General features: G+C 48.0%; 3 protein-coding genes and 1 long non-coding RNA gene across 12 annotated transcripts in view; 3 read left to right on the top strand and 1 right to left on the bottom strand.

Annotated features, from left to right (window-relative positions):
* SBSN (suprabasin) overlaps positions 1-3,939 on the top strand; it is a 4,752-nt gene extending 813 nt beyond the window's left edge. For 2 of the 5 annotated variants that reach the window (XM_018063338.1, XM_018063337.1), the window contains 4 exons: positions 1-845; positions 2,642-2,707; positions 2,825-2,869; positions 3,731-3,939. The exon at positions 1-845 is cut by the window's left edge. In XM_018063338.1, coding sequence (XP_017918827.1) covers positions 1-845; positions 2,642-2,707; positions 2,825-2,869; positions 3,731-3,754 — 980 coding nt within the window. In that variant the 3' untranslated portion in view covers positions 3,755-3,939. The remainder of the gene's footprint in view (positions 846-2,641; positions 2,708-2,824; positions 2,870-3,730) is intronic. The other 3 variants (XM_018063339.1, XM_018063341.1, XM_018063340.1) reach the window with 3 other exon arrangements.
* On the top strand, positions 13,671-26,891 carry DMKN (dermokine). Of its 4 annotated transcripts, XR_310720.3 has the most exons (20): positions 13,671-14,283; positions 14,552-14,743; positions 14,855-14,908; positions 15,173-15,217; positions 15,591-15,704; positions 16,376-16,411; positions 16,549-16,611; positions 16,804-16,842; positions 18,824-18,874; positions 19,004-19,051; positions 19,322-19,369; positions 21,511-21,567; positions 21,913-21,960; positions 23,708-23,755; positions 24,084-24,125; positions 24,451-24,522; positions 25,400-25,492; positions 25,789-25,812; positions 25,921-25,968; positions 26,584-26,891. XR_310720.3 is itself a non-coding variant. In XM_005692309.3 (19 exons), exons 1-18 carry the CDS (start codon positions 13,882-13,884, stop codon positions 25,966-25,968), a joined length of 1,431 nt encoding a protein of 476 aa, XP_005692366.2. In that variant the 5' UTR covers positions 13,673-13,881; the 3' UTR covers positions 26,584-26,891. The 4 variants fall into 4 exon arrangements, 2 of the variants coding, with proteins under 2 accessions (XP_005692366.2, XP_005692367.2); XR_001296769.2 differs by lacking the exon at positions 24,084-24,125 and having other exon boundaries at positions 13,672-14,283; XM_005692309.3 differs by lacking the exon at positions 25,400-25,492 and having other exon boundaries at positions 13,673-14,283.
* On the top strand, positions 37,357-40,814 carry KRTDAP (keratinocyte differentiation associated protein). Of its 2 annotated transcripts, XM_013971229.2 has the most exons (6): positions 37,357-37,489; positions 38,729-38,767; positions 38,863-38,904; positions 39,082-39,126; positions 39,939-39,986; positions 40,662-40,814. In XM_013971229.2, exons 1-6 carry the CDS (start codon positions 37,403-37,405, stop codon positions 40,698-40,700), a joined length of 300 nt encoding a protein of 99 aa, XP_013826683.1. In that variant the 5' UTR covers positions 37,357-37,402; the 3' UTR covers positions 40,701-40,814. The 2 variants fall into 2 exon arrangements, with proteins under 2 accessions (XP_013826683.1, XP_017918881.1); XM_018063392.1 differs by lacking the exon at positions 38,863-38,904.
* On the bottom strand, positions 49,674-54,591 carry LOC102184275. Its single transcript, XR_310723.1, has 3 exons — positions 54,416-54,591; positions 51,234-51,305; positions 49,674-49,978 (listed from the first exon to the last, which is right to left on the bottom strand). It is a non-coding gene; the product is annotated as an uncharacterized LOC102184275 (long non-coding RNA).

Raw genomic sequence — 69,358 nt, 5'->3', positions numbered from 1 at the left:
ATCAGGCTGGGAAGGAGGCAGAGAAGTTTGGGCAGGGGGCCCACCATGCCGCTGGGCAGGCTGGGAAAGAAGGAGAAAAAATAGTCCAAGGGGTTCATCATGGATTGAATCAGGCTGGGAAGGAGGCAGAGAAGTTTGGTCAGGGGGTCCACCATGCCGTGGGGCAGGCTGGGAAAGAAGGAGAAAAAATAGTCCAGGGGGTCCAACATGGAGTGAATCAGGCTGGGAAGGAGGCAGAGAAGTTTGGGCAGGGGGTCCACCATGCCACTGGGCAGTTTGGGAACGAGGCAGAGAAGTTTGGGCAGGGGGCCCACCATGCCACTGGGCAGTTTGGGAACGAGGCAGAGAAGTTTGGGCAGGGGGCCCACCATGCCACTGGGCAGGCTGGGAAAGAAGGAGAAAAAATAGTCCAAGGGGTTCATCATGGATTGAATCAGGCTGGGAAGGAGGCAGAGAAGTTTGGTCAGGGGGTCCACCATGCCGTGGGGCAGGCTGGGAAAGAAGGAGAAAAAATAGTCCAGGGGGTCCAACATGGAGTGAATCAGGCTGGGAAGGAGGCAGAGAAGTTTGGGCAGGGAGTCCACCATGCCATTGAACAGGCCGGAAAGGAGGCGGGTAAAGTGGGTCAAGGGGTCCATGATGGGGTCAACCAGGCCGGCAAGGAGGCAGAGAAATTGGGCCACGGGGTCAACCACGCGGCTGGCCAGGCTGGAAAGGAAGCGGAGAAACTTGGCCAAGGTGTCCACCACGCTGCAGGCCAGGCCGGGAAGGAGGAGGACAGGTTGCAGCAGAATGTTCATAATGGGGTCAACCAAGCCGGCAAGGAGGCCAACCAGCTGCTGAATGTAGGTGAACAGGGCTGGGGAAGTGGGGAGAAGGGTGTTGGGGGAGGGAGAGGTTCAACCCTTGGGACATTTTGGGGAGCCCACGTCACCATCATTTGGTGAAAGACGCTTGGGCAGCTAAGCTTGGGGGAAGCTTAGGCTTCCCACTCTCCATCTCCCTTACAAAGGAGCTGGTGGCCAACCGGTCAGACTGATTAAGCCATCTTATCTGCAAAGCCCTATATCAGAGAGTGTGAAAGGGACCCCAGCCCCACCTCCAGGGAGCTGTCCTCCCAGTTAAGGCGATTGGTAGGGAGGAGCACAGCCTCCCCTGGGGAACAGGAAGCAGTTACTGAGGCCAAGATCTATTATGGAGCAAAGAGAATGAGTGTTGAGAAAACCCAGAACGTCAGCATGAACTTGAGGATTAGCTTTGGGAGATAAGCCCATTCTGTTTAATTTTCATAGCAAGCCTCTGAGGTAGTCAGAGTAAGGATGCTGACTCCCTGATTCTCAGATAAGGAACCGGAAGCTCAGCGAGGTTTGAGGGACTTGCCAAGGTCACGTGGCTAGCACACAGCTTTAGTGAATTGCAAATTAGGCTTCTTTCTCTTCCTCCACACTGTCCTGTCTGAGGAGGCCTTCCAGAGGATCTTTCTTCCTTCCTTTGTTTGTTTCTTTCTTACTCCATGCCATGCAGCATGGTCTTCCCTGGTGGCTCAGATGGTAAAGAATTTGCCTGCAAGACCAAAGACCTGAGTTCGATCCCTGGGTTGGGAAGATCCCCTGGAGGAGGGCATGGCAACTCACTCCAGTATTCTTGCCTGGAGAATCCCCATGGACAGAGGAGCCCGGTGGGCTACAGTCCATGGGGTTGCAAAGAGTCAGACATGATGGAGCAACTAAGCATAGAGAGCATAGCCATGCGGCATATGGGATCTTAGTTCCCAATCAGGGATCCAAGTCCCACCTCCTGCATTGGAAGTTCGGAGTCTTAACTACTGGATCACCAGGGAGACTTCCTGGGGGATTTCTGATCCCCACTTAGGTAGAGGGGACAGATACTGGGAGGCAAGCTGCACCACGCACGGCATTACAGGCACCAAGGAGGAGCAAGAGAAGGCTGACTCCTGCCTGCCCCAGTTCCCCACTCCCCACTCTCCATGTGGAGTCTTGGGACACCAGCTTTCAGACTGGCCCAGGCCTCGAAAGCTGCCAGCCACGGAGCCAGGGATGGGTGGGTATGGAGAGAGGAACTATGTTGAAAGTGTGCAGGGTAAGGGAGAGGGCTGAGTCAGGTGCCAGGATTCACTGAATAGAGCCCAAGAGTGGGTGGTTTGTTTGGGGATTCAAGGCTAGCAGCAGCAGTGCAGAGGCGGAGGCACTGCTGAGAGTCTGGGGAGGGTTCAGGATGGGGATCAGCCCGAATTAGTGATCAGGCTGGAGTGTGTGTAGCAGAGTGTGTTAGAGGTCAGGACGGAGGTTAAACTATGGTCTTGGCTCCTCTGGGCTCCCTTTCCGGTGGGGCCCCTTCTCAGTAACTAAGAACATCTCATTAACCAGAACAAAAGGGAATTGAGGGAAGACTGACCAGTAAGGGCAGACATGGTTCCTGGCTTCTCCTCCCATCTCTCATGGAATTCCCACAGCCACGTGGGCTTTGGGTTTTCTTCCTGGACAGTGCGGGTTGGCGGGTGAGCTTATGCCTCCCACCCTAGCCCCAGTCCCCCTAGGGGAAACGGGCCACTGGGAAAAAAGAAGTTGGGAGACCCTCAAGGTCTCGGGGGTTGTAACAACAGTCTGGGCTTCGTCCACAGGACGGTCATCCAGGCGGATCCACCGCCCAGCACGGAGGGGCCGCAACCACAACCTTAACATCTGGAGTAAGTCTCAAGCACACAGCGTGGACTTGGAGGGTGGTGGTGCGGGGAACGGAGGCTCTCCTCAGATGGTAGGTGGGACAGATGCTGGGGACTGACCCTCTTGTCCTTGAATTTCAGGCTTCGGTCAACAAGCCCTTCATGGCCTTGTCAGCCCTGTGGAAGGTGAGTGCCCAGGTGGTTTCTGGGAGATGTTCTCACACCCGCTCCCATCACCTGTCCATTGAGAGCTGCGCTGCAGACACTCAGGCTCTGCAGATGCCAGCCAACCCGTTTCCCAGCTCTGGTCTGCCTCGTCTCCCTCTCTCTGCCCTTCACATCCTGCGCTCACCTTTTGGGCTCTTTCTATTCCCATCCAAGCAGAAGAGACCTCCAGGGGTCCTTATGCATCTGGGCGCCAGGGAGGGAGGGGCTGCCGAAACCTTCCCATGTGTGCCCGTCACCAACCGCCTTGGCATCTCCTGCCACACCCCCTCCCTTCACTGTGACTCCCTCGGCGGTTTTGTTCCTGCTGTCTTGTGGCAACATCCTGGGTGGCGGGAACCCCAGCTCTGTCCCTGGTGGACAGCAAGTCCCTCCCCACCCCCACCCCCACTCCCCACCAGGCTAAAGGCTCCTCTGGGATCCTGGGCCTCCCTCTAGACCCAAAGAGAAGTCTTAGGTCTCGTCTGTGCTCAGTACATTCAGCAGCCTGAAACTGGGTCCAATGGGTGAGGGTGTAGAACAGCCCTAAGACTATGCCAGAAACTCAGAGACACACCCTTGTTTATCCCTGGGCTCTGGCGGTGGTGGAGGATCCTCTCAGGCAAAGCAGACAAGGCTTCTCAGTCTCTACCGAGGCTCCTGGCACCTGTGTCTGGGTGGACCGGCTCCCTGTTCTTCCTGAGTCTAGGTGCCGCCTTCCTTAAAACAGTCCCTGGAACAGAAGCAATTCCTGACCAGAGTAGCTAGTCTCCCTCTCCTCTCTCTAGGGGGTGTGAGGGCACAGGACTCTGCATCCATTCCCTCTCTCCTTCTCTCCTCCAGAGCGTCACCAGCATCATTCCCTAAGCTGATGAACTGGCCTGGTTGAAGAGACTGACATTCCTATTGTCATATCCGCTGAAGTGACCTGAAGGAGCTGGGGCACGCAGGGCGGGGTTGGGGGGGTCGGGGAAGGGAAGGGGGAGGATGGATTTCTAGAGTCCCTTGGGGACAATACTGAGACTTATGAATAAATACAACAGTCTGTACAACATCATGGTCCATTGTGCTCCCTAAGCGGGGGATCCACGGGAGGAGGCTTGTCTTTCCTCCTCTTGCTGCTTTGCTGGAGGAGCTGGGAGTCTGATGCACAGGATAGGTGGAGCTGGAGATTTCAGCCTGATCTGATGGAAGAGGGTAGTTACAGGGACAGGTTATACTTCACTAGTGCAAAGTTTGTGCTTGGCACCAAGAGGAAATCCATGCAGGGAAAGCCCCTCTGGGCCAGTAGTGGTGGGAGGAGCCCGGGGAAAAACTGGCAGGAACCTTGATGGAGCCCAAAAAGTTAGCATCCTCATTCAGGGGTGTGGCACCAAAGGAATACCAATAGTAACCCATGTGTATTGTGTAATTAAGGCATTCTAGGCTCCCCGTACATTACATTTATGACCTCACCAAATCCTCCCAATTGACCAGTTAGGTAAGTTCAGTTCAGTTCAGCTGCTCAGTCGTGTCCGACTCTTTGCGACCCCATGAATCGCAGCACACCAGGCCTCCCTGTCCATCACCAACTCCCGGAGTTCACTCAGACTCACGTCCAGCGAGTCAGTGATGCCATCCAGCCATCTCATCCTCTGTCTTCCCTTTCTTCTCCTGCCCCCAATCCCTCCCAGCATCAGAGTCTTTTCCAATGAGTCAACTCTTCGCATGAGGTGGCCAAAGTACTGGAGTTTCAGCTTTAGCATCATTCCTTCCAAAGAAATCCCAGGGTTGATCTCCTTCAGAATGGACTGGTTGGATCTCCTTGCAGTCCAAGGGACTCTCAAGAGTCTTCTCCAACACCACAGTTCAAAAGAATCAATTCTTTGGCGCTCAGCCTTCTTCACAGTCCAACTCTCACATCCATACATGACTACTGGAAAAACCATAGCCTTGACTAGACGGACCTTAGTCGGCAAAGTAATGTCTCTGCTTTTGAATATACTGTCTAGGTTGGTCATGACTTTTCTTCCAAGGAGTAAGCGTCTTTTAATTTCATGGCTGCAATCTCCATCTGCAGTAAGAGGTACTGCTATTGCCTCATTTTATAAAAAATCACACGGAGGTGCAGGCAAGTTAAGAAACATGACCAAATTCACACAACAAGTGGAGGGAGAAACAGCCACAAAGGATATTCTGAAAACCCAGAGGTCTTTTGCTGTTATTTTTTTTTTTAACATTTAAAAAATGTTTCATTTTTGGTTGCACTGGGTCTTTGTCACTGCGAGCAGGCTCTCTCTCGTTGTGGACAGTGGTGGCTACTCTCTCATCACGGTGGGTGGGCTTCTCATCGCAGTGGCTTCTCTTGTTTCAGAGCACAGGCTCTAGGGCATGCCAGCTTCCGGAGGTGCAGTTCATGGGTTCAGTAGTTGTGGCTCTCGGGCTCTAGGGCACCCCCTCAGTAGCTGCGGTGCACGAGCTTGGCTGCTCTGCAGCTTGTGGGACCTTCTCGAAGACCAGGGATCGAACCTGTATCCCCTGCATTGGCAGGCAGATTCTTATCCACTCTACCCCCAGGGAAGTCCTCTTTTGCTGTTTAGCATCAGTAGGGAGGGGACTCAGTGAATAAGGAGAGAGGAAGGAGGCACACGTGCGAGGTCTTCTCTCCGGTGGGGCCACAAAGGACTCAGGGGGAAGGCACAGTGAGGACAGGAGGGAGGCCTCTTTATGAGAGGAATGGTGACACGCGAGGCCCCGCTTTCAGATCTGTGGATGGCTCAAAGCCCGGAGCGAAGATGCTAGCAACGACTATATACTGAGCATGCCGTAGGTTCCAGGTACCGTATGAAAGATACTCTACAACCACTGAAGCTTCCTACAACCCAAAGGATATGATCTACACTGTATGGATGAGGAAGGTGAGACTCCAAGGGGCCAGGCCACTTGCCTGGGGTAACCCGTGAGAAAGTAGCAGGCCTGTCTATTTCCAGAACCTGACCTTGCCCAGTTACCTATAAAGTCTGTAGAATACTCACCTAGCATGGGTGGAGTGCTGGGAGACCAGGTGCCTGTGGGCCACGTCCTTCCCCTCCAGGGGCCACCACTTCCTCCCATATAAAGGGGGGCGGGTGTCTGCAAGAGAGGACTGCAAACATGGCTTCCAGCTCCAAAATTCCATCAACGGTGGGAGCAGAAATAGAGACAGTGTTTTTGCCCTTGGGGAATTTAGAGGCTTCCTGGGAAGGCTTCCCCAATGGCTCAGCAGGTAAAGAATCTGCCGGCAAAGCAGGAGACACAGGAGATGTGGGTTCGATCCCTGGGTTGGGAAGATCCCCTGGAGGAGGAAATGGCAACCCACTCCAATATTCTTGCCTGGAGAATCCCATGGATGGAGGAGCCTGGCGGGCTACAGTCCATGGGGTCACAAACAGCTCGACATGAATGAGTGACTAAGCACAAAGCATAAACAGAATTTGAAAACAAACACAAAGTGATATATCAATAAAGACTAAAGGACGCACCAGGGAGGGGAGGGGCCTGATAGGCACAGTAAAGGTAATGTTCTTGGCACTTCATATTCTCTGTGTTTTTCCTTGTTTGTAGAATACCACTATTTTATTTTCTTATTTATTTATTTTTTGCCTCCTGCCTCCCCAACCACAGATAGAACCCAGGCCCCCAGCAGTGGAAGCTCGGAGTCCCAACCACTGGACCCCCAGGGAAGTCCCTACTTAAACAACATGTGCTCCTTTTTCTCCCTGGCAATATCTTATTGCAAAAATGAAAGAATTTTACAGTGGATACCTGCATACTCACCACTTGGATTCCACCATGAACATAAGACTATGCTTGCTTTATCACATTTCCACTGATACTTTTTCTTTTTTTTGCTATACAGTAGGTCCTTGTTGGTTATACATTTTAAATATAGCAGTGTATACATGTCATCCCAAACTCCCTAACCGTCCCTTCCCATGATCCTTCTGCTCGGGTGCTGATACATTTTCGATGCTTTTCAAAGTAAACCCCAGAGCTTTGTTTCTGGCATTTCAATAAACAGAAGCATTCATTCCTATTGGGTTGGCCAAAAAGTTCGCTTGGTTTTAAGTAACAATAAAAGACATATTTTCCATTTTCACAAGACCTTTATTGAACAACTGTTCAGTAACCAAATGAACTTTTTGGCCAACTCAATACCACATGTTTCCTACACATGTGGGAACAGAGGGTCTACTCTATGTTGAACGGCCTTTCATCTGGTCTGGAAGAACCCCTTCCGGTCATTCTTTCAGAAAGTAAAAGCTTTCATTGATTCTATTTGCCCCCATTTTCATGCTAGGTTGGCTTGAATGGGGCTCCTGAAAGTGCCAAAGAGATATAGGATAATGCTGGGGGTCAGTCCTGGGAGGCTTCTGGAAGAGGAGGGTCTGAAGAGGCAGATCTGAAGGTTACAAGAGGCACGGCTCAGTCCTGCCTCGAGGCCTGGTGAGCTCTGCTTCCTCTGCCAGGGACGTTCGCCCTGCCTATCTGTCCTTTCCTGCCTCCCCGGTTTGAACAAAGGGCTATCTCTGCTCCCATAGTGCACTGATACTGGTCTTCAAGGCGTTGTGACAAACTGTAATTATATACTTGTGTGTGTGTGTGCATGCTCAGTCACTTCAGTCGTGTCCAACGCTTTGTGACCAAATGGACTGTAGCCCACCAGGTTCCTCTGTCCATGGGATTCTCCAGGCAAGAATACTGGAGTGGGTTGCCATGCCCTCCTCCAGCGGATCTTCCCAACCCAGGGATGAACCCACATTTTCTGCATTGCAGGCAGATTCTTTACCCACCGAGCCACCTGGGAAGCCTGCAATTATCTCCTTACCTGTTTCATATCCATTTCTCCTAGACGAACAGGTTCCTGAGGAGGGGTCGAGGCTGGGCGCAGGTGTCTGGCAACTAGTAGAGGGGAGGCTACCGGCTGGAGCAGACTTGGGATGTATAAGCAGGAAGCCCAAAGCTGGGCCAGACAGGCAGAGTCAGGCGAGGGAGTCAGAAAGAGAGGAGGCCAGTTGCCGAGGCTGTGGAAGAACAGGGAGAGGAGGCTGGGTGGGACCGTCACCGCCAGCATTTATTGGGTGTTCGCTCTAGACTAAGCATTTACAGACATGATTCAGTCACCCTCCTAAAATCCCCTGAGGCGGGTTCCACGATCACCCCCTTAGAGATGATGAAGCCAAGGCTCAGAGAAGGGAGAGAGTTGAGGCCACCCAACTAGTAGGCAGTGATGGCTGCCTCCTCGACCCGAGCACTTTCCTGCTGGGCATCTCTGCTCGAGGGATGGCAGGCTTCCTTGTGACTCTGGGTCGGGGGGAGGGCTACTTCCAAATAAGTTCCCCGTACCAAGTTGTTTCTTGTCGGGGGTGGGGGAGTGGGAAGCACATTGCTTGTGGGATCTTAGTTCCTGGACCAGGGATTGAGCCTGTCACCCCCGCAGTGGAAGTGGGGAGTCCTAACCACTGGGCTGCTAGGGAATTCCCCAAATAAGTCCTCTTTAAAAGTAAATTTCTGCCTTTGGCCCATTCAGGGGGTACCTGTGTGCCTGTGCATGAGTCTCAAAATTAAACAACTGCCAGGAAAGTATTACAACAGCAGTGAAGTGTCTGAAACTAGCAAGAACATATTTCAAGTGTTCTTATGCGCCAGGCACCGTGCTAAGCTCTTTGCATGTGGTACCTTGTGTCATCCTTGTATCCACCCTTCTTGCAGTAAGTAATCAAGTCAGCATTTGAGCATGGGCTCCAGGACAGGATGAGTTGAGCCAGCAGCTGCCAGTCCGAGGCCCAGGACCCCAGAGAGGGGAGCAGAGACGCCACCGAGCCCTGAGCCCCTTGCCCGCTCCATTCTTGAGTCCGGCCTCCCCCCGAAGCCTCCTCCCTGGCCTATGTACACCTCAGGCCTACCCCCACCCCAGTCTGTTGCTCATTTAAACATCTGAATCAGGTCACAACCTTCCTTGGTTCCCAGCCCTTGGCTGGTTCTACCTCATTAGCAGTCAAAGTTCTCACCACAGTCCCCAAAGTTCCACAATCTGGCCTAGTTGTGTCTGACTTGAATTGCTCGCATTTCCCCTCTGCACAAGCCACAGTGGTCCTCAAACAGAATAAGCGGGCTCCTGACTCAGGGCCTTTGCCCTGTTTCCCTGCTTGGAATCCCTGGGCTCCAGATATTCTCATGGCTCACTCTCACTTCTTTTCAGTCTTCGGTCATAGATCACATCTCAAAGAGCCCTTTCCTGACCACACTATTTAAAACACTATGAGAGGGTTCCCTGGGGGCCCAGTGGTTAGGACTCTGTGCTTTCACTGCTGTGACCCAGGTTCAATCCCTGGTTGGGGAACTAAGATCCTGCCTGCCAGGAGGCATAGCCAAGAAAACAAAAAACCCCAAACTAAACAAACCCCAAACTCCGTCTTGTCTATTTCCTCCCCCCTTGTATGTTTCTTTTTTTAATACAAATTTATTTTAATTGGAGGCTAATTACTTTACAATATTGTATTGGTTTTGCCATACATCAACATGAATCCGCCACAGGTGTACACGTGTTCCCCATCCTGAACTCCCCTCCCTCCTCCCCCCGTACCATCCCTCTGGGTCGTCCCAGTGCACCAGCCCCAAGCATCCAGTATCATGCATCGAACCTGGACTGGCGATTCATTTCATATATGATATTATACATGTTTCAATGCCATTCTCCCAAATCATCCCACCCTCGCCCTCTCCCACAGAGTCCAAAAGACTGTTCTATACATCTGTGTCTCTTTTGCTGTCTTGCATACAGGGTTATCATTACCATCTTTCTAAATTCCATATATATGCATTAGTATACTGTATTGGTGTTTTTCTTTCTGGCTTACTTCACTCTGTATAATCAGCTCCAGTTTCATCCACCTCATTAGAACTGATTCAAATGTATTCTTTTTAATGGCTGAGTAATACTCCATTATGTGTATGTACCACAGCTTTCTTATCCATTCATCTGCTGATGGACATCTAGGTTGCTTCCATGTCCTGGCTATTATAAACAGTGCTGCGATGAACATTGGGGTACACGTGTCTCTTTCAGTTCTGGTTTCCTCGATGTGTATGCCCAGCAGTGGGATTGCTGGGTCATATGGCAGTTCTATTTCCAGTTTTTAAAGGAATCTCCACACTGTTCTCTGTAGTGGCTGTACTAGTTTGCATTCTCACCAACAGTGTAAGAGGGTTCCCTTTTCTCTACACCCTCTCCAGCATTTATTGCTTATATATTTTTGGATTGCAGCCATTCTGACTGGCGATGGTACCTCATTGTGGTAACTCATTGTGGTTTTGATTTACATTTCTCTGATAATGAGTGATGTTGAGCATCTTTTCATGTGTTTGTTAGCCATCTGTGTCTTCTTTGGAGAAATGTCTATTTAGTTCTTTGGCCCATTTTTTGATTGGGTGGCTTATTTTTCTGGAATTGAGCTGCAGGAGTTGCTTGTATATTTTTGAGATTAGTTGTTTGTCAGTTGCTTCATTTGCTATCATTTTCTCCCATTCTGAAGGCTGTCTTTTCACCTTGCTTATAGTTTCCTTTGTTGTGCAGAAGCTTTTAAGTTTAATTAGGTCCCATTTGTTTATCTTTGCTTTTATTTCCACTATCCTGAATAGCCAAAGCAATCTTGAGAAAGAAGAATGGAACTGGAGGAATCAACCTGCCTGACTTCAGGCTTTACTACAAAGCCACAGTCATCAAGACAGTATGGTACTGGCACAAAGACAGAAATATAGATCAATGGAACAAAATAGAAAACCCAGAGATAAATCCACGCACCTATGGACACCTTATCTTTGACAAAGGAAGCAAGAATATACAATGGATTAAAGACAATCTCTTTGCCAAATGCTGCTGGGAAAACTGGTCAACCACTTGTAAAAGAATGAAACTAGAACACTTTCTAACACCATACACAAAAATAAACTGAAAATGGATTAAAGATCTAAATGTAAGACCAGAAACTATAAAACTCCTAGAAGAGAACATAGGCAAAACACACTCCGCATAAATCACAGCAGGATCCTCTGTATCTTTCTTTATAAGACTCTTCATCACCTGATATGTTCATTGTTCAATCTCCCCTTAGTGAACGTGAGCTCCCCAAGGAGAGAGATTTTCATGATCTTGTTCCATGCTGTACTCCATGCCTAGAACAGGCATGACACAGAGTAAGCACTCCATAAGCACTTGTTGAATGAATGAAATAGTGAATTAGAGAGAAAAGCTGAAATCAGAGGGTCTTGGGCATATCAGATTTATGGATACTGTTATGCATACAAGAAGAGAAGAGGCACCGAGCTGTAGGAGAAAAGGCTGTTTGGAGTCAGACAGATTTAGGTCAGATTCTGACAGCTCCATTTTGCCATAATCTTGTATATGATTTTGTATGTGTGTTAAACAGCTCACGACCTCAGTTACCTCATCTGTAGAATGGGAATAATATCTATCTCTCAAGATTATAGTGAGGACTAAATGAGATCATTCATGTGAAAGCACCTAGTCTTCTGTTTATTAAATACACAACAGGTATTTAATACACAATAAGTATTTAATAAACATGCCTTCAGACTGATTTGAAGTGACCCCTCAGGTCCACAGATGTCTGAGGGCAGTATTTTTCCAGAAGCTATAAATGGGACTACTGGTGGCATGGGAGAATTTAGATGGCTTGTGAACATGGCTTTGAATAAGTCTGAATCAAAAAGTGAGAAACTTAACTGTTTTCTTAAAACGTTTAAGAAACTTTCTGATTAGGTGAAGAAGGAGACTCCATTTAAGTGCTTGTGGGCTCAGAACACCTCTCTCAGATGTGCTAAGCTTTTTTTTTTTTAAACAAAGAGGATACAGGAACTGCCACCAGCTATAGTGTGATACAATTGCTTGCTTCTCACTTTGTTTTTTTTTTGTACTTTCTATTTATGGGCTAGTGATCCTGGCTTTCTACTTAGAGTAGTGATATAAAGTGTTTTCTTAAAATATACTTAAGAAGGTAAGCTGGCTCCAAGAAGGAGAGAGAAAGAAGAAAGAGGAAGGAATAGGGCAGCTCTATGCCATGGTGAGGATGTCCCATGAGGGAAGTGTGGGAAGGAGCCGTGGAGTTGGCGAGCTTGTGTGCCACCTCCTGCCCCGAGGTCCTGTGTGGGTGGGGAGCAGTGAGTCCCGGGGGGTGTTGGGTGTCCATCACTAACGCCAGAGGCCTGAGATTTACGCTCTCTGTCCCTCACATGGCCCCAGAGCAAAACCCAAACCAATCCTACCCAGAGGGGAATGAAGGTTCTGAAAACCAGCGGGGGGTCTCAGGCACCAAGAAGACAGAGTACGCTGGGAACCAGGCTCAGGAGCGAGCCAGCCGGGGCTGGGCTTTGCCACTACTGCACACTTACTATATCCTCTCTGAGCACCAAGGTCTCTGTCCCAAAATGGGGGTAATAACAAGACCGATTCTTCCAGGGCTGTCTGAGCCTTAAAGTGCTTAGTCCAGTGCTGGGCAAATAGAAAGCCATGGATCAAGTGCAGATACAAAGATGATGACGACTACTATTGTATTACCATTGTCACTATTATTATTATTAAAGAGTCAGTGATGGAAAAATAGGGAAGTAGGAAGGAGCAGCGGAAGACAGGCAGTGTTTACATCGTGAGAGATGATGGATGTTACAAGTTGGGGTGCGGGTGCTGGGGTGGAGAGAGACTGACTGAGAGACATTGAGAAAGGCAGATGGAAACTGGCCCCTCCTAACTGGGCGATGAGTCCCAGCAATACAAGGCAGTGTCAAATGGGAGGACCTGGGGTTCATGGGAGTGGGAGAAGCAGCCACACTTGCTGAGCAGCGAGCCATGAGCCCTCTGGAGGATGCTCGAGTTCTGCATCCCGAGCTGGGCCCAGGGGAGAGGACCACTGTGTTGACCCCTCCTCCCTCGCCAGGGCTGCTCTGGCTCGTTGGGGAGCAGCTAGGGGTGGGGAGGGGTGAGCTGGTGTAGTCCCAGCCCTCACAGCAGGCTGTGAGCTCACACATGTGCCCCCTCCAGGCCTGGCAAACAGGATAGGTGCCTGGGTCAGGCCTGGTAAATAGGATAGGTTCCTGGGTCAGCTGCACCCTCCCTAGGTCTTTCCCTCCCACTCGTTCCCTGGGGCTGGCTCGCCCGCCCAGCTCCCCTGCTCCACACCCAGCTTTCTCAGCCCAGATGCTAACTGACATGCCCTGATGACCACTCAGGGTCGCCGCCACTTCCTTCCCTGACTGATGCCTGGGGTCCCAGGCTCTCTGTGGCTGGAAGGCATGGCAGTGTCAGGCTCTCACCTGTAGGTGGCAGTATAGGAGAGAGATGTGAGAGATGAAGGCTGGAGAGGTCACCTGCGCCCATCGTGGTGCCCGGGATCAGGCTGGCTTACACCTAGGATGGGTCCTGTTCCACTGGGCTCCTTACCCTCACTTCCTCTTTTGATGTCCTGTCTGATTCCTCCCTCCTAAGTCCCCTCCACCCCACCACCTAGCTCCCCAGATGCCCCCACCCCCACCCTGCGCCCCAAATTCCTGGGGTTGGGAAATCAGAACACTTTGGCACCGACCTCATCCCATTTCTTCCTCCCTCCCTGATGCACGGACTCCCTCTCTGTTTCGACACAGACACTCAGACTCACAATTACAGCTCATTACCCTATCAGGTGGTTGGATCTGAGTCACTGTGGGGAGGGACCCTGAACCGCCCAGCCCTGCCACCTTCTCCCAAGCTACACTATAAGGAGTAGTGGTGTGGAGGAGGACTTTAGGAAGACAAGGGCATCTCGGGAGGGAGAGAGCAGGCTGCAGTCCCAGAGGGAGGGCAAACAAGAAGCCAGAAGGAAGGAGAGAAGGGAGAGGGGCCGGCAGACATCAGGGAAGCGACAGGGCCCGAAAAGGAACCCGGGTGGAAAGAAGACACTCAGGAGAGAGGAAGAGAGGCAGAGATGAAGCGAAAGGGGTCTCTGGCCTGCCTCCTGCTGTTCCTGCTCCTGGGCAGTGGAGAGGCTAGCCCGATGCAGAGTGGAGAGACCGACGCTGCAGGAAAAGTTGGGGAAGCCATTGTACACGGGGTGGGAGAGGGGGTGGGAGAGGCCTTGGGAGAAGCCGCCATCCAAGGAATCGAGAAGGCCATTGGCCAAGGGACTGGAGAGAAAGCGAGCTTGGGAATCAGGGAGGCCAGGGACCCCCACTTGGGGGATGCTCTTGCCCACAAGCTTAAGGAAGCGAGCCACGCTCTTAAAAACACTGGGAGCGAGGCCGGCAGACAGGCTGAAAATATCATCGGACACGGAGTGGACCCTGCCCACAGCTCCTGGCAGGGAGTGCCCGGCAGCAACGGAGCTTGGGTGAGTGGCTGGAAGGCCGCTGTGGAAATGGGAGGCTATGGGCAGTTGGGCTGAGGATCCCGGGAAGTAGTTGAAAGGAGGGATGCCTCCTCATCGGTGGTGATCCTTCCACATCAGGCCTCCCTCCTCCGCTGCCCTGGGTCTCTCTCCACCTGCCTCCCCCCTTGTCCTGCTCTGGTTCCTTTCTCTCTGAGTTGCTCTGTCCGCTCTCTCCCACCCCAGAATGAGGAGGTCACACACACTCAGTGCAGCCATGTCGTTCTTGCAGGGAACCAATGGGCAGCCTCCATCTGGACACCACGGCATCCCTGGCTCTCAGGGCAGCTCTGGAGGCCCAGGGGACACCCACGAGCACGTGTTCTCTGGAGGCTCAGGTGGCAGCTTTGGAGCTAATGCTCAGGGAGGCTCCTGGGGCCAGGGAGGCCACAGAGGGCCATTCAACCCAGGGGCCAACTCTCAGGTAAAGTAACCATCAACTCTGATGCTTGCCCCCTCCCTCCCCTCAAGCCCACACACTTGGTGCCTCCCCCATGTCCTTCCTGATCCCAAGCTCATCTCACCCTTCCCACAGGGAACTGCGCCCCAACCTGGTTCAGTGAGAAGCAGCAGCAACGGAAATACGGAAGTAAGAGGAAGAGCCTGGAGAGGCAGAGGTGTCTGGATGCATGTGACAGAAACTGGGAGAGGCACAGCGGAGAGAAAGACAGGCAGGGGAGGGGTGGAAGGAAGATGCAGACTGGTTGGGGAGAGATAGGCGTGGGGACGAGGCTCAGAAGAGTGAGCTAGGTTTGGGGGAGAGAGGGTCAGGAAGCCAAGCCAAGGATGCAGGAGAGCCTGGCCTGGGGGAACAGCTTCGCCTGGAACCCCACCCGTTCCCTTCCCTCCACAGTGCACCACCCCCCCTGGCTCAGGTGGAAGCTCTGGCAACTCTGGGGTAAGAGCAGGGGGCAACCTGAAGCATTTTTGCCCCAGGAGGAGACAGAGAAACTCTACTCCTCTCAAACTGGGTGGGAAATACTCCTGAGGGAGGAGGGAGAGGGAGGAAAGCCTTCTCCCCTGGAGTTCTCATCTTTAGACCTCACTCTGGTCTCTTGGCTCAGACGGTAAAGAATCTGCCTGCAATGAGGGACACTGGGGTTGGATCCCTGGGTGGGGAAGATCTCCTGGAGAAGGCAATGGCTATTCACTCCCGTCTTCTTGCCTGGAGAATCCCATGGACAGAGGAGCCTGGCGGGCTACAGTCCTTGGGGTCGCACCGAGTCGGACAGGACGCAAGTGACTGACGCTGGTCTCTTCCCGCTCCTCAGGGAAGCAGCAGCAGTGGCTCCAGCAGTAATGGCGGCGGCAGCAATGGCGGCGCCGGCAGCAATGGCGGCCCCGGCAGTAACAGTGGCGGCAGCAGCAGCTCCGGGTCCAGCTGGGTATGTTCTACTCTTTTGTTGAAGGCAGAGATGGGGCCCCTGGTGGTCTGTGCCGAGGACACTCACTCCAGGGTCTTCCTGAAAGCTGCCAGCCCCAGGGTAGCTGGCGTCAATGGAGTTGTCATCCCAGGCCCCCCAGCTCATGTTGCCCACCTTCCAGCCCCACCAGGCGGTGCCACTGACACGTGCCCTCTAGTTCCAGAAGAGGTGCCCTGCCTACTGTGTTTACCCTAGCCCCTTGCCATCCACTTGGTGACAGGGGATGCTGTCCCCTGTCTAACCTCTGCTCCTGCAGGCATGTCTGCTTGGTGAATCTGACCAGAGCTGGGGTGGTGGATGGAGCCAGAGAGGTGGGCCCCGGGAAACATGACACTTATTTGGGAAGGTCCCAGGAGGACGGGGACAGGACCACATGTGGAGACTTAAGGACACTTACAGAACTTTGGTGTAGATGCTAATAATAGTGTCCCTACACGAGGGATGAGACGGTCAGGAGGGGATCATGACCTGGGAGCCGGATGAGGGTGGAGCTCCGACCAGGGGGCCTGCAGAGAGGAGGCACAGCTGGCTTCCTTGGGGCTTCTGGGAAAGGTCTCAGGCAAGAACAAGCCAGGTGCTGTAAGCTGCCGTAACTTACTGCTCTCTGTACCACCCGCTTTCCCTGCATCTAGGACACTAGAAATTCTGATCATGGTGGCTCCTCCCAGGTAAGGATTCTAGGGGTCCCTTCCCCTCTCTAGGTTCCAGGAGAGGGTGAGGGGATGGGGACAATCCCTACTTCGGGAACTCTGGGCCCTTCCAAGTCCTTTGAAGCCCCCACATGGACTCTTTCACTCCCTTGTAGGGATACAACCCCAACTCCTCCTCGGGGAGCAGAGTTGGAAGTGGTGGCAGAAACAAACCTGAGGTGAGTGTGAAGAGGCATGGAAGGTGGGCAACGGTGGGAGAGGACCGCTTCCTCAGTCCCCGCAGGGAACGGGGGTGGATGCTGATGGGGTGATGGACACAGACCAGCCTTGGGGTGCAAAGGCTGCAGTCTGCGGGGCTGGACTAGGTGTCTGGGTAGGGACTGAGAGTCTTCTCTTTGTCTCTCCCACAGTGTGACAACCCACATGTTTCCGGGGGATCTGGGGGTCAGGTGAGAGCCGAACCTGCAGCGACTGCAGTTCATCCCTGCAGTGGTGCCCCTCCTCAATGCAACTCTGCTCACCGCTCTCCTAATGCAAGCCTTCGTCCCAACCCTTTCTGTGGGGAATTTACAATCCAGGGGGAGGAAACCATGGGCATATTCCTCAAAAGACTAATAAGCTCCCAAGCAATAGTTAAGTGTAGGTCCTTACATGCTCTATCTCATGTTAGACCACAGACTGGGGCTTTGAACAATGGAACGAAAACCAATCCTTTTAGAAACAGGATTGTTTCAAATGTCCTATACCCGACCAGTGAACAGAATTCGGTGATGATTCGGTGATGAGTTTTGAAACTGATTTTGAAAGCGTACTTTTCCCTCCTAGTTATCCTGGAAATCTGGCTCTCTGTCAGCACCTGCTGAGCTGACAGAGGAGGTGTTGCACTGAGGTCCACAGGCAGCGCCCAGAGGTCTTGTGAAAACGCAGATTCTGATTCAGTAGGACTGGGGTGCGGCTGAGACTCTGGTTTCCAACAAGCGTCCTGGCAAGGCTGTTAGCCTATGTGAGAGGACGAGGAGCACGCCCAGTGGGGAGGAGGGCACTACAGCGAGAAGGCTCTGTGAAGAGCTCCTCACACGTCAGGGACACTAACCTTTTCTGGGTAGGCAGGTTTTAAGAAACCTCCCAGTTTGTAATTCTATTTTTCCATTTTCTTTTTGCACACCAAAGTCTTAAATACGTAATGAGGTGGAAAAACAGACAAAAATAACAGAATAGTCAGTCAGTTCAGTTCAGTTGCTCAGTTGTGTCTGACTCTTTTCGACCCCATGGACTGAAGCATGCCAGGCCTCCCTGTCCATCACCAACTCCCGGAGTCCACTCAAACTCCTGTCCATCGAGTCAGTGATGCCATCCAACCATCACATCCTCTGTCATCAAGGGGATATTTATTTTATTTACTTTTTGGACTTGGCCCACAGTGTGTGGGACCTCACTTCCCCGTGTATGCATGCTAAGTTGCTTCAGTCATGTCCAACTCTTTTCAACTCTATGGACCGTAGCCCACCAGGCTCCTCTGCCCGTGGGGATCCTCCAGGCAAGAATACTGGAGTGGGTTGCCATGCCGTCCTCCAGGGGATCTTCCCGACCCAGGGGTTGAACCCATGTCCTTTATGTCTCCTGCATTGGCAAGCGGGTTCTTTACCACTAGCACCCCCTGGGAAACCCCTTAGTTCCCTGACCAGGGATCAAACCTGCACCCCCTGCATCGCAAGGAGGAGTCTTAACCACTGGGCTGCAGAGAAAGTCCCAAGGGGATATTTTTTAAAACCAAATGTAAGAAGGCAGAATTGACAAGTGGAAAGGCAGTGAATTTTGAGTTAAAAGATGGAGGTTTGAATACCAGCAGTATCACTTGTCATCTGTGTGTCTCCAGGCAAGTCAGTTGACCTCGCTGAGCCTGGGCTTCCTCTTGTGTCAAACAGGGGCAGTGAAGCTAACTTGTTGACCCCTGTCAGTTACTGCAGAGCTTTCTGCATCGTAATCACACCAAGGTGGTTCAGAGTCCTGGCACTGGAGTCTAACACGGAGACAGGAGCTGAGAAAAGCTGCTGGACTGCTCTCTGCTTCAGTTTCCTTCTGTAAAGCAGAGCCATCTCCACATGGGAAAGTGGTGGAAAGAGGCACAGTGCTCCATGCACAGTGGGACTACATGTTGGCTACTAGTGGTGTTTGGGGAGCAAGGAATTGGGGGAAGAAAGAATTTGGATTTGATTCAAGGGACTGGGTAGGGTTAGTCTGGAGAGCAAGCAGCAAGTCAGTCCAGGAAGGCTTTCTGGAGGCGGTGGCTCTTAGGTGCTGTGGAAAGAAATGGGGTGGATGGCTTGACAGAGAGTACACAGTACAAAGGCTGAGAAGAGAGAGGTGGTAGGCTGCATGCATGACAGGATGCATGGAGCCTTGAGCATCAGTCCCCTTTTCCCCACCCAGGGGCAGGGCTCTGGTGGAGAAGGCGAAGCTGTCAGTGGAATCAACACCTTGGTGAGTGGGAACATCCCTCCTCTTGGGTCGGGACCATGGTGTCAAGCACCCCTGCCTGCCCTCCCCACTTCTGCCTCCAGCCCACAGAGTAGGTTCTTACTCTCCTTCTGTTTCTCATTGGTCCCTTAGAACTCTCAGACATCTTCTGAGCCCTTCAACTTCGACACTTTCTGGAAGGTGAGTTCGGCAGGAGTGCTCTGCTCACTCTTCTTTAGAAACCAAACCTGTGTCTCTTGGTCCCACAGGCGGAAGTCTTTGGGCTATTGGGTTGGCCAAAATGTTCGTTCCAGTTTTTCCATACCATCTTTGGGAAAACACGATCAAACTTCTGGCCAACCCAATATAATGATTGTCAGCAGTGGCACATGACCTCTCTTGTCCTGAGGCCCTGAGTCAATCACACTATGATCCAATTTGGCTATTCTTCTTCTCTTTTTTTCCCTGCAGAATTTTAAATCCAAGCTGGGCTTCATTAACTGGGATGCCTTAAACAAGGTAAGGGCTGGAAGGCCGCGTCATTCTGATCTTTTTAAGAGAGGGATGTAGAGAAGAAAGCTAAACTCTGGCTAGGTGAGCCAGGGAACAGTGATGATGGTCATTAAGAAGGCATTTCTGCCAGTCATTTAAAAAGAAAAGATAAAAACGAGGAGGAAGGACAGCAGAGACCTGAAAAGAGAGGGAGAATTTCAAAACAGCTGGGAGTGGGGGATAAGGAGGGAGCAGGTTTCTTCACATCTCAACATGCAGACCTGAACAGTCCTGAACCTCAGTTTCCCCGGAGAGTAAGTAGGCCTAATCCCCAGGAACCAGGGAGGGAGCAGAGGCAGAGAGAGGCAGGGGAGCTAAAGTTCACCTGAGGATTGATGCCAAGAAAGGGAAAAGGGAAGGAACACTCCAGGCATCAGTCTGGGCCCTGCACATACGTAATCTTAGGAGACGCTCAGAGCCCAGAACCCCCTTGCCTTTCTTCCCTGCATACCTCTTGCTCTCGCAGGGCAAGCCCTGGCCAGGCTGATCTGACACCAGAATAGCAGATGTATCTCCAGAGCAGAGAGCGTGGACTGGAATGGGTGGTGAGGGACAAATAAATGATTCAAATACCAAAGGCAGAAGCTGCAATTGGTAGTCCACTGATCCTTTTGTTTGATTCATTTTCAAAGAACAATACGGCAACACTGGGCTCCTCTTTCTATGGCCTGTGAGAGCCCAGAGCCAAGAAGCAGCTGCTTCTTGCCACTGGGGCTTGCTCTCCAGTGGTCAGACACCCCCTGCCCATCCCAGTCCTTCTAGCCACCTGATTGGAGAAACTAGAGTTCCTAACCCTTCAAGTAAAAGAATGCAGACTAGGATTTTTCCCTCCAAAACTCATGGGGGAGGGAGATGGTCAGTGGGGAGACAGAGAGGCAGTCCCCCCTTCAGGAACATCACTCTCTGGGAATAAGATGGGGGCTGAAAGATGGGAGCTGCAGAAGCTCCCAGCTGCAGCAGAGTCTTGGCTTGGAGGGACAAAATGAACAAAACAGACTTTTCTATTTCATAGCGAATGGTCTCTGGTAAGGGCAAGACTCCTTGCCGTGGACCATGCTTAGGCCTGTGAGCATGGGCACTTAAGAATTTAATGGGAGAACCAGGGCATGCACAGATACTTCCCAGGGGGTCAAACGTTTTTGCACATCTAGGGGGCCAGTAAAGGGAGTGCTTACCGCCAGGCAGGATTCACGGGGGGTGGCTCCCCCAGGAGCAGATCTCCCAGGAAAGGGACAGGACACAGAGATGGGCGGAGAAGAGGAGGGAGAGATCCACCTTCTTCATGGTAGGGGGAGGGGCAATGAGGGAGCCAGGACTCGGCCAGATGAGGAGTGAGGACAGGGCCCACACGTTCCTGGCAGGTATGGGGGTTTCCAAGCCCAAGAGCTGGACTTCACTGGATGAGCCGTGGGCGCAAAGGTCCTGGTAGATTTCTGATGCCGAGGTCCCATCTACCCCTGCCTTGGTCCACTGCTCACCAAATCCCTAGTCCTTGAGCTCTCCCTTGGAACTTTTTTCTTTGCCCAGGACCAGAGGAGCTTTCGCACCCCGTGACTTCCAGACACGGAGCTACCAGATGGAGGGGAGCCCCGCCCCCCGACCCATTCTTTAAACACCACTATCTCCCTACTAACCTTAATGCTTGCTCCAGAATAAATCTCAGCTATCCCACACTCCTGGTCTCTGCTCCTTTCTTAACGTCTCCACTGTTGTTCTGGGGGATGGGGAGGGGACGGGGTGGTTGGAAGGGGGGACTTCAGCTCCACATCTCTGGGAGGTGGGCAGGTAGTAAGGTGGGAAGGTCCAGGGGGCATGACCTGAGGTTGTGTTCTCTCTGAGGCTGGGGGCGGGGGGTGGAACTGGGCTAGAGAACAAAGCTGTCATGTGCTGTGGGGGTGACAGAGGGGCGGCTAGTGGCTCCAGAGACCTAGCCTCCCTCTCCCTGTCCCCCAAAACAGTATTCTGGTGTCCCTAGAGGTAGCAGCTCCCCCCAGTCCTCAGTCACAGTGAATTCTGAAGGCTGAGGGAGGCAGGAGCAGGGGTTCAGGTGAGGGTGGGCTGGGGACAGGCGCCTTGCTCACCGGCTCGCTCCCCACTTCCATCCACAGGGCCAAGCCCCACCCCCCAGCACTCGTGCCCTCCTCTACTTCAGGCGGCTCTGGCAGGTAGGAGAACTCTCACTCTTTGAAGAAATGGGAATCCTGGTGATCCTGTCCCTCTTCCCTCCCTCCCTCAAGGCAGCTACCCCTCTGCTCCAGTCTACCTGTCGCAAAATTCTCCCTCTGCCCACTTCTGAGATGCATCATCTCCCCCAAGTCTTATCACCAGTACCATCAGCAATGTTAACACCCTCAGTCTCCTGGAGGATTATCCTCATCTAACCCCAAACTACACCCAGACACCAAAACCCGTTCTTGCACATCATCTTGAAACTTTCACAACAGGCTGCCACACTCCACCCTCTGAATCCTCTTTCCCTGTGGCCCATTCATCTTTCCTTCTTCCTCCAGGATTTCAAACACAACACTCCTTTCTTGAACTGGAAAGTCATTACTGAGGTAAGGGCTGTAGAACCCCTGGTTTTGGGGTCGGGACGCTCAGCTCTGGAGACACAGGGTTCAGGGGCCCTGGGCAGCGGCGTGGAGATTCAGTTCTGCTTCCTCCCTGCTGAAGGAAGGCGCCTCCCTTGGTCCCCACTTTCTTCCCTGTGTGTGTGCCCAGCGGAGGTGGGGTAGGAGAGGGAAGCTGTGAGTCACAGAGAAGGGAGCCGGGTGGGAGGTCCTCCCGGGGATAAAAGCTGAAGTCGAGAGTCAAGGGCTCCACAGGCGAGAGATCATGAAGCCGGCCACTGTCTCATCTCTGCTGTTGCTCCTGCTGGGTGTGGCCTGGCTCGGGGGGAGCCTCAGCTGGGTGGGTACTGCAGGGGGAGCAGGGGGCGGGGGTCACGGGATGGGGGAGATGGAGGGGCCTGGGGCTGGGCTCAACTCTCAGGGCCAGAACGGGGTCACTCAGGAGGAAAGCTGAAGGGCAGCGGGAGGGTAGTATCTATGGGGGGAGGAGGAGGAGGGAGGGTCAAGGTCGCGTGCAGGCAGGTGCGGGGGTGGGGGGTCTGGTTATTTGAGTTCTGGGAAGGACGGGCAGGACCTTAGCGTCCTGTTGAAGGCCACACTTGGGTTTTGTGGGGCTAGTGGCCTTCGGGAATCAGGACTCTTGGGCACTGAGGCCAGGGCCACCGGCTCCCTTGTCCACGTGGGCACGTGAGGCTGGACAGATGGGGACACGTTGTCTTGATTTTTTGTAGAAGAAGCTAGGGCTTTCAACTGTTCACAACTAATTGAATTTACACATGCGGACCGAGCCAAAAATGCCTGTGGAGGCCTGTGGTCCTCCAGTTTGTGTCCATGTTTTTGGGGCTAGCAGTGGGGTTAGAAGTCAGTGACAGAAAGAACGAAAAAGAAATTAATGGCAGGTATGGATAAGGTGGAGTGTTAAGCCAGATTTGGGGAGAAGATCCTGAGCCTGAGAAAGAGACAGGCAAGATTTCCCCTTGCCTTGATCAGAGGAGGGGAGGTGGCCTGCGCATCTGCAGTGCTTCTTCTTTTTAAAAAATATTTACTCATTTCCTTGGTTGTGCTGGGTCTTCATTGCAGCACGCAGCACCTTTGATCTTTGTTCTGGCATGGGGACCCTTAGTTGAGCCATGTGGGATCTTAGTTCCCTGATCAGGGATCGAAGCCGGGCCCCCTGCGTTGGGAGTGCAGAGTCTTAGCCACTGGACCACCAGGGAAGTCCCTGCAGTGCTTCTTAAGGGTCTGTCTGCTTTCCTGTATTTCTCCTTTCCCTCTCTCTCCTTTGACTTGGCCTCCCTGGGAACCAGCCGGGCCTTCCAAAGACCTTGTAAAGAAAAGCATTTGGGAAGAGAGATCACCAGGCCTGTGAGGGGAGCAGGGTGTGCTGCAGGCTGAAGATGGGTGGGGCTGACGTGGGGGCTCCACCCTGGGAGCTTGTTATTCTGGCTCAGGCCAGCGCTGCAGGTGCCCGGGTGATGGTGGGGCTGCCAAACCTGTTCTCTCCTCCTCGCTGCCCACTGAGTGTGGCAACCTGTCCTCTATCTATCCGGGCCATCAGTTTCCTCCCAGCCCGCCGCCTTCACCATAGGCAGCACCTATCACGGACCCTGAGAAGGGTGGGTGGGTCGGGTGGGATGCTGGCCTCCAGAAGGAGGGCAGAGCCTGGGTGGTGAGAGTCCGGCAAGGCCTGAAGGACCGCGAGGCTGCCCTCGTTCTGACTCCCCATTCCTTCCAGGGCGAAGACGTGCCATCGCTTCAGAAGAGGGCAGGTGGGGCTGGCCAGGTGAGTCCCTCCCTCAGAATGCCCTAAAGGCCCATGGTCCCTTTCCGCCTGGCTCTTGTGCATGCTAAGTCACTTTTTGCGACCCTATGGACTGCAGCCCACCAGGCTCCTCCGTCCATGGGATTCTCCAGGCAGGAACACTGGAGTAGATTGATATGCCCTCCTCCAGGGGATCTTCCTGACCCAGAGATCGAACCCACCTCTCTTATGTCTCCTGCATTGGCAGGCAGGTTCTTTACCACTAGCGCCACCTGGGAAGTCCACCTGGCTCTTGGTCTGGCCAATCTGAAATTCTCCCTCCTCACGCCCGGTTCTATCATTTTCTCAGCCTGGCACAGGATGGCAAGACACAGTAGCTGGGACTGCTAAGGTGAGCTAATTGCCACCTGACCACCTGATTCAGACTTCCCTTCTTTTCTTGGTCTCCTCTGCCCACCTCCTCAGTGACACCTGAGATGCTGGGAGAGGCAGAGAAGGACGAGGGAGGCCAGGCCATCTGGGCTGGGAGATGAAGTGAGGTGAAGGTGTGGGGTGTGGCTAAGGAGATTCTATAGAAGCAAACACATGATGTGAGGAGGGGAGGAGGCCGGGCCTTTGAGAAAGGTCCAGTCAGAGCCGGGGGGTGGGGGTAAAATGCCTTCATCCCTTCTCTCCTGTCCCCCTACCCACCCCCAACTCCCTGCTTCCTTCCACAGAACTACAATTACAACCAGCAGGGACCTCCTACAGCCCTTGGCGGGCAGTACCCAGTCAAGACCCCCGCTAAGGTAAGACTTGCAACTGCCCACCCACTCAGAAGAGTTTTCAGGGGAACTGTGACTGCGTCGCATGCCGTGGAGAAAACTGGGATCCTCTCAATGAGGAACATCAGCTCAGCTCAGTTCAGTCGCTCAGTCGTGTCCGACTCTCTGCGACCCCATGAATCACAGCACGCCAGGCCTCCCTGTCCATCACCAACTCCCGGAGTCCACTCAGACTCACGTCCATCGAGTCAGTGATGCCATCCAGCCATCTCATCCTCTGTCGTCCCCTTCTCCTCCTGCCCCCAATCCCTCCCAGCATCAGAGTCTTTTCCAAAGAGTCAGCTCTTCGCATGAGGTGGCCAAAGTACTGGAGTTTCAGTTTTAGCATCATTCCTTCCAAAGAAATCCCAGGGCTGATCTCCTTCAGAATGGACTGGTTGGATCTCCTTGCAGTCCAAGGGACTCTCAAGAGTCTTCTCCAACACCACAGTTCAAACGTATCAGTTCTTTGGCTCTCAGCCTTCTTCACAGTCCAACTCTCACATCCATACATGATCACTGAAAAAACCGTAACCTCTGCTTTTGAATATGCTATCTAGGTTGGTCATAAATTTTTCTTCCAAGGGGTAAGCGAAGCCTCCTCAAAAATTGCAGGACCCACGGCAAATATGCTCTCCATCTCTAACTGCTGACCTTTCTGGGGGAGAGAAGGCTGGTCCAGAAACTCTTGGGAAAATGAAGGCTTCTTTTCATAAAGGAAGTAACAGGAAAGAAAAGTGAGGATTTTGCTTTATTCAGGCTCAAAGAAACAATTTTATAAATTTAGTAAAGGAATATGCTAAATACTAATTCTACTGGTTAACAAACAAACGAACTGCCAGTATTTCCCTCCATTTCTCAGAATAATAAAGCCCCTGCCCTCGGGGAGAGGACTTCTGAAAGATCAGAGACTGCCTGCTGACTGAAAGGAGGTGAAACTGCAGTTGATACTCCAGTGGGTATCCACTTCGCTCATCCCCCGGGCAGGCAGAGGGAGACCTAACTTTCCTCTTTTCACTCCCCTTGATCAGTGCGTGCTCAGGGACCACGTTCAGTATCACCTTGTGTAAAATGCACGCAGAATGAGAAATTTGCTGTGGCCGAAGGGCTGCCGTCAGACCAAAGGATCTCTGGGATGATTCTGGTCTGAACGTGCTGGGGCCATGGGCCCCTCCTGAGCCCTGAGGACATGGCTGATACAGAGCAGTCATGGAGACCCTCACCTCACCTCCTCTGATCTTCTCTTTACAGGGGGGAGTCACGGTTTCTTCCTCGGTAAGTTCTGGGCCAGAGAAAATCTGGCTCTCGACAGAAGGGGTTTGAGGCCAGAGGGTGCATGTGGGACGATGCGCTGTCCATTCAGACCTTCTCCTTGCCCCGCAGGCTTCCCAGACGCACCCTAGCCTGCTGCAGTGGGTGAAGTTTTGGTAGGTGAGTATCAGGAGCTGAGGCACAGTCACCTGGGGTAAGGGCTGGGTGCTGGGCATTCCCTTTGTTCTAGAAGAACATGCTAAAGATATTAAGGAGGAGGAGACACCCAAGTGTGGCGTGTGGAGAAAGACTCATAAGAAAATGACTGGGAACTGCCCTGGTGGTCCAGTGGTTAAGACCCTGAGCTTCCAATGCAGGGGGTGTGGGTTCGATTCTTGGTTGGGGAACTAAGATTCCCGCATGGCTCGGCCAAGAAATGTTTTTAAAAATTAAAAAGAAGACTATACTTCAGTTAAAATAAATACTTAGAAGAGTTTTTTTTAAATGACCTAGAACAGTGGGAATGCACCCTCTGAGTGCTGCGTGGGGCCAGGCAGGGACAGGAACGCACTAGATTAAGGAGCAGGACCAGGATAGGAATTGTGTGTGGAAGGGGGAGGGGGCTGTGGGAGGGGAAATACTTGTTTTAGGGAGGAGAGAGAGAGAAGACCGCAGGCGGCATGGGCAGGACACGAGGGCACTGTGGGCGCAGCAGCTGGGGGAGAGGAGAAAATGCCTGGTTTCAACAGATCTGGGAGTGGCTGGCGTTCTACCGTCTTCTCTTTTCTCTTCTAGACAAGCACTTCTGACCACGACTGAGGGCCTGAGAAACATGGGTCGTCAAGGGACCGGACTGTGCCCGGGCCCCAGCTCTCGGTCTGCGTGCCGACACCTGCCTTTTCTAGCTTGGGGTCCTGCCTGCCTGTCCCTTGTCTCCCCCATGCACGGTGGTGGTGTCTCTGTGGCCACCAGTCTCAGTGGGTACCCCAGCCGTTTCTTCACCAGCTCCATTTTGTGTCCTGAAGTCACCGTGACAAAAATTCAGGAGGAGCGTCCAGCTTTAGTTTCTCTGTGGAAATAAAACATGAATCTTGTATCCCTAAGACTTTGGCAGATTTTATTCTTTAATACGACACTGATGGTCTGGGTCAGGGAGGAGGGAAGACGGGTTTGGGACGGGTAACTCACCTTCCTCCTGAGTGTGCTCACTCACTCGGTCGTGTCCGCCTCTTTGCGACCCTATGGACTGTAGCCAGCCAGGCTCCTGTGTCCATGGGATTCTCCAGGCAAGAATACTGGAGTGGGTTGCCATGCCCTCCTCCAGGGGATCTTCCCCACCCAGGGATCGAACCCACATCTCTTGCATTGCAGGCGGATTCTTTACCATTGAGTCACTGGGCTGCCGTCTGTGGGGTCGCACAGAGTCGGACACGACTGAAGTGACTTAGCAGCAGCACTGGGCAGGCTCCTTCCTCTTGAGAGGGGTGCAGAAAATGACTGACATGAGGGGGAAGGAGAGATTCAGTTCCCAGGGCTTAGATCAGGGCCTGGCACAGGGTGGGCCCCAAATAGCTGATGAAGAAATGAAAGAAGCCGGGCCCAAAGCGAACTTAAGGGAAATGACTTGAAGTGCATTTGTTTCTCAGGTTTGTCCTTAAGCCGAGGTTCCTGCTTTATATTCGTCTCTGAATTTCAGGGGCTTCCTTGGTGGCTCAGACGGTAAAGAGTGCAGTGCAGGAGACCCGGGTTTGATCCCTGGGTCAAGAAGATCCCCTGGCAAAGGGAATGGAAACCCACTCCGGTATTCTTGCTTGGAGAATTTCATGGACAGAGGAGCGTGGCGGGCTCCAGTCCACGGGGGTCGCAAAGAGTCGGACAGGACTGAGCCATGAACACTCACGCTTTCCGGAGCTCATCTGGTTAGGGAGGGCCTTGCAGTACCTCCTCGAAGCCACAGGAGGGAGAGCGCGTCCGTCCCGGGGCTGCCGCTCTGTCCTTCAGCTGACTTGACAGCTGGCTTCCTTCAGGGAGCGTGAGTGAGCCACAGAAACTGCTGGACCTCACGTTGCGTCCTGCCAATCCCTGAGGGATTGAGGCAGAAGCTGGGGATTGAGGGATCGAGGTGGTCAACATAGTTCTGGACTTGGGGCGTTCATGGTCCAAAGGGCTGAAAGCCACCCTCTAAAGTTTAAAGCACCGGGTGAAGCAGGTTGAGGCCCTCTGGTATAAAGGATTCTCATAAAACAGCAGGCCAGCCCTTTCTTCTGCCGGGACCTCTGAAGCAGCTTCTTGATGTAGCCTCTGACTTTTGAGTTTCTCCTAACATCCGTTCTCCCACAGCAGCCAGGGAGGCTCCCCTGCTCAGAATCCCCCACAAACCCCACTGTTGTTTTCAGTGGTTAAATCATTCCTGACTCTTTTGCGACCCCATGGACTGTAGCCCGCCAAGCTCCTCTGTCCACGGGATTCTCCAGGCCAGAACACTGGAGTAGGCTGCCATTTCCTTCTCTAGGGGATCTTCCAGACTGAGGGATGGAACCCGTGTTTCCTGCATTGGCAGGCGGGTTCTTTACTGCTGAGCCACCAGGAAAGCCCACAAATTCAATTAACCGTTGAATAAAATTTCAACCCTTGAGCACGGCTCAGCTTGTTCTGGCTCTGGTCTCTCTGTCCAGTGTCAACCCAGATGTGCTTGGACAGTCTCCCAAAGAACACTGCTGTTACCTGTCCCTGAAACCCCGGATCATCGAAAGGCTAAAACCTTAATGACTTTTGGTCTAAATGCAAATCCCCAAGCCAGCTTAACCAAGGACACCTCCCCAACCACTCTGACATCACCTGGTCTTATTTTCTTCACAGAGCTTGTCATCCTCTGAAATGATCTTGTTTCTTAATTTTTTTGTTAGGTTATAATCTGTCTCCTTTAATGGAACAGAAGCTTCATAGGACAGGTTTCTGTCCATCTCGAATCTTCAGCACTAAGAGCCAAAAAAGCTGCTTAATAAACATTTGGGAATTAGAGAATGGAAGAGGGGTCAGCATTAAGTGGGTTCAACAAAGTCTTAGCCTCTGTCAGCCACTTGTGAACGTAGTTTATAAGGTATAAGAAGTATTGAGATAAAGTAGGTAAATGAGATGGTCTATCTCCAAGTTGGTCAGCTTTTATACCATATTCTGGGAATATTCATCCATGAGAACTGCATGAAAATTTCCCAATTCAGTCATCATTTGATACATTTGAAAAAACAAAAGTAATTCTGCTATCTGTCTAGCACAGGTCACTGTCAAGCAGTAACAAAATCTTTTCAGGGAATGTATTAGTCATTATCCTCGGGCTTTTATAACCTTGGTTTGAATCTATCATAATGAAATAAAACTTTATTTCCTGAAAAAGAAAAAAAAGAATTAATGGGCTGCATCTAGGAAGTCTTCCTGGGAGAAGTGTAAGCAAAGTGTACATAGAGCAGAGGGTGGGCGGCAAGGGAAGAAGCCAGACCTGCTGGGCAGCGTGACTGCATTCTTGGGTGTGACCGCAACACCGACAGAGGGAGGAAAGGATGGGACAGGGATGCCCTGGGCTCTGCCTCTTCCATGCCCCACACCTCATACCCTGGCCCCCTTTCTCTCCAAGGATTCTAGGCTTTTCACTTCGATGTTCACCAAGACCCAGAGACCATAGCATGCAGCCCTTCCCTGAGCCCAGGGAGGCTGGCTCCCAGCCCCTAGGTGTGTCTGTAATGTAGCAATCAGGGTTGGGCCTCGCCTCTCACCCACGCTCAAGTTCTGGCAGATTTGGGGCGGAGTGGGCCAAGGCCTGTGGGAAAACAGGGTCTTACTGCTATTCTCGGAGTGAGAACTAGGAGATCAACCAGACTTGGGGTTGGGGTGACACAGAGGCAGCCTCGGTGACTCTGCCTGACTCCACTTACCCTATAGGAGGCAGCCGCAGCAAGGCTGAACCTGGGAAGATTCTCCTGCTGAGGGTCCCATTAACTGAACTGCGGGGACTCTCTCTGCCAATGAGGATCCTCCTATGCCTCTCTTCCCAACCTGCCCAACCACTGGACACTGGACACTTGGGAAACACAAACTCATTGAGGCAGTTTAAATGGGAGAAGGGGAGACAGCTGGGAGAGAGGGACACTAGACTCTAGATTAGCATTTAGATCATAAATCTTGCAAAGCCAAAATTACCCTTGAAAATCAGTTCAGTTCAGTCACTCAGTGGTGTCCAACTCTTTGCGACCCCATGAATCACAGCACGCCAGGCCTCCTTGTCCATTACCAACTCCCGGAGTTCACTCAGACTCCCGTCCATCGAGTCAGTGATACCATCCAGCCATCTCATCCTCGGTCGTCCCCTTCTCCTCCTGCCCCCAATCCCTTCCAGCATGAGAGTCTTTTCCAATGAGTCAACTCTTCACATGAGGTGGCCAAAGTACTGAAGTTTCAGCTTTAGCATCATTCCTTCCAAAGAAATCCCAGGGCTGATCTCCTTCAGAATGGACTGGTTGGATCTCCTTGCAGTCCAAGGGACTCTCAAGAGTCTTCTCCAGCACCACAGTTCAAAAGCAACAATTCTTCAGCACTCAGCCTTCTTCACAGTCCAACTCTCACATCCATACATGACCTGGAAAAACCATAGCCTTGACTAGACGGACCTTAGTCGGCAAAGTACTGCTTTTGAATATGCTATCTAGGTTGGTCATAACTTTTCTTCCCAGGAGTAAGCGTCTTTTAATTTCATGGCTGCAGTCACCATTTGCAGTGATTTTGGAGCCCCCCAAAATAAAGTCTGACACTGTTTCCACTGTTTCCCCATCTATTTCCCATGAAGTGATGGGACCAGAAGCCATGATCTTCGTTTTCTGAATGTTGAGCTTTAAGCCAACTTTTTCACTCTCCTCTTTCACTTTCATCAAGAGGCTTTTTAGTTCTTCTTCACTTTCTGCCATAAGGGTGGTGTCATCTGCATATCTGAGGTTATTGATATTTCTCCCAGCAATCTTGATTCCAGCTTGTGTTTCTTCCAGTCCAGCGTTTCTCATGATGTACTTTGCATATTAGTTAAATAAGCAGGGTGACAATATACAGCCTTGACATACTCCTTTTCCTATTTGGAACCAGTCTGTTGTTCCATGTCCAGTTCTAACTGTTGCTTCCTGACCAAGAAGGTGTCAAATGGAAATAATCATAAGTCTGGCACGGCCAGTTGTTTTTAACTTTTAATTTTATATTGAAGTATAGCCGATGAACAACATTGTGGTGGTTTCAAGTGGACAGCAAAGGGACTCAGCCATATGTATACATGTAACCATTCTCCTCCAAACTGCCTTCCCATCCAGGCTGCTACATAACATTGAGCAGAGTTCAATGTGGCACACCCAATTTGTTTTTCTCCAGAACGTGAATGGAATTTCTTGGGTTGTGCACATGAAACAATAGGCTTGTGTTTAGAGGCATTATATAAAAGCACCTATCTTTAAACACTAGAAGACTATCTTTAAACACACCCTTGGTGTGGCAAAATGCTCAAACTATAAGAGGCATCTGGAATCTGAGGCAATTACAGTTTCATTCTGGGGCATATGCTCAGTGAGGACCATTTAATCTTAGTTCTCTGTTTCCATTTGATAAGAACACAGCTTCAGTTAGTCAGTTCAGTTGTTCAGTTGTGTCCAACTCTTTGGGACTCCATGGACTGCAGCATGCCAGGCCTCCCTGTCCATCACCAACTCCCAGAGTTTACTCAAACTCACGTCCATCGAGTTGGTGATGCCATCCAACCATCTCATGCTCTGTCGTTCCCTTCTCCTCCCACCTTCAATCTTTCCCAGCATCAGGGTCTTTTCCAACGAGTCAGTTTCTCGCGTCAGGTAGACAAAGTATTGGGGTTTCAGCTTCAGTATCAGTCCTTCCAATGAATATTCAGGACTGATTTCCTTTAGGATGGCTTAGTTGGATCTCCTTGTAGTCCAAGGGACTCTCAAGAGTCTTCTCCAACACCACAGTTCAAAAGCATCAATTCTTTGGCACTCAGCTTTCTTTATAGTCCAACTCTCACATCCATACATGACTACTGGAAAAACCAAAACTTTGATTAGACGGACTTTTGTTGACAAAATAATGTCTCTGTTTTTTATATGCTGTATAGGTTGGTCATACTTTTTCTTCCAAGGAGCAAGCATCTTTTAATTTCATGGCTGCAGTCACCATCTGCAGTGATTCTGGAGCCTCCAAAAATAAAGTCTGTCACTGTTTCCACTGTTTCCCCATCTATTTGCCATGAAGTGATGGCATGATCTTAGTTTTCTGAATGTTAAGTTTTAAGCCAACTTTTTCATTCTCCTCTTTCACTTTCATCAAGAGGCTCTTTAGTTCTTTGCTTTCTGCCTTAAGTGTGGTGTCATCTGCATATCTGAGATTATTGATATTTCTCCCAGTAATCTTGAGTCCAGCTTGTGCTTCATCCAGTCCAGCATTTCTCATGATGTACTCTGCATTTAAGTTAAATAAGCAGAGTGACAATATGCAGCCTTGATGTACTCCTTTTCCTATTTGGAACCAGTTTGTTGCTCTATGTCCAGTTCTAACCATTGCTTCCTGACCTGCATACAGATTTCTCAAGAGGTAGGTCAGGTGGTCTGGTATTCTCATCTCTTTCAGAATTTTCCACAGTTTATTGTGATCTACACAGTCAAAGTCTTTGGCATAGTCAATAAAGCAGAAGTAGATGTTTTTCTGGAACTCTCTTGCTTTTTCAGTGATCCAGCGGATGTTGGCAATTTGATCTCTGGTTCCTCTGCCTTTTTTAAAACCAGCTTGAACACCTGGAAGTTGTTCAGTTCACGTACTGTTGAAGCCTGGTTGGGAGAATTTTGAGCATTACTTCACTAGCGTGTGAGATGAGTGCAATTGTGCGGTAGTTTGAGCATTCTTTGGCATTGCCTTTCTTTGGGATTAGAACAAAAATTGACCTTTTCCAGTCCTGTGGCCACTGCTGAGTTTTCCAGATTTGCTGGCATATTGCGTGCATCACTTTCACAGCATCATCTTTTAGGATTTGAAATAGCTCAATTGGAATGCCATCACCTCCACTAGCTTTGTTCGTAGGGATGCTTCCTAAGGCCCACTTGACTTCACATTCCAGGATGTCTGGCTCTAGGTGAGTGATCACACCATCGTGATTATCTGGGACGTGAAGTTTTTTTTTACATGGTTCTGTGTATTCTTGCCTCCTCTTCTTAAAATCTTCTGTTTCTGTTAGGTCCATACCATTTCTGTCCTTTATTGTGTCCATCTTTGCATGAAATGTTCCCTTGGTATCTCTAATTTTCTTGAAGAGATCTCTAGTCTTTCCCATTCTATTGTTTTCCTCTATATCTTTGGATTGATCACTGAGGAAAGCTTTCTTGTTTCTCCTTGCTGTTCTTTGGAAATTTGCATTCAATTGGGTATATCTTTCCTTTGCTCTTTTGCCTTTCACTTCTCTTCTTTTCATAGCTGTTTGTAAGGCCCTCTCAGACAAACATTTGGCCTTTTTGCATTTCTTTTCCTTGGGGATAGTCTTGATCCCTGCCTCCTGTACAGTGCCACAAACCTCCGTCCATAGTTCTTCAGGCACTCTGTCTATCAGATCTAATCCCTTGAATCTACTTCTCACTTCTACTGTATAATTATAAGGGATTTGATTTAGGTCATACCTGAATGACCTAGTGGTTTTCCCCACTTTCTTCAATTTAAGTCTGAATTTGGCAATAAAGAGTTCATGGTCTGAGCCACAGTCAGCTCTTGGTCTTGTTTTTGCTGACTGTATAGAACTTCTCCAACTTTGGCTGCAAAGAATATAATCCATCTGATTTTGGTATTGACTATCTGGTGATGTCCATGTGTAGAATCTTCTCTTGTGTTATTGGAAGAGGGTGTTTACTAGGAGTGGTGCATTCTCTTGGCAAAAGTCTGTTAGCCTTTGCCCTGCTTCATTCTGTACTCCAAGGCCAAATTTGCCTGTTACTCCAGGTATTTCTTGACTTCCTAATTTTGCATTCCAGTCCGCTATAATGAAAAGGAGATCTTTTTTTGGGTGTTGGTTCTAGAAGGTCTTGTAGGTCTTCATAAAACTGTTCCACTTCAGCTTCTTTAGCATTGCTGGTTGGGGCATAGCCTTGGATTACTGTGTATTTAATGGTTTGCCTTGGAAATGAACAGAGATCATTCTGTCATTTTTGAGACTGCATTTTAATTTGCTGAAATTAATGTATGCCTGCTCAGAGCTGCCGTCTATGGCTGTGCAGGCCACATACCGCAAAAGGACGCTTGAGACTTTCTTGGTTGTCCAGCGATTAAGAATCTGCCTGCCAATGCAGGGGACACTGGTTCAATCCCTGGTCCAGGAAGATCCTACATGCTTTGGAGTAACTAAGCCCATGGGCCACAGTGATTGAGCCCGTGCATTCTAGAGCCTGTACTCTGCCACAAGAGAAACCACTGCAAAGAGAAGCTTGCGCACCACAACTAGAGTAGCCCCCACTCGCTGCAACTAGAGAAAGTCCATACAGCAACAAAGACCCAGCACAGCCGAAAATTAAGCAAATAAAAATTAAAAAACAGGACACCTGTTGCAGAGGACTAGTAGGGGTTCCCTGCAGCTTTGCCCCCCAGCTCTCAGAGTGTGGGTCTAATTCCTACAAGGCTATAGGTGGGCAGGCTGAGACCCCCTGCAAGACACAGTACAGGAAAGGAGTGATACAGGTGCCGGCTCTGGAATCTGGAGTTGTAATGCTGGCCTCACCACGCCCTGGCTGTGCGACCAAGGGTGAGTGGTTTAACCTCCGTGTGCTGTGATTCTCCTGCCTACAGACTGTAGATAATTGTAATACCCGCCTCACAGGAGCTCTGTGGGATTTCAGTGAGATCACGCACTTCGAGCACTTAGCGCAAGGCCTGCCACAGAGTAGGACATCAATAAACTGGCTCACGTTATTATTAGCAGCATTTGCATGAGGTGGAAAGGAAAACAGGGAAATCAGTTTGTTGCAAAAGTTCTCTGGAGCCGGAGAGGTGATGGTGCTGGGCTGGTCTGTTTTTCTAGGTGATCCAGGCCGAAGTGCTCCTTCGTTAGCAGGTCTGGTGGGACTTCTTTACACCACATCGGCTCTCCTTGGTCGAGTCTTCATTTTGGTCATTCTTTATTATTATTTATGTATTTTTTATTTACAGCTGCTTTGGGCCTTAGTTGCAGCATGTGCGGTCTTTTGTTTGGGTGTGCAGGCTTCTCTGTGGTTGTGGCTCACGGGCTTAGTTGTCCTGCAGCACATGGGATCTCAGTTCCATGATCAGGAATTGAACCTGTGTCCCCTGCATTGGAAGGGGGATTCTTAACCACTGGAACACCGAGGAAGTCCCATTTGGTTCATTGTTCATTCAGCTTCATTCACTGTTGACCCTATGCTGAGAGAATGGTGGTTAACGAGCTCCTTCAGGCCCTGTTAATTAGCTGGTAAGAATTCATTACGCATTAAAAAACTCATGTCCTCCAGAAAACCTTTTTGGGAGGTGCTCCACCCATCTGTCATTTTCTCACTTGTCCCCTCCACGAGCACCAACCTTGCGTGACATGCATGGTGACCTGGTCATCTGTGCTTGATGGTTTCTCAAACACTGTCTCCTCAGACAGCTCTGCAGAGGGGGAGGTGCTGTTAGAAAGACAGAGGAGGCTTCCTGAGGCTAAAGAGGGGCAGGATGTCGGGGACTGGGGTGTGGGGACAGGAGGAGAATTAAACCGATGTTCCAGCTTCTGGGGTTCAAGGAGACTGTTGCTGAGAAAGACCCAGCCCTCCCCCACTACGCCTGCTATCTCTGTGAAGCCCATCAGGCTGGGGTAAAGAGCCCAGTCTTCTTTTTTTAAAGGTTTTTTTTTTCTTGATATGGGCCATTTTAAAAGTCTTTATTGAATTTGTTACAATATTGCTTCTATTGTTTATGTTCTGGTTTTTTGGCCACAAGTTTTGTGAGATCAGAGCTCTCAGACCAGGGATCAAACCCACACCCGCTGCACTGGAAGATGCAGTTTTAACCTCTGGATCACTAGGGAAGTCCTAAGAGTCCACTCTTAAAGGAGATCTTGCCTTGTCCAGGCAGCTCCCATCTTCATTCCAGAACCTCCCTGTTACATCAGGGACTGGTTGGGCTGCCTGAACCTCGCTGCAGAGAAGGCTGCTTGATGAGGGTGGTTTGTTGCTTTGAGATGATACAACTTCCAAGCTGGGGGAGTGGGGTGGGGAACAGAATCAGCTCAGCGAAATGGTGTAGGCACTCAAAGTTTAGCACCTAGAGCCCATCTCCAACTGGGTAGCTCTAAGACCTGTTTTTGCTTTCCTGTGTTTCTCAGTTCTTTGTCTAAGGTCAAGACAGTTACCTCTCTGAAGATCCAAGAGTAAAAGGTGGACAGAGGAAGAAAGTGTACAACTTGGTGGAAGGATGTTTATATTCTAAGACGCTTAATCTAGCATCTGTAGAATCTCGCTCCATTCTAAGGCGCGGTGCTGGGGGATATAAAGGTGATCAAGATATAGTCCTTGACCTCAAGGAACTTGACATTCTAAGAGGGAAGAACAGAAGTGACTCTAGGTACCATGCCAGAGAGATACAAATGAACTGCTATGGCAGTCTGAGGAGGGAGGGAAAAGTTTTGGAGTCAGGGATAACAGATGATGAGAAATATCAAGGAAGCTTTATCTAAGGTGGGTGTTGGGTTCTGAGAACAAAAGTGGAGAGAAGGGAAGGCAATGGCACCCCACTCCAACACTCTTGCCTGGAAAATCCCATGGACGGAGGAGCCTGGTAGGCTGCAGTCCATGGGGTCGCTAAGAGTTGGACACGACTGAGTGACTTCACTTTCACTTTTCACTTGCATGCATTGGAGAAGGAAATGTCAACCCACTCCAGTGTTCTTGCCTGGAGAATCCCAGGGAAGGGGGAGCCTCATGGGCTGCCGTCTATGGGGTTGCACAGAGTCGGACACAACTGAAGCGACTTAGCAGCAGTAGCAGCAGCATGGGCAGCTGCTTGGAGGAGGGAGTAAAAGGGTAGTTTTGGTAAGGAGTTCAGTTTGGCCAGAACATGAGGTATGTGCAAAGGGAGTGAAAGGAAGAAAAAGTTAGAAAGCTGGGTTGAGGCCAGAGCCTGGTAGGCCTTCAGTGACAGTGTAGGGAGTTTAGACAGAATTGGATAGGGTGGGAAAAAGCCTGAATTATAAACGAGGAACCAAGAGCTACAAGGAAAGGAGACGAAGACGAAAGGACAGGTTGCTTGGGTGCCACTGCCAATCACTTGGAGGGACAGGTCCAACCTGTCTCCATCTCAGCTCTGTTTGCACGAAGAACCCCATTGCTGGCTCACCTTTGTAGTGCCCAGGGCAGTATGTGAATTGAGAAATCCAAGGTAAGTAGGGAATAGTCCACACCTCCCCTTCCCAGAGCCCCAGGGGTGGGCAATAGGATCTGGAGGTGAGTCAGTGGGGCGGGGACCCCAGTTCTCCTCAGATCTGTCTCCCTGGGAATATAAAGGGCAAGCCTTGCGTTGCCTTGTCTCAGAGCACCCCAAACTTGCCATCATGAAGATCCCCGTTCTTCCCGTGGCCGTTCTTCTCTCTGTCCTGGCCCTCCACTCTGCTCAGGGGGCGGCGCTGGCCAGCTCTGAGGTGAGCAATGTCACCTGGCTTCTCTTATTAGCTGATTTACTCCTCAGTTTCTTTACCCTCCATCCATTACTGGAGAAGCGGCTCTTACCTCTGGCCGTTCCCAGGGGCCGAAGGGGAAGCTGGGTCTCTGAGGAAGGGAAGACAGGAGGAAGGAGACAAAGCATTCCTGGGAAGGGGCAGAGAGGCTTATGTTTCTGGAAAGGATGGTCAAGTGTGGGGTGGAGGCTGGACATCCTGAGAGGGGACAGGGGCTGAGGCTGGTCATCTGGGTTCAGCCACATCTTTTTTTGACCTCAGGAAAACCCCTGAGGTCCCTCTCTTCCCACTTTATCCCACTGTTGGGGGAGAATGTCCACGCTGGATATGAAAGTCAATGACTCCACTGCGTAGGACGGGAGCAAGTGTCGTTGGGGAGCAAAAGGGGAGGTGGCACGAACTTACCCCAGCTCAAAAAGGACAGTCCCTATGCCACCTGCCTGCTGCTAAGTGGGAAAAGGTACCTGGTGTGGCTGGAGTTGAAAAGTTTTCCAGAGAACCTGGAAATCTGATTTATGAACTCTTACTAATTAAAAATGTTTAATTCAAATTAAAAAACAAACAAGCCAAATTATGATGCGATGTCAACATTTGGGTCTAGCCTGTGGGCTACTGTTTGTGACCGCTGTTGTGGGAAGGAAGAAATAAGGGGGGATGAAGCTGGGCAGCTGAGTTGGGGAGGGTGACAGACTGGAGGCACTGAGGTCCGGGGATGGGGGCTTGTACCAGCTGGAGTAGAGAGATGGAGACCGGGACTCTGGTGGCAATCAAGTCACAAAGCAAACCAAGCTCCATCAATTAAAGGCAGAAAGGGGTCCCACCTGCCTGCTAATCTCCCGTGCCCAGCTTTGTGGGTTAAGTGGGGGTGTCTCAGGAACACCCCGAGCCTCCCACAGAACCACACAAGCCAGTTCTTCTTGGGAGGAGTCCTCTTTTCTCCACCCTCTCCTCCTGCTGCCTACAAGGGATGCAGGCTTGGGCTCCGAACTCTCTGCCTTCCGCATGCCACCCTCCAATCCCTTTCTTGTCACCTGAATATCTGTCTACCATTCGCCACCATGCTGGGACAGAGTGGGCTAACTGAGCCCCCCCGGGATGGAGAATGGGGCTGGCCTGTGGAGGGCGGAAGGGGCAGAGAGGCTTTGGGGAAGGTGATTTGCCATCAGGCTATCATTTAGCCCCTTTCTCTTCTTCGCTTTCCAGGAAGAAACCACCATTGGTAATTATGCAGCAGGACCCGAGGTAAACCACCTGTTTTCGCCGTCCGACTATGAGTTTGTCCCCTATCTCTTCAATGTTCTTCAGTAACTTTCTTAACACCCTGCTTCTTTGCCTAGGCCTTTAATGCCCAGTTCCTGAACATTGACAAGTTGCGATCAGTAAGTTTCATTCTCTAGAGTGGCCTCCACACACACTCCCATCCTCAAGGAGACTGATGCCTGGGTGGAGAGCTTGCAGGGTTTCCTCGGTCCCTCACTCTTCCCAGAGGGCCAGGGGCTAAGCTCTGTCCTTCCCTGGAAGTGACCCTCTTCTGGTCCCTTTCTCTCTCTGCAAAGGCTTTCAAGAACGATGAATTCCTGAACTGGCACGCTCTCTTTGAGGTAAGAGCTTGGGTGCCCTTTCTCTCCTGATTGTTTCCCCGGGTAGGGGCAACACATCCTGGTCTCGCCCTTTTGGTGCTTTCCTCGGTTCTAGGAGGGAGTAACTGTCCCGCTGGAATGCTGCCCAGCTAAAGAAAGTTCCCCTGGGAGGCTGTCGTGGCCACACTTTGTTTTCCTAATGTGACCCACAAAGACAATCCCCGAAAAGTAAGAACTTAATCAGTCGAGGGTTTATTCAAACCTCATCCTCATCCTCCAGGAAGAAAATGAGGTCCTAAGTTGAGTGACTTACCTAAATTTAGAAGGCTAAAGCCAAGGACTTCCTTGGTGGTCCAGTGGATAATGCAAAAGGGGCCCGGGTTTGATCCTTGGTCAGGGAACTAGATCCCACATGCCACAACTAAGACTCAGCATAGCCAAATAACTAAGTGAAAATAAATATTTAAAAAAAAAAAAAGAAAGTTAAGTCTGTGGCAGAACTGAAAGTAGAGCCTGTGGTGCGTGATCCTGCACATACTATGTGCCCTCACACAAATGTCTTCAGTTCTCTGAGCCTCAGTTTCCTCATCTGTGAAGTGGGTATGATGTCAGTACTGAAATCAAAAGATTGCTGCAAAGACCAAGTGAAATCGTGCCTGTAAAGTAGTCTGTGCAAGGCAAGCACAGATTACAGGCTCAGAAAATATTCATTCTTACTGTATTTATAAGACAATGACACCATCACCACTTCAGAGAACTCTTCAACAAGAGCTTACTGATCCGTGTTCACCTGACCTGTAACACATCACTCTCATTCTCATTTTCTGTCTTAGTCTATCAAAAGGAAACTTCCTTTCCTCAACTGGGATGCCTTTCCTAAGGTAAGAGGAGGTGGGCATTAGGAGAGAAAGGAGGCTGGGGGCGAGGGAAAAAGCAGAGGATCTGAGCAGGAGAGTAAGGAAATGAAAGCGGGCTAAACGTTCTTCTGACTAAAGCTAAGTCAGACAGGGAACGGCAAATATCACATAATATCACTTATATGAGATATCTGAAAAAAAAAGCTACCAATGACCTATCTACAAAACAAAAACAGAGTTGCTGATATGGAAAATAAACTTATGATTGCCAGCAGGTAAGGGAGGGGAGGGATAAATGGGAAGATTGGGACTAACATACACACACTACTACAAATAAAATAGATAGCTAATAAAAACCTGCTGTATGGCACAGGGAACTCCACTCAATACTCTGTAATGGCCTAGATGGGAAAAGAATCTAAAAAAAGAGTGCATATATGCATAACAGATTCACATTGCTGTACACCTGAAACTAAGACAACATTGTAAATCAACTATGCCGCAATCAAAATTTAAAACACAACAACAACAAAATAAGTCTCAGGGAAATTGCAGCCACTATAACTCAGAGGAGAATAGGAACTTAGACCAGGGCAGTGAGTCCTCTCTGTCAGAACCCCACCCTATCCTGGACTTCCTTAGGATCCTGGCTCCCCGTGCCCCAGGGTCTCCAATCTGACTGTACCCTCTCTCTGTCAGCTGAAAGGACTGAGGAGTGCAACTCCTGATGCCCAGTGACCCAGAGACCCAGCGCTGCTATGCCACTGCAAGAGCGGGCTACTGATGACCGTCCTATGATCACCCTTTGCTTGCTGCCTCAGTAACTCCAATAAAACGTTTTCCAAACAAACAGCTCCTGCATTTGCATCTCTGTCCTTTTCTTACTGGGCTCTCAAAAGGAATTAAGATGGAGTGGGATCCAAGGCTGGTAGGCAGAAATTTTGACTTCTGAGAGGATAGTAAGTAGAAAGAGCTTCCCAGGTGACGCTAGTGGTAAAGAACTCATCTGCCAAGGCAGGAGATGCCGGAGATGTGGGTTTGATCCCTGGGTTGGGAAGATCCCCTGGAAGAGGGCATGGCAACCCACTCCAGTATTTTTGTCTGGAGAATCCCTTGGAAAGAGAAGCCTGGCAGGCTACAGTCCCTGGGGTCTCAAAGAGTTGGACATGACTGAGTGTGTGTGTGCACACACACACGTACACACACAGAGGAAGTAGAGAGGGTAGTAAGTAGTGAGATAGGATGAAGTAGGAAGGGCATATCAGGCTGGCAAGAGACCCCCTGTGTCTTAGCTCCTTAGCACTGGCTGACATCCTTGAGGAGCATGAAGTGATGAGCAGCTTGGTAAGATCCCCAAGGAAACTAAGCTGCCCTCTGAACATCTGGCACCCTGCCTGACCTGCCTCCTGAGAACCTGAATCCTCTGGTGGTGGTGATTTGGTATAACAGAGCTATCTGGGATTCTGGGCTCAGGACCCAGCTTGAATCATAAGAGCCCATCTGAAATCTCTTCTTAAAAAATTAGGTAGGTTATAGCTTTTCCAGTAAGCAGCCTGATAGTGAAAGTGAAGACGCTCAGTCGTGTCCTACTCTTTGCAACCCCATGGACTGCAGCCTACCAGGCTCCTCCATCCATGGGATTTTCCAGGCAAGAGTACTGGAGTGGGTTGCCATTTCCTTCTCCAGGAGATCTTCCCAACCCAGGGATCGAACCCAAGTCTCCCGCATTGCAGGCAGACGCTTTACCATCTGAGCCATCAGGGAAGCCTGAGGTGATGTCTAAAAATGGTGTGTTATCCACTTGACCCAGAAAACCCCAGAGGATCCTTACTGAAAAAGAACAGATTGTTCCTAAACCCGAAGAGGAGGTTGCACAGAAGAAACAGATATCCCATAAGAAACTGCAGAAACAAAAACTTATGGCCCAGGAATAAATGTCGCAAAAAATAAATGCAAATAAAAGCAAAAAAAAAATATGTAGGTTATAAATAAAGAAAACTAGTGGTGTGACCCTGGGTCATTTTAAGCCTCCTTTCTTTATCTGTGAAATGAGTGTGGAAATAAACAAGAATGATAATAACTACCTTGAAGTGTTGTTATGAAGGTCAAATGAGATAAGGTATGTAAAACGCTTCGCACAGGGCCAGGCATATAGTAAGTCCTCAACAATTGCTTGTTTTCTCCACTTCCCTCCCCCACAACCTTGGGAACTGCAGTAAAGACCCAGATTCATTATTTACTCACTCACTCACCCACCCTCCCTCCCACTCAACCATCCATCCACCCATTTACCGCAAAGGTCTAGAAGTATGGAATGGATTCAGTTTCGGTTCCTGCAGACATACTCTGTCTGGAATCTGTGTGCTTTGTGTGGCTGCTGTATGTGCTTAAACTGTTGAAATAGTTGGGGTTATTTCTGGTTTCTCTTGAAAACTGGGAAAATGAGACAACAAGGGACCCTCAGTTGGCTTAAATCTGAGTAACAGCTGCCGTCTTTACATAGGACATGGTCTCAGCTAAGTTCCACATGGCAAATTTCACTTATTTACATTGCCTTTTGGCTCTTACAAGCAACTGAACTTGCAAACTGTGGCCTGTAGTTTACTTGAAGAAGTAGACTACAAAGGGAAATTAAACTCGTGTATGGGGGAGGAAAAACTTCCCTCTACACTCTGAAGTTCTGGGGCTGGCCTAATAATTAAATGGACATGAGACAGGTTAACAGGAGAAAGGCATAAACATTTAATTTGTTTTTACATATACACAGGTATCTTCAGATGGAAAATGAAAACCTGACGTTGTTAGGTCTTAAAGATTATATGGTACACACCTTTTAACAAGAAGAATGATAAATTGTGGGGATGTGATAAAGCACAGGGGCTTGTACCAGGGGCAATAAATTGTGGGACAGTGACTAGGAAGTATGTGAAGGGAACTGGTGGAAGATAAGGGTTATTTTAGTATGTGTGTTTATATAGACCGGAGTCAACTCCCAGTCTCTGATGATAAGAATGTTCTTCTCTTCCTGGTACAGGGAGGGTACCTTTCTCAAGGAAAAATTTACAACTCGCTTTTAGGTGTGTATGGGGGATGTCAGAGAGCCCTTCCTGTTATCTGCTGTTTAATAAGTGTTCTCAGCTCAAAATAATCAATAATTAATCATCAAAGCAGAATATTTGAACACAGCATGTTCTGAACCCCTTCACTTGGTTTCTGCTTCCAAAGAGCTTAAAGTCTAGATGAGTAAGATATGTAAATGCTGTTTATACCTGTTATTCTAGTTGACACACACACACAAACAAGAAGCAACTTATAAACAGGATCATTAATGGGAAAGAAAAAATGGAAAACTGGTTAAATGCCACAGTCAAGTAAAATACTTAGCAAAGATGGAATGCTCATAAATTGGGTGATAGGAAATGGAGTAGAGGAAGAAGAAGGGGACGTCCTTAGGCTATATTTATTGAGTGAATAGGTTTTAGGGAAAGAGACAAGCTGCCATTACATAGAAGGCAGGAGTGTCTTTGAGATAAAGCAGTTCTCAAAGTGTAGGTCTGGGATCAGCAGCATCGGAACCACATGAGAATTTACAAGAGGCACAAATTCTTGGGCCTCGCCCCAGATCTACTGTATCAGAAACTGGGAGGTGGAACCCAGAAATTCATGTTTTAACAAGCTCTTTCGGTGATTCTAACGGCTTGAGAACCACTGAGAAAGGAAAACCGGAGAATGATTAATGCAAAATTCAGGATGGTAGTTACCTCGTAGGTAGAGAGACCATCATGCGACAGGGAGGGGATACTTGGAGGCAGTAGGAAGTGACAGAGGCTTCTATTATTAACGTTTTTATTTTTTCCTTAAATATATTGGAGGGGAGGAAAAATAAACCTTTTCCTTCTGCTCTTCCAGGTTCTTGACTGGGTCTCTGTAACAAAAGACATGTTAACAAAAGAAAAGCATACAAATGTATCTAGTATAAGTTTTATGTGACATGGGAGCCTTCACAAATAAATGAAGGCCTGAAGAAGCAGTCAGGCTTGTCTGTTTTTGTGCTAGGTTTGATGAAGAGTGGTCAGTCATGGTGAAATGGGATAGGACAAATGGGATATGGGCTCAGTCAACTGGGGAAACTTAGGTGTGTTCAATAATATTCCTCTTGGGGGTCCCTCCATCTTGGAGGCAAGCATGATCTTTTCCCTTGGGTGGAGGGAGGGTACTTCACACATGAGAGTCTTGTGACCTGCTTCTAGGGAAGGTCAGAGAGTCCTTCTTGCATCTATTTTCTTGGATTCCTTCAGCTTGAAATATTCAGTATGCTAAGGCAGAGTATTTGGGGATAGTGCGTACTGAACCCCACCAATAATACACATTTATGTATTCAGTATTGCATAATAACATTTGAGTTGACCAAAAAGTTCGTTCAGGATTTCCCGAGGATGGCATGGAAAAACCCGAACGAACTTTTTGGACAACTCAATATTTTATTAACACAAGAGTAATCTGAGTGCTGAGGGGTTACAGAGTTAAGAAACAATTTATGAGTCTAGGTGGAGAAGGCAATGGCACCCCACTCTAGTACTCTTGCCTTGAAAATCTCATGGACGGAGGAGCCTGGTAGGCTGCAGTCCATGGGGTCGCTAAGAGTTGGACACGACTGAGTGACTTCACTTTCACTTTTCACTTACATGCATTGGAGAAGGAAATGGCAACCCACTCCAGTGTTCTTGCCTGGAGAATCCCAGGGACAGGGGAGCCTGGTGGGCTGCCGTCTATGGGGTTGCACAGAGTCGGACATAACTGAAGCGACTTAGCAGCAGCAGCAGCATGAGTCTAGGAAGATTGGACTCTGAAGGGAAAAAAAATGCAGACATGCTTTTGTAAATGGGTGATGTATGTACTCAGCTGCTGCTGCTGCTGCTAAGTCGCTTCAGTCATGTCTAACTCTGGAATGGGTCGCCATTTCCTTCTCCAATGCATGAAAGTGAAAAGTGAAAGTGAAGTTGCTCAGTAAGTGTCCGACTCTTGGTGACCCCATGGACCACAGCCTACCAGGCTCCTCTGTTCATGGGATTTTCCAGGCAAGAGTACTGGAGTGGGTTGCCATTACCTTCTCTGGTATGTACTCTAGATTAAATGAAATTGCCAAAGATGGACCAACATGGGTAAGATAATTCAGAGGATTCAAAGCACAGAAAACAAGATACCTGTTCTCTCTGGGGAATGTGTAGGATAAGGAAGAAGCTAAGCCATTTCACTCTACATTTCATAGAAACAACAAATGCATTCTGTGTGGACATTATGCTACTCATTAACAAGATGCAGAAATATATGTTGAAATATGGAATAATCTCTAAGATATAGTAAAATGGAAAAAGAAAGTGGCAGAGCGGGGAATAGTATGTTAAAAAAAAGATGGTAGCTCTTGTATGTATGAAGTTGGACTTCACAGGTGGCACTAGCGGTAAAGAACCCACCTGCCAATGAAGACAGATGCAAGAGATATCTGCAGGGTTTGATCCCTGGGTCGAGAAGATCCCTGGAAAGAGGGCACAACAACCACTTCACTATTCTCGCCTGGAGAATCCCATGGACAGAGGAGCCCGGCAGGCTGCAGCCCATAGGGTCTCACAGAATCGGACACAACTGAAATGACTCAGCATGCATGCATGCATAAAGTACTTTTAGAATAAAATTCAAGAAGTAACAGTGATCATCTTTGAGGGCTGATGTACTTTCACTGTGTACCCTTTTGGATTTTATGAAAAATAATTTTTTTTTACCATATGTACTATTATATATTCAAAACGATAAATAAAAAAAAACTCCAATAAAACAAATTAAACCCACCAAAAAAACCTTCTGCATTTTAATGTATTAGGGCCTAACCCATGAACCAGTCTGAGTAAGCACTTCTTACTGAGTGAATGAAATTTCCCATACATTCACCATACGGTTTTGCTACTCAAAGTGTGCTCCTTGGACCAGCCGCATTGGCACCACTTGGTGCTTGTGAGGAAGCAGAATCTCAGCCCATCCCAGAGCCAGTGAATCAGAATATGCATTTTAACCAAGACTCTGCTCCCCCTCCCCACTGCAGCTCCCCATAAAATTCAAATGAAAGCACCACGAAGCTTGAGAAACATTGCCTGAGGCATTATGTTAAGTGCAGGAGCTTCTAATCCAGTGGAAGATAAAGAGAAAGTGGGAGAAAGCCCTGGATACCGTTAGAAAAGATGTGCTTACATTCAGAAGGGAGAAATTTCTTTTGAGTTAGGGTAAAAAACTAGGGGAAATTACTTTGGAGCTAGGCATTGAAGAATTCATAATAGGGTTAAAAAAGACCAACAAACTCATCTGTAACCTTTAGAGGCTGCTTGGGAACCAAATTCATTATTCTGAAAACCGCTAAATAAAGGGAATGAACCAAGTGTTTATTCTCTTCCCTGTAGGAAATGTACCTCTGGGCAAACAAATAGTTTTTCTTTACACAAGAATTTGAAGCTAATAAATGCAGAAGGATTAACAGAATTATAGTATCACAATTTTGCAAAACTTAATAAAAGAATGGGTCTAGGCTAGCATCAGTGACTGCTAAAACCATCAGGAGAAACACTGGCAGGGAACTTGAGAAGGCTGGATCAGGCTGACAATCTGTGGACTCATGGATCTATCCAGATACTACAAGAAAGATGAGGAGACCTGATTCAAGAGAAAAGACAGATCACCATCTATGAAGTATTCTTGCCAACAGTCAACTTCAAATCAAATTAAAACTCTAGCATCCGTTGTAGCTCTAACTCCCAGTCTGCAGGAAAAAAAAGTATAGAAGAACCTGGCAAAGGATTCCAGGGAGAGGAAATCAACAAAATCTCTTGGGATTTCCAGTGTTTCTTCAAGGAAAACATAGGAAAGGGACTTTCCCTGTACAACAATGTAAATCAGCTTTATGTATGGGTATATCCCCTTCCTTGTGAGCCTCCCTCCCATGCACAGCCCGTCCCACCAGTAGGTCAATCACAGAGCACTGAGTTGAGCTCCTGTGATATACAGCAGGTTCCCACTGGCTATCTATTTTACATATGGCAGTGTAAATACGTCAGTGTTACTCTCTTAATTCATCTCACCCTCTCCTTCCCCAACTGTGTCCACAAATCAGTCCTCTACGTCTGTGTCTCTATTTCTGTCCTGCAAACAGGTTCATTAGTATTTTTTAAAGTGTACTTTTGGAGCAAGGAGGAGGACTGTGGAGGGTTCCCCCAGTGGGCAGAGCATAAATGCAGAACTGGTAGAGCAGGACATTGGATTGGGGTTGTGTAATACAGTGTAGGTGCTGAAGGCTGGAAATGCAGGTTGGGTCAGATGGTGGAGGGCCATGAATACAAGGCTGAGAAATTTCCACTTCATTCCGGGGTCAGTGAAGAGATTCCTGCAACAAACACAGCCACAGCTGCAACAACAGCCACTCTAACTTGGTTCTTATCACAAGCTAGGCTTCATGCCAAGTACGTTGCATATATTGTCTCAGTTGATCCACATAACAAAGCTATTAGGTTGGTATCCTTATCCCATCTCGCAAATGAAGAAACTGAATCTCAGAGAGATGAGTAATTTGTTTCAGCTCACACAGCCTAAACGGAGCCAGAATTAAACTGGCATGGATCTATGACGTTACTCTCACTTTACCTGGAGTTGTACAACATTTTTTTGTTTTACAGACTGGGGTTCTATATAAGATTTTCCCAGATAAAATGCTTCCTTTCACAAAAAGCATTTAGAAATCACTGCTGAGCATGATGGACAGCTGCCGGAGGCATTTAAGGCTTATAACCCACTCCAGTGTTCTTGCCTGGAGAGTCCCAGGGACAGAAGAGCCTAGTGGGCTGCCATCTCAGGGGTCGCACAGGGTCGGACACGACTGAAGCGACTTAGCAGCAGCAGCAGCAACCTGGTGATTAGAACACATGCTTTAAAATCAGTCAGACCTGGTTTCAAGGGCTTCCCAGGTGGCACAGCGGTAAAGAATTTGCCTGCCAATGCAGGAGACACAAGAGATGCAGATTCCATCCCTGGGTCAGGAAGATCCTCTGGAGTAGGAAACGGCAACCCATTCCAGTATTCTTGCCTGGAAAGTTCCACAAACAGAGGGGCCTGGTGGGCTCTAGTCCACAGTGTACGTAGCAGAGTTGGACACGACTGGGTGACTGAACACACACACCACTTCACTAGCCCTGTGACCTCTGGTGGCCACCTGCTGGGGCCTCAGTTTTATCATCTGCAAAGTGAGAATAATACCAGTACTTCATAGGCGTTAAGAAACACTCAATAAATATTAGCCTAACATTCATAATAACAAGGCTTCCCTGGTGGCTCGGAGGGTAAAGCGTCTGCCTACAATGTGGGAGACCCAGGTTTGATTCCTGGGTTGGGAAGATCCTCTGGAGAAGGAAATGGCAATCCACTCCAGCACTCTTGCTTGGAAAATCCCATGGATGGAGGAGCTTGATAGGCTACAGTCCATGGGATTGCAAAGAGTTGGATACGACTGAGTGACTTTCACTTCACTTCATAATAACAAAGGGTAGCTGTCATCATTATGCTCTGTAACACCAGTCAGCTCATGACCCAGACACAGTTAGAGAACTAGCATTCACAACAGCACCCATCTGCTCTTTCCTAACAGATGAGGAAACTGCTGCTCAGAGAGGCGATGTGACTTTCCCAAAGGCACCCAGAGAGGAAGCAGCAGAGCCATGTTTTGAACCTAGGTTCTGCTAGAGTCTCTTCCTGGTGGCTCAGATGGTAAAGAATCTGCCTGCAATGCAAGAGACAGGGGTTCAATTCCTGTGTTGGGAAGATCTCCAGGAGAAGGAAATAGCAACCCACTTCAGTATTCCTGCCTAGAGAATTTCACAGACAAAGGAGCCTAGGGGGCTGTAGTCCATGGGGTTGCAAAGAGTTGGACACGACTGAGTGACTAACACTTCCTGTTAGACTCCAAAGCCTTAGAGCTTTTAATGATTTTAATTTCCTGTCAATGAGACACAAAGAGAGCACCTACCACATGTAAGATATTGTGTTAGTACTTCACGTTCATGATCTTATTTAATTCTTGCAATTCAGTGAAGTGGGTACTATGATTGAGTCTGCTTTATACACGGGAAAATAAAACTCAAAGGGGCAAATCATGGCTGGGTTTAACTTGCTGCCAGTGAAGTTTCTCGTCAGACTCCTGAATGATAAAACCAGGACTGAAGTACAAAGTTGTGGATGCATTACGTGCATGCCAGCAACTGCTGTCCTAGTACACACTAGAAACGTGCACCTCTAGGCAAAGAGGCAGGTATCCGGATCCTCACAGCAGCAATGCTCATGATAGCTCAACAGTGGAAATCACCGAAATGTCCATCAACAAGAGAATGGATGCATAAAGTACGGTATTTTCATCTGGTCAAACGGTAGGTATCCAGGAGTGAAAATGAGACAGAAATACATAAATCAACCAGGCTGAGGTTTAACAGTTGTTAACTGAAAACTGCAAGGTGCTTAATAATATATTTTATTTACCCTTATACCTCCAAAATATTATCTTTTCTTTTTAAAAATAATTTTATTTATTTAGCTGTGCTGGGTCTTTGCTGCTGTGCGGGTTTTGCTCTGGTTGTGGTGAGCAGCGGCTACTCCCTACTTGCAGTGCATGGGTTTCTCTCACTGTGGGCACAGGCTCTAGGGCGTGTAGGCGTCAGCAGTTGTGGCTCATGGGCTCAGTAATTGTGGTTCCCGGGCTCTTGAGCACAGGCTCAATAGCTGTGGTGCATGTGCTTGGCTGTTCCGCAGCATGTGGAATCTTCCTGAACCAGGGATCGAACCTGTGCATCCTGCATTGGCAGGCGGATTCTTTACCACCGAGATACCAGGGAAGCCCCTAAATATTATCTTTTCAACGTGTGGCACTGGTCACATTTCAAATGATCAGGAATTACATGTGGGTAGGGGCTACCATACTGGCCAGGGAAGATCTAGAAGACAAAAAACAGATATAAGAGATATAATTTGAAAATTTTTAAATTGTTATTATCACACTAATTTTCAAAATGCCAGACATCCTCACATTGAAATGCAAATCCAAGACATACTCCTAGATCAAATTTATTAGAGTTTTCCCTTTGCCATTTCTCTTCTAGGGTCTTGGCAATGGTTTTATGTTATGTTATTTGAAAATCATAAGGAACCCAATTGACTTTATGAGACTGAATCACAGTCCATGGGGCTAGTCTATAAATAATCAGTCAGGAATAAATGTATATTTAGAGAAGAATTCAAGAAGAAACAGACTTTCTTGAGGAGAACTTTCAAAATAGAGAAGAAAAAAGATATTAGGCCATCCAAGTGACACTGTGCACAAGCCCTGGTATCCTTGTCTTTTGAGGCAAAATGCTGACACAAGAGTTAATGTTTGGGAAAAGTGAAGATGTAGAAACAAAGAACAGTTGTTGGGCTAGGGAACTGGTAACAATTTAGACTGTAACTCTGCCGCTTAACAGAATTACCAACTCCCAGTTCCCTGAAAGATACAGATAAAGGCCTGACACAAAATCCTAAGTTGTTTTTTCAGGAAGCAGACCCCCTCCAGAAGAAAACTGCTGACCACAAGACCATAGACCCTGGACTGGTTGAAACCAGAAGGTTGATGATGCTTGAAACTTCACCTTGATGTCAACCAGTCCAAGAGTGATCCATGAGCTGATCACGCCCTGCTCCCTGAACACTGGAAAATTCCTTAGTACCCATTGCAGGGGCGGTCATGTGGTCTCCAGGGCTTTAGCCCTCTGTGGGCCCCTTTGCCTGGCAAAGCAATAAAAGCTATTCTTTTCTGCTTCATCCAAAACTCTATCTCTGCATTTCTATTTGGCACTGGTGAGCAGAGGCTGAGTTTCAGCAACACAGACAAGGGGCCGTTGATTGAGGATACTTTATTGTCTAAAAAATCCAGAACATGTTCTAACCCTAAAAACTATCACTGTGTACATTTTGTGTGGGGAGGGGTAATACAAATAAGTACAGAGACCTAATTCAGAAAGGAAAAATCAAAGTATAAAGCCTTTTGTTAAATAAATATTGACAAGAAAAAGAAAAATGCAAGTTACAAAATAATACCTGTAGTGTGAAACCATTAATATAAAGCCTAAAAACATGCAAAGCAATACTATATGTTTACGGGTACATCTATTTACAGTGAAAGCACAAATACTGGTGGGAAGGATTTTCACTCACTTGAGGATTCTGTTACCTCTGGGAATAGAAGAAAATAGGATCAAGAAAGGTCCAATCAGGCTTCAACTCTGCCTATAGAAAGTAAAAGTGAAGTCATTCAGTCGTGTCCGACTCTTTGCAATCCCATGGACTAGTAGCCTAGCAGGCTCCTGAGGGCCCTCCATGGGATTCTCCAGGCAAGAGTACTGGAGTGGGTTGCCATTTCCTTCTCCAGGGGATCTTCCTGACCCAGGGATCGAACCCTGGTCTCCCACATTCCAGGCAGACGCTTTAACCTCTGAGCCAGTGGGGAAGCCCCAACTCTGCCTATAATGTTTTAGATATTAAAACAAGACTGAAGTAAGTAGGTCAAAAGGTTAAGAGGGATGAAGCTGAGGGACATGTACATCAGGCTTTGTTAGTATAGTTTCTCATATTTTTAGGTATGTTTGGGATATTTCATAATAAAATATTATAAAACAACAATAAAGACACATTAATTTCAATCTGCCCAAAGCCATTCAGCCATGAAGGGGTTCTGTGGCTGACCACAGCCTCAAGCCATCTCCTAGATACAGTGGTTTTATATATTGGTTTCCTTCATTACAACCCCCCACAACAATGGCACTGTGGGAGGCAGCCCAAGAACCTTGACAGATGAAACATCTTCAGAGGCTTCTGAGATCTGAACACAACATGCCACCCTTGACAACTATCCTATTAAGACTCCCACTGCAATTCCTGGCACCCAACAGATAAGCCTATGACAACATTCCTGGGTGCTCCTCCCCAAAACCAATGACAGGCCAAACAAACAAAAAGCCCCCAGTCCTCTCCCAGTAACACACCCCTCGCATTCCTCCTATGAACGCGAGTCTCCCAGACTGGTGACTGGCGTAGTGTTCCTCAGCGCCCCCTTGCAGTTGACTGCTATCACGTCTGCCCTCCTACCAGACCCTGCGTCATCATGGATACACAATCACCTCCCAGGCGCCCTGTAAACTCCTTCTCTTGTGTTAAATCAGATCATGTCATCTTTCCAACTTTGACTCTTCAAAGATTTCCCATTACCTTTAGAATAAACCCGATGGACTTTACTAGGGGCCTCATCTCCTACCTCCCCAACTTCCCTTCTCACTCTGATCCAGCCGCCCAGCCCCTCTGGAGCTCCTCCGGACTGGCCTAGCTGATCCCTCTGCCACGTGACTCATTCCCCACTTCCCTTGCTCCCTCACCTCACTCAGCTTTCTTGAGATAACACCTCTCTGTGAGACCTTTCCAGTCTGATCACCTCACTTAAAGAGTCACCTGCCCTTTTGATCTTCCAATTCTGCTACATATTTTGTTATAGTACTTATCACTACCAGAAACATCTCTATTAATTTGTTATCTTTATAACACTCACTGCACTCTCCAATGCAGCTATCCACTGTCCACATGGGTCTACGGAGCCCTTGAAATGTAACCAGTCCTGAGATATGGGGCAATGTAAAACACATACATTGAATTTTAAAGACATTACAAAAAAGAAAAAAGAATATAAATATTTCACTAATATTTTTACTTTATATGTTGGAATATTTTGGATATATTGGGTTACACAAAATACATTAATATTTATTTCACTTGTCTTTTTCAAAATCTGGCTATTGGAAACTTTTAAATTACATATGTGGTTCACATTCTGTTTCTTAGATAGAGCTAGAAGGTCAGTCCCATGAAGCCAAGAACTCTTTTGCTTACCATTGTATCCCTCTCACATAGTGCCTGGCACAGAGAAAGTACTCAATAAACACTTGTGAACTGAATGAAGGACCAGTCTCCTTATCATGCCTAAGCTTTCATTTGATCAAGCCTTCTTCTGAGTCTGCCAAACAATTATTTCTCTTCACACGTTCCTTCTGAGAACTCCCTCTCCAAGGCCCCACACCATCGTGGCCCTACAGTAAAGGCCCCTCCTGCCACAGCATGAACCTCCCTATAAACACTATTCTTTCACTCTCTCTAACAGGTGAGGAAACCCACCTTAATATTCCCCAGTGCTGAGACTTCCCTGGTGGTCCAGTGGTTACAATGCACTCCCAATGCGAGGGGCCCAGGTTCGATCCCTTGTCAGGGAACTAGACCCCACATGTCAGAACTAAGACTTTGCATGACGCAACTAAATATTGTGCTTGCTGCAACTAAAAATCCCATGTGCCATAATGAAGACTGAAGATCCAGAGTGTTGCAACTAAGACCTGGCAAAGCTAAAAAAACAAAAAATTCCCCAAGTGCCTCTCATGTGATTCTCTACATTCCTTAAATAATGTGTAGTCATGGGTCACTGTGATCATCTCAACCAGAAACCTCTCCCCTGCTCCGACCCCACCATGACAAACCTCTCTCCCTACACATAGCACTCCTCATCATACTCTTTCCCAGTGTAGCACCAGGGATCAACGTCCATCTAGAGTCAGTGACCCGACGAAAAGATCCCTCAAGACTTCCGATTATCACAGATCCCCCTTATGCTCAGGATAATCTTCCTCACTAATTCCTAACAGAACATCTGGGGTTCCTCCCCTATGGAAGCAGGAGCCAGGAAAATGAACTTTTGACTCCTTAAATTACCTCCAAATCAGATTATTCAGTTACAGAGTCAGGCTGACTAGATTAAGAAATCAAGGTCTCATTCACCATACAACTTAAAAATAGTGTCCCGTTACCAGGCCACTTTGTTATTTCTCATAAATCAAATCGTCTGCACTATCATACTGTCCAGGATGTATTTTTGTATTCTATAGTTCATTCAATGTAAATCTTTATGACATGGCACGATTTTGGAAACACATTTTACTTTGGCTTTGATTCATTTTTCAATACGCCCCAGAGAAGGGCTTCCCAGGTGGCGTTAGTGGTAAAGAATCTGCCTGCTAGTGCAGGAGTTTGATCCCAGGTGGGGAAGATTCCCTGGGGAAGGGAATGGCTATCCATTCAAATACTCTTGCCTGGAAAATTCCTCAGACAGAAGAGCCTGGTGGGCTATAGTCCATGGGGTTGCACAGAGTTGGACACGACTGAGTACCAGTGCCCACCAACCAATCACACCCCAGAGAAACCTCCCAAGATCTCTTCTGATCTGAGAGAAGCCCAGTCCAGCTCCCTCCCTGCAAAGAACCTGCCCAGGAATAAACCCTCCTCCCTTCTGGGCCCAAACTTACAACTCTTACTGTTCCCAGTGGAAAAGTCAATGTCCTGTTCTGACTTGGCTTCGAACACCAACGCTTACTCCTCTTCTGGCTGCCCCAGCCCCACGGCCGGAGCAGGATGCCAAGCGCCGAGAAAAGAACACCTCGGGCCCCAACAGTTGTGCGTGGCCGTTTCCTTCCCTTCTCATGTACTTCTGGTGGAAGCTACTCTGCGCATGCTCCTTGACTCTGGTGCCCCTCCCTCTGCTCTTTCCAGCCCACTTCCGGTTAAGACCTGCTGCTGACCACTTACCACACCTGCTTCTGACTTTCAGGCTTCAGACTGCATCCCCCTTTCTCACTTGAAGGGCATTGGCACACTGAGAGAGGAACAGAAAAGGCAGGAAAGCTGAGACATAGTCTGAAGGACATTGAGGCCCAGTTCTGAAGTGTGAACTTTCCAATCCCCAAATTTTGAGGGAAGAGCTGAGGTCTTCAGAACCCAGAAGGCAGAATGGAAGGATGGAAGAGGAGTACTAAATATATATATATATATTTCTCTGTTTTAAAAACAATGACATGCTGAGATAATATATTTTGAACATGTTGAGTTATATTGTTAATGTTAATTTCTTTTTTTTTTACTTCTTATAATGTGGCTATTAAGAATTAAAAATGGCTTACATTGTATTTCTGTTGCGCAGTGCTGGAGTCGAGAGAAGGGAACATTTCAAAACTTTTATCCCAGTGACTGACAAACCATAAATGTCTGATAAATTTTCCAAGGGTTTCCCTGGTGGCTCAGATAGTAACGAAACTGCCTGAAATGCAGGAGACCTGGGTTCAATTCCTAGGTCAGGAAGATCCCCTGGAGAAGGAAAAGGCAACCCAATCCAGTATTCTTGCCTGGAGAATTCCAAGGTGGGATACAGTCCATGGGGTCTCTAGGAGCTGGACACAACTGAGTGATTAACAAGTTCTCTAAACACAGTTTTAAACATATTGCTTCCCTGTGAAAAGTTTTCTCTTGGTTATTGAGTATGCAACCGTGAAGAAATAGAACTGCCCTGGAGTGCTCAGCTCTAACTGGGGAGACACTCAATGGGTAAGTGAACACAGAAAGAAGACAGTTTCAGATGATGATAAATACACACTGGAAAAGAAACAAAATGGGACAGTGGAACAGCAGGAATTGGCAGTGTCTCTTTAATTTAGGCGTCAGGGAGTCTCTATGAGCTGGTAGCATCTGAGCTGAGACCTGAATGATTTACAAAGGAGCTGGCCCTGAAGGGCCTGGGGGCAGGAGTCCCAGGCAGATGGAACAGACTCTGTACAAACCTTGAAGTAAGAATGAGGCTTCTATGGTTAAGGAACAAAGCTAAGTTCTTGTGCTCAGGAAAAGGTTAGTAGAAAATGAGCCTGCACAGGTGGAGGTGTGGTGGCTGGCAGGTCACAAGGGCCCCAAAGGCTGTGATCACTGAAGTGTGACGGGGAACTTTTGTGGCCACCTCCACCCAGTTCTCAGAGAGAATTAAGCCCTGACACTCTAAGGCATCCATTGCATGTCGTGAATTAGGTCAGTTCCTATTGTGTTAGCAAAAGAATGGTATTAGCCAGTATCATCCTTTGGAAAACCGAGAAAACACTCACTCATACCATTCTCTGCAAGGCTTAATTTCTCCTCTCAGATCCTGAGAAAGGATGCATGAGAGGGTATTTAGCAACAGACTTGAAAAGGAGCACTTTGACTGCAGTGTAGAGAGTGGATGGGATGGGGTCTGAGGCAGAAACGGAAACCTGGCGATCAGTGAGCAATCTTTTGCAGTGGCTCAAATGAGAGATGGCGGTACCTTCCACTGGTGCTGCAGTAGCTGGGTAGTGAGAAGTGAGTTCGTATTTTGGAAGCTGGAACCAACTGGAACCAATGGACTAGACATGGAGAAAAAGGAGAGATTGGAAAGAGTCAAGGATAACTACTGAGTTTTTGGTTTGAGCAGCTGGGTGGATGCCAGCGCCATGTATGATGATTTGGATTCTAGTTCCAATTCTGCTGGGTGGTTCTGGGCAAGTAAGTGACTTATTTTCTGCTGAGCCTCAGTTTTCTCATCTGTAAAATGGGGGTTGCCATGGAGATTCGATGAGATCTTGAACAGAAAGCACAGGTTTGGCATACGGTAAGCACTTAGACTGCTATTATCATCATGATCGTTACTGCTCAATCAGCACTCCGAAGCAGGTAAAAGCAGGCTCCGAAACCAGTCAGACATGAGCAGAGTCCCTGCATTGCTAGGCGACATTTGCAAGGTCAGTCCATATCTCTGAGACTCAGGTTTTTCATCTGTAAAAGGGTTTAACGATAACATCCTCCCTCTAGACACGGCTGTGAGGAGTCAGTGAGTTTTGAATATGAAGTGCTTAGTGCGGGACATAGTACATAGCAACTGCTCAGTAAACGGGGCCTAAATGCTAGAGTAATTTGACTTTTCTTCTGTGTGTGTGTTTGGGGAGCACACATGTGCTCATTGGGAAAATGCAAACAGTATAGAATTATGGAAAGTAGCAGATGAAAGCTGACGCTTCCCCAACTCCCTAAGTAACCACTGTCGGCTGTTGCATAGCCTTTCCGGATTTCAGACACGTGCCTGTGTGCGCAAATGTTCTGCTCTTCTTTGAGAGGCAGGATAAAACTTGATGGCTGAGAGTTCAGCCTCCAGAGTCACACAGACCTGGTAGGTTCTCGTCCTACCACTGCCACTTTCTTTGCTATGAGATATTGGGCAAGTGATTTATCAGTCAATCTAAAATTCAGTTTCCCATTTTGTAAAAAGAAAAGTCATCGCAGAACTGACCTTGTGGTTTGGTAAGGAGTTGCTAAAGAATGAGCACAGAGGAATTAACACTGTGTCTGTGAGTATCAAGGTCTTGGGACACTTAGCTGCTACTGTTATATATACTTATTTTATTAATAACATAATGGATGATACTGTTTTCTCTATGCTTTTGGAGAGCTTTAATTCCTATCTTTTTTAATGCTCTTTCGCAATTGTCTCTTCCTTCCTTCCTTCCTTCTTCACTTTAGAAAGTTTTAATTTCCTGAGACTTCTCTGGTGGTCCAATGGTTAAGACTCTGCTTCCCTCAGTGAAAGGGCTGCAGGTTTGATCCCTGGTCAGGGAACTGGATCTCACATGCTGAAACTAAGAGTTTGTATGCCACACCCAGTACAGCCAAATAAATAAATAATAAAACTTTTTTTTTTTAAAGAAAGTTTTAATTTCCCTTCTTTAAATCGAGGTAAAATTGGTATTTACCATTATACAAATTTCCAGTGTATACTATTATAATTTGACGTTTGTATACACAGCAAAGTGATCACCACCAAAGGTCTAGTTACCATCTATCATTGTGCAATTGATCCTGCATCTGTTTTTGTAGCTTAATGAGATGTGTTAAGCCTCTGGACACTGGTTTGATCTCTGGTCTGAGAAGATCCCACATGCCGGGGAAACAACGGAGCTACGCACCACAACAATTGAGCTTATGCTCTAGACGCCGGGAATTGCCGCTATTGAGCCCACGCTCCGCAGCTGCTGAAGCCCATGCCCGAAGGGCCCGTGCTCTGCAACAAGGGAAGCCACCGCGATGAGAAGCCTGAGCGCCGCAGCTAGGGAGTAGCCCCGGCTCATCGCAGCTAGAGGAGAGCCGGTGCAGCCAGAATAAATAAATAAATAAACGAATTTTTAAAAAAGATGTCTTGAGCATTTTGTCACACCACAACTCATCAGGATTTGATGCGGGGTTAAGGAGGTGGACCCCTTGTCAACTCCTTATCCCTAAGTTTCTGCTTCTGAGAGATTCCTGGCTGCATGTGAGTAACAGAGGCCAGGACTGCAGCACGCCAGGCTCTCCCGTCTTCCGCTATCTCCTGGAGTTTGCCCAGGTTTTGGAGGCAGGTAGTAACCTTGTCCACCCAGGAGGTGGCAGGCAGAGTCCAAGAGAAGACAGCAAGTGGCACAAGGAAAGTGTGAGGCTTTTTATCTCTCTGACCCGTGCCTTTGGAACTTGTCTGAAGCTGCATCTTGTCTCCCTTAAGGGGGCCGTGGCTTCTACTTTCGCTTTTCCCTGGGGAGCCTCAGGCAGCATTCGGACTGTCTGGAGACTAAGCCAGTCATCCCAAATTAGTGATGTCACGTTTTACAGAATTGGCTGTCTAGGGTATTTTGTAACTGGCTTTATCATTGTAATATGGTTTTTCTTTTCATCTCCTTTCGCTCCCACCACCTTTCTTTTTTTTTTTTCTAAGAGTCTACTGGTAGATGGTTATTCTCTTCCCAGCGCTCTCCCACCATACACATACTGATTTTACATTCTGGGACTTTTTCTCTCTCCTTTGAGCATCTAACTCCCCATTCCCACCCAGTACCAATCTTTTTCCTATGCTCTACTAATTCTGATAATCCCACTTTTCTTTTTTCTCTGCTCCAGCCATGTCACAAAACTCAGACATTCTGTTTGCTCAAAGGCCCTTGGGTTACTTACCCACATCTGTACCTGTTTTCCTCTTTGTGAAACAGCTTGTTTTGGATTCTTGAGAACTATTTCCTTGGGAAGTGCCAAACCTTAAGAGTCTTATTTGCAGACAAAATGGCAGGAGGGGCCAGACCAATGACAGCAGCATGGGGTAAAAGATCAGGAACAAGGTTGGTGATTTCTTTGACACAGGGTAGTTCTTGGCAAGAGTCACAACTGTATTAGGGCCAATAATAAATTGTTTCTTATCTGGTCCATGGACTGGTGTCAGGATCAAATGAGGTAAGATTCTGAAAGTACTCTGTAACATGTAAAGCACCTTATAATCTGTTACATATTCTCAGTTAGCAAAATCACCCACCCTGTGACAAGAAGAACACAAGATAAAAAGTCAAGAGACCTGGTGGGTCTATTACCACCATGTTGACAGTGAGTAGCAAGTTTCCTTCTCCAGCAAATTGATTTCGTCATTTGCTGAACACCCACCTGTGTCAAGAATGGTTCCGGATGCTGGGGATGCGCAGGTGAACAAAACAAGTTATCCTGGAACCCATAATCAAGAGGGGAAGAAGACAGGCAATAAACAAACAAACAAATAACAATAATACGAAATACTTGCTGATGGTAGATTGAATACCCATGTTTCCATTGGTTCCCTCCTGAGATCACACCATAATGACAACAAAGAGATCGTTTTGAAAGGCACTAGACTTAGAAGAACAGGGAGAAGAGAGGAGGATGCAACACTGCCTGAATTTTGGAAGCTGGAAAGCAGATGAATGACAGTGTGCTTAGTCATGTCCAACTCTTTGCGACCCCAGGGACTGTAGCCCACCAGGCTCCTCTGTCCATTGAACTTTCCAGGCAAGAATACTGGAGTGAGTCGCCATTTCCTCCTCCAAGGAATCTTCCTAACTCAGGGATTGAAACCGAGTCTCTTGGGTCTCCTGCATCGGCAGGCTGATTCTGTACCACTAATGCCACCCATAGCTGGTAACTGATTTGTCAGACCTATGAAAACTTGAATTCCAAACCAGCAGTGGGAAAAGCCAAGACTCAACCAAGCTTCTACTGCTGAGCCCACAGAAGGCTCACAGACTGGTGGGAAGAGGTGCCTCTGGGGGTGAAGGGCAAGCTAACATAAGGAAGCTTGGCTGAAAGTTTATTTGAAAAGAGCCCCCAGAGCTCTGCCCCAGTTTTCTGATGCAAGGCAGCTGCCCGTCACACAGGGAAAGATGAGTTTCATTCTCTGGAGAGGAGAACACAGAGAGTCTTTGGAATGTGGGGCATCAGAGACAGTAGCAAGAAGGAGCAACATGAAGTTACATCAGAGATTAAAGGCATGGTATATATTGAGACTGCTCACCTATCTTTTCTATTTGAATACTAAATTTCTGGCAATCCAACTTTCACCTTCCAGGCAGGAGATTAGAAGAATCTTTCCTGGCGAATTTGATCAGCCCAAGAAGAAATTGACATCAGAAGTTCCCTAACTAAATGAACCAGCTGAATCACCCTCCAGTGAAGCCTAACTCATGTGTTCACAACTTCCACTCATTACCTAGTACCTATGGAAGGCAGCCTCCAAGACAGCCCCAGTGATCCCACCTCTTTGTATTCACACTCTTGTATAATTCACTTCCCCTTTCAAAATGAGTTGAGAAAAAATGATGGAAGATCAATTTGAAGGTCAGGTTTATAAAAAAGACTGCCTTCCTTCTTGTCCTCTCATGTTTTCTTGCTTGCTCTGGTAGAGGCCAGCTGCCCTTCAGAGAGGTAAGAAACTGAGGGAGACCTCCAGCCCATGGCCAGCAAGGAACTGAGGCCCTCAGTACAGAAGACATCAAGGAACTTAATTCTGCCAATAACCACAGTTTCATTGTGAATATTTTCAAATATGATCAAAAGTAGAGGGAACAGTACAATAGAATCTTATCCATCACCCAGATTCAACACTTATGGAGATTTTGCCATGTTTTCATTCATTTTTTTTTCTTTTCTGCCTGTAAAGCAAACTTTTTTTTCTTTTCTGCCTAGACAACATGTCACATTATTTTTATATCTTTTTTATATCTCAAAAATATTAGTCTCCTTCCTTCTCTTCAAGATGAGCAGACAATCAAGGATTGCCAGATGTATGATGACAACTTCTGAGATAAAAGATTGAGGCCAGCACTTTAAAAGTAACTTGGAACAGGGAGATGAAAATTTCTTAAAGAGATCAGAGTGGATATTACAATCAGGACTTTGTTGTAATCAGTCAAGAATAAAAGTCGGGAATAACGTTAAGAATAAAAGAGAGTCCTTGAATTTGAAAAGTGATAACAAAAAGGAAAAATTAAACAGAAGGTCTGAGAGATACACTTGAGGAAATCTCACAGAAAGTAGGGCAAAAAGATGGAGAGGTGAAAAAAAAAAAGATGGAATGAAGGAATATGGGGGAGAAGGGAAAATTAGTGGGCCAGGCTAAGAGGTCCAAAATCCCCCCAAATAATAGGAGTTCTAGAAAGAGGAAAGAGAGAAAACGAAGGCAAGGGAATAATCATAAAATGTTTTAAGGGAATTTCCCCAAACTGAAGGATATTATTTTGCAGATTGAAAGAAACCAAGTGCCTAGCGCAGTGGGTGAAATTTTAGAATAATTGTGAGAAAGGTAAAGGACCTTACAAGCTTCCAAGGAAAAAAAGATAGATCATAAACAAGAAATCAGAAATAGGAGCACCTTGGGAATTTTCAACAAGACTGGAAGCCGGATGGCAATATGGCAATGCCTTGAAAGTTCTGAAGGAAAATTACTTCCAATCTAGAATTCCACATACAGCTGGTATTAGTGAAGAGTGAAGGTAGACTGAAGATGTTTTCAGACATGTGGAGTCTCAAAACACTTACTATTTTCTAGAGAAGCTGTTACTGGGCTTCCCTGGTGGCTCAGTGGTAAAGAATCTGCCTGCCAATGCAGGAGATGTGGGTTTGATCCCTGGATCGGGAAGATCCTTTGGAGGAGGAAATGGCAACCCACTTCAGTATTCTTGCCTGGGAAATCCCATGGACAGAGGAAGCTTGTGGGCTCTAGTCCATCGGGGTCACAAAAGAGTTGGACATGACTTAGTGACTAAACAACAACCACAATAACAGAGAAGCTGGAGAGGACATAAACCAAGGAAGAGAAGCAAGGGCAGAGTGGCAAAAAAAAAACCAAAACAAAACACCAACCCTCTCAGTTTAAAAATGTCCGAGACTCAGCTGGCATAAACCACCACTTAGTCTAGAGGAAACAGATCAGAAAGTCCTTGGAGAGGTCTCAAGAAGATGAATCTGTTTCCTGCTAATAACTCTGAAGGTCTTGAGAGGAGATAAGACAATTGGCAAACAGTTTGGGTGAAATCAATGATAAATATGTAAAAAGCTAAGGAAATGAAAAATAAGTTAACTATTAATTCTGGGGTGGGGCGAAAGTTGTGCAGGGTATAGAAGTAATCACAGTTTGCTACAGAGCTCCCTTATTTACACAGTCACAATAACGTAAGCACTGAGTGTTGTTCTAATATGATTATGATGTAAGTATACTATGAATATGAACAGTAGGGAGTGTGTTTATGTATTGGGGAGAGCCAAATTCACATCTGACACTGGGGGAGTTAGGAGATAAAACCTGATACTGAAAAATGAGAGAGAATAGTAAAATAAGCAAATCCCTTATAGATACGAGGGATATTCAGTGGAAAAAAGGGTGAAAGCAGTTGCCTCCAGGAAAGGGTAAATGTCCTTGATGGGGTGAGAGGGTTAGGTATATGCTGTTTTTCACAGCAAACTATTTGACTCATTAAACTATGGGCACATACACCTTTTGTAGAAATAACAAGAAAAAATAGACACAAGAGAGTGATAAATGCAGTAAAGTCTGTAACTCAGAATAATGTGAGTGAGTGTATCAGAGAGAGGCAAATTTAGACTGGGCTGAGGAGTAAGTCCTGTGAGCAAACAAAGTTTAAGTCACCAGCAGTCTGAAAGATGAGGTCTCAGGCCTGTGAGATCTAGGGGAAGAGGGTTCAAGAAAAAGGGGACAGTAAGTGCAAAGAATCAGAAAGCAAGATCTTAGCAAGTTGGAATTTGCACAAAGGAAAAATGAAGTGAGAAGGATGGGGTGCCAGGCGGGGGTGAGGAAGAGACGAGCTTTGGCAGATGGATAAGGGTCAGACCATGCAGGGCTTTGCTGGCCCAGGGAGATCTTGAGTTTTATTCTGAGAGCCATGCATGAAAAGCATTTGGAGAGCTCCACGCAGAAAAACCCTGATGGTGGGAAAGACTGAAGGCAGGAAGAGAAAGGGATAACAGAGGACGAGATGGTTGGATGGTATCACCAACTCAATGGACATGAGTTTGAGCAAGCTCTGGGGGATGGTGAAGGACAGGGACACCTGGCATGCTGTAGTCCATGGGGCTGCAACGAGTTGGATATGTCTGAGTGGCTGAACAACAACAACAGTGCAGAAAAACAGAATTACATATTTAAAGCTCGCCTTGTATAATTGTCTACAAGGTGCAAGATACTGTTCTAAGTGTTTTGTATGTATAATATTAAACTCACTTAATCCTCATAATAGCATGAAGCTGTATTAGCCGCATTTTTTTTTTAATCAGAAAACTAAAGTACAGAGAAGTTGATTTGCACAGTGTAAGTCAGGATTCAGTCCCATTTACTGTGACTGCTGCTTCCCTGGAAATCCTGCTGGTTATTCCAGTGGAAGCTTTCAAAAATCCCTCCAGGTTCCATGACCCGTCCTCACATGGCCATTTCTGTTTCAGTGGCCTGAGATTGTGCTGGTTACTGCCTCTACCTCCCACCCAGGCTGTCCCAGAGCCCAGGCATCCTTCCTTCCCCCAGCCGTGACTCCTTCCCAGAACCTCGCTTTCCTTGCTGATCTCTGCCCTGGGTGCTCAGGTGTCTTGTCCCACCTCTGCTCCCTTTCTTCCCTGGTAGTCTTGGCAGTCAGTCTACATCTTCCTTCACCTCCAGTGTTCTGTACAAACTAGTACACACCTCATGAATCATGTTTCCCGCTACCCTTTCTCTCCTGCAAAGAGGTAACTGATTGAGAGAGCCAGTGAGCACATCCAGCTTTGAGAGGGAGTCTAGGGTCTGCACCAGGGCTCAGAAGACTGTCTTGATGGGGACTGGGGCATGTCACTTGACAGCTCTAGCCTCAGTTTTCTGTGTTGTTAAGCAGGGAGAAGAGAATGCACTGCGCTTCCTATCAGAAACTTTGAGGCCCCTTATGATCTATTCCTTGTCTGTCTTCCAACTATCACTCAAGTCGTCACCCTGGCCATTCTGTTCCTTGGGCAAATTCCTCCTGTTCCAGCCTTGTACCTGCCTTGAACCCTTTGCTTGGAATGTTTTCTCCCCAGTTCTTTGCTTGCATAATTTCTTCTTGTCATTCTGGTCACAGCTCAAAGGGCGCTTTCCAGTGGCCTTCCCAAGCCACTCATTCATTCCTCAAAGTCATCCCCTACCCTGACTCTGTCTTACTATCTTTAGAGCCCTTAACACTGCTTCAGAGTGTCTGTTTATTGTCCCCTTGTCTGCCTCTCCCCCAGATGCGAACTGTCTAAGAGTAGGGGTCTTGTCCTTGTGCACTGCTGTGTCTTTAGCACCTAGAACAGGGTCTAATGTGCCATAGGCCTCCACAAACTTTCATGGATGAATAAATGCTTATGTGTGATGATGTGAGGTCTGATGTGCCACTTTATTTTTCTAAGTGAGTTAGTCTTTTTTAAGATTAATTAATTTTTGGTTGCACTGAGTGTTTGTTGCTGCAGGGGCCTTCTCTAGGTGTGGCGAGTGGGGGCTACTCTTCCTTGTGGTGCACTGGCTTCTCTTTGCAGTGGCTTCTATTTAACTTCTATGCAGAGTACATCATGAGAAATGCTGGACTGGATGAAGCACAAGCTGGAATCAAGATTGCCGGGAGAAATATCAATAACCGCAGATATGTAGATGACACCACACTTAAGGCAGAAAGCGAAGAAGAACTAAAGAGCCTCTTGATGAAAGTGAAAGAGGAGAGTGAAAGAGCTGGCTTAAAACTCAACATTCAGAAAACTAAGATCATGACATCTGGTCCCATCACTTCATGGGAAATAGATGGGGAAACTGTTGAAACAGTATCAACTTTATTTTTGGGGGGGAGCTGCAAAATCACTGCAGATGGTGATTGCAGCCATGAGATTAAAAGATGCTTGCCCCTTGGAAGAAAAATTATGACCAACCTAGACAGCATATTAAAAAGCAAAGACATTACTTTGCCAACAAAGGTCCATCTAGTCAAGGCTATGGGTTTCCCAGTAGTCATGTGTGGATGTGAGAGTTGGACCATAAAGAAAGCTGAGTGCCAAAGAATTGATGCTTTTGAACTATGGTGTTGGAGAAGACTCTTGAGAGTCCCTTGGACTGCAAGGAGATCCAACCAGTCACCCCTACAGGAAATCAGTTCTGAATATTTATTGGAAGGACTAATGCTGAAGTGGAAGCTCTAGTACTTTGGCCGCCTGATGTGAAGAACTCATTGGAAAAGACCCTGATGCTGGGAAAGATTGAAGATGGGAGGAGAAGGGGATGACAGAGGATGAGATGGTTGGATGGTATCACTGACTCAATGGACATGAGTCTGAGTGAACTCTGGGAGTTGGTGATGGACAAGGAGACCTGGCGTGCTGCAGTCCATGGGGTCGCAAAGAGTCGGACACGACTGAGTGGCTGAACTGAACTCTTGCTGCAGAGCACAGGCTCTAGGCACACTGGCTTCAGTAGCAGCAGCAGTCTGGCTCAGTAGTTGTGGTGCACAGGCTCCAAGGCATGCGGAATTGTCCCGGACCAGGGATCGAACTCATGCCCCCTGCATTGACAGGTGGATTCTAATCCACTGAACCACCAGAAGAGTCCTGATACGGCAGTTTGGAAACTTGAGACTGCTGTACGTGATTTAAAACATCTAGATTTGGGAGCCATATGTTTACTCTCCTAACACTGTTCCCTTGAGGCTAAGGCTGACAGATGGCAGGGGACAAAGACTGGGGAGAGGGAGCCTGAGGTTAGAAAAGAGGCCCTCCTTGAGTAAGCTGTTGGTGGACAGCTGACTGCAGCCTTGGCACCCCACCCCCACCACTTCACATCTTCTCCCTTATCACACCTTCAAAACTCTGCCAAGTAGGTTACTGGACTACTGAGTCTGAAGGCTTAGCGATCTTTGGCCCAATTTCCTGGTTGAATGTGCAACTTGTAGATGTGAAATATCCTCATTTCTTGTGACTAGAGAAAAATAATGAAAAGGAAAAAATATCGGGCAAAAGTATTAATATTTAACCATAGGAGGCAGAGAAAGTTGAAAAAGGAGAGAGCGAGAGAACCAACAGAAATCTGGAGGGAAGGTTCAGGGGAGTTAAAGGGAATGGAGTTGGAATCTTGGCCATGTGTTTTCCCTCAGACCCTCTCTGGACCTACCCACGTCTGCCTTCTCCCACCACAGTGTCCCCCACAAAACCACACTACATGTGTGGTCAGTGAGAATTTCTGAGAAAGGGGCACAGAAGCATCTTTTCCAGAAAGTGGAAGTGAAATAGTCAATGCCAGGTTCCCCTACCTGTTGGTTGGGCCCCCAGAGCAGGCTCAGACATCTCCCTCCACCCTTGTTTCCTGGTAGCGGCTCTAGGCTGCTGTCTGTGTTATTCATTAACCAGACACTAATATTTCTGTTTACCCATCTGTCATCCTGCAGGGAATTCAGAGGAGTCCCACAACTAACCCGCCACCCAGATTCTCTTGGATCTGGCCCAGTCAGCCACATTTAGCTAGTGTTTATCGTGTTGAAAGTCCTGTGCCCGAGCCTGGTGCTCCCTGTAACCAGGGAGAGAGAAAGTTTCCTCAAGTAGGATGTGACCAGTCTGCCAGTTGAGCTTATGTGCTGGGCAGTACATCTAGTGATGTGCTTGAGCTGGTTTGCAAGAGCTGGTTTTTAGCATCGATTGCCAAACCCATGTTCAGTGTAGAAACTGACCCTGGAGGGAGTGTGTGGCCACAGAAACTGGCAAGTGCTACAAATCAGGGCCCTTGCTACCCTCCATCCCTTGGGTAATGCTACCCACCATTACCCCTCTAACCCCGCTCCCCACCTCCCCCTCTCCCCGCCCCTTGCACTCTCGTCCGAAGAACCAGCTTACATATGCTGTTCAGTCGCTCAGTCGTGTCTGACTCTTTGCGACCCCATGGACTGCAGCATGCCTGGCTTCCCTGTCCTTCACCATCTCCCGGAGCTTGCTCAAACTCATGTCCATTGCATCGGTCACCTATTTGTCAAGAAGATGTGTGATAACATATAGGGCCTCCTCCTGGCTGTTTCGTTCTTGAACGGCCAGTTCTAATGAAAGAGGAAACCGCCTCACTTTCACAGAGCTCCCAGCCTGGTGTTTGCTACTTTATGGTTCTTAACTCTGTTGGGCATATTATCTCCTTGATCCTAACAACGATGTCCCTTCAGTGGTAGGCACAGATGCCACATTGATCAACTGAAAATGGAAATCAGATGATTTCACCCTCTCGCTTCAAACTCTAGAATAGCTTCAGAAATTCTTGCAATAAATTCATGCTTTTATCTGGAGCCTCAAACGCGTTGTATTGGCTGGCCCCTGCTGGCTTCCTTGACTTCCTCTTTCACTGTCTCCCCATTTCACAAGAGTCCAGCCCAGTGGTTCTCAAAGTGTGGTCCCTGAAACACCAGCATCAGCATCATTTGGGATTGTTCGAAATCCAGACTATTGTCCCAGATCTACTGATTTGGAAACTGAGGGGAGGGAAGACCGAGCTATGCTTCAGCAAACTCTCCTGGGGTTTCTAAAACATGCCTGAGTCTGCAGACCACTGCTCTGTCCCCACACTGAGATGGGGGCCGCACCTCTGTGCCCTGAGAAGCTTAGGTTTTCTCCCTCCTTACAGCTTTTGAACCAGGGGTTCCTATTTCTAGAATGCTCTCCCCATGGGCCTTTGTATGGCAACTCCTTCCTGTTCAGGTCTCACCTGACCATCTCTGGCTCTGAAGAATCTTCTAAACCTTCTCAATCCCTCAGTATACTTTCTCCCATATCTCTGTTTTGGCCCATTTGTAAAAACCATTTGCCACACTCTGAAATTTACTTATTGTTTGTTTACTTGCTTATTAACTATTTTTTTCCCACTAGAATGGAAGTCCCAAGAAGGTAAGTACCTTGTCTCTTATACACTCTGCACCCCAGTCCCTAGAAAAGTATCTGGCTTACAATAGCTATATAAATAGGTTAAAAATCAATACATATTTGGTAAGCAAACGATAGTAATTTCTCAGTAAAGATAAGGGCTATATATGAAAAGACTTGATATCAAATGCTTGTCAGCGAGTAGTTAAAATTTCACCCTGAAAGGCTCAGAAATCCATAAATTTCCTTGCACTTTTAAGCAAGAGCAGCCATGGCCCTAAAACCCTGGGAATCTCTGAGCTGGAAAGAGTCTGGCAATTAACTGGTTCAGTCCTTATCAGATATGGAAGTTTGCTCCATATCTAAGATGACTGCCGTCTACTTCAAAATTCCTGGAGACTTGGGGGTGATTATCTTGTTGAGCCCTGACTGTTTAAGATGTAGCTGTCTGCCTCTTTTGTTCATGATCCTTGTTCTTCTCTGTGGGGCTACAGAAAATCCATCCTCCATAATATGAACTTTATCTTGTCCCAGCCACATATTCAGCATTCTCTTACTTGCTTGTCACATGTCAGTGAAAAAAAAGCAGGTACTTTTGAGTTGGGAAGACCTGAATTCAAATTCCCTTTCACTATTGACCTTGGAAAGTTCCCTTAATTATCTCAGCCTCCTTCTCTAGAACAGTGCCTGGCATTTAATGTGTGTTATTATTATGCCTTAAATCTCCAAAGCACTATAGTTAATTTTTCTGGGCTTGATTCCTTGGATTAATGTCCTTTTAAAACATGCACTGCTTAGTACTGAACATGCTACCAATTAGACCTCAGTAAAGTGGGATTATCATCAACTTATTTAAACTCAATTTCTTTTAATGCCTTCCAAACTAAAATCAGCTTTCTTTTTTTTGGAAGGTATAATGTATCACATATGCATAGTAAGCCTATAGTCAGCTGAAAATCCAAGAATTTTTTGTGACACGTTACTGTCAAACCACCCTACATAGTTGACTATGTAATATATTATTCCCATAACTTTCAATGTTCTACTTACTATGCTTCTTTTGAGTGGGAGTACATCTGTGTTTCACACACACTGATATCTTATTTTTTAAGTTTTATATTTATTTATTTAATTTTGGCTGCACTGGGTCTTCCTTGCGGTGCTCGGGCTTAGTTGCCCCAGGACATGCGGGATCTTAGTTCCCTGACCAGGGGTCGAACCCA

Source organism: Capra hircus, chromosome 18 (assembly GCF_001704415.2).
Source record: "Capra hircus breed San Clemente chromosome 18, ASM170441v1, whole genome shotgun sequence".
NCBI lineage: Eukaryota > Metazoa > Chordata > Mammalia > Artiodactyla > Bovidae > Capra > Capra hircus.
Note: the sequence above shows the minus strand (reverse complement) of the source record. Positions and strands in the feature narration are given on the sequence as shown.

Bases quoted from the DNA above. Each gene is read 5' to 3' on its own strand.
- KRTDAP (XM_013971229.2), top strand. From the start codon at position 37,403: ATGAAGATCCCCGTTCTTCCCGTGGCCGTTCTTCTCTCTGTCCTGGCC. The intron at 38,905-39,081 runs GTAAGTTTCATT...CTCTCTGCAAAG, and splicing joins ACATTGACAAGTTGCGATCA to GCTTTCAAGAACGATGAATT. The intron at 39,987-40,661 runs GTAAGAGGAGGT...TCTCTCTGTCAG, and splicing joins ACTGGGATGCCTTTCCTAAG to CTGAAAGGACTGAGGAGTGC.
- DMKN (XM_005692309.3), top strand. From the start codon at position 13,882: ATGAAGCGAAAGGGGTCTCTGGCCTGCCTCCTGCTGTTCCTGCTCCTG. The intron at 14,909-15,172 runs GTAAGAGGAAGA...TTCCCTCCACAG, and splicing joins GCAGCAACGGAAATACGGAA to TGCACCACCCCCCCTGGCTC. The intron at 18,875-19,003 runs GTGAGTGGGAAC...TTGGTCCCTTAG, and splicing joins TCAGTGGAATCAACACCTTG to AACTCTCAGACATCTTCTGA.